The sequence below is a fragment of the Lithobates pipiens genome, unplaced genomic scaffold (assembly GCF_037356315.1).
Source record: "Lithobates pipiens isolate NorthernLeopardFrog02 unplaced genomic scaffold, aLitPip1_a1.2 Scaffold_27, whole genome shotgun sequence".
In the NCBI taxonomy this organism is placed as follows: domain Eukaryota; kingdom Metazoa; phylum Chordata; class Amphibia; order Anura; family Ranidae; genus Lithobates; species Lithobates pipiens.
In genome coordinates this window covers 157,416,267-157,488,355 of record NW_027507788.1, presented here as the reverse complement: position 1 = coordinate 157,488,355, position 72,089 = coordinate 157,416,267, and the positions used below count along the sequence as shown (strand labels likewise).

The 72,089-nt window shown below is 46.8% G+C and overlaps 1 protein-coding gene across 1 annotated transcript; it reads left to right on the top strand.

Annotated features, from left to right (window-relative positions):
* The first annotated feature begins 37,455 nt into the window (after positions 1–37,455).
* On the top strand, positions 37,456–44,185 carry LOC143933246 (nicotinamide N-methyltransferase-like). The gene is made up of 3 exons (XM_077456133.1): positions 37,456–37,606; positions 38,736–38,943; positions 43,516–44,185. Exons 1-3 carry the CDS (start codon positions 37,456–37,458, stop codon positions 43,934–43,936), a joined length of 780 nt encoding a protein of 259 aa, XP_077312259.1. The 3' UTR covers positions 43,937–44,185.
* The last annotated feature ends 27,904 nt before the right edge of the window (positions 44,186–72,089 follow it).

Here is a 72,089-nt window from a genome sequence, read left to right as displayed (position 1 = left end):
TCCAAATTATTGGAGAGAATCCATTCCCTGGAAAAACAGCACAAGCAATCACAGGCTAATCAAACTTTTCAAGAGCTCTTAAAAGCCATGGAGGAACTGCTAGAAGAACTAGGGAAATTTATAAGACGCAAATATGCCCTTTCACAAAAAATCTTGCTAGATCCCTCCAATCTAAAAAAGCGAATGCCACCATTCACTACATAACGGACCCCCAAGGGAATAAAATAGAATTATCCAGTGGAATTGCAAATCAATAAAAAAAAAAAAAAAATCTTCTCTAAACTTTATAACTTACCTACTCAATCGCAGATGATGCAACAAATGATAGGAAAAAGATAATACTTGATTTCCTAACAAAATATGTCTCACACCCTATCACTGATGAAGAGGCTGACGATTTGGATAAACAGCTCACCAGGGAAGAAACTTTGGAAGCCCTCAAACTTATGAAACCAGGCAAAAGCCCTGGCCCAGATGGCCTTCCAGTGAGTTATTACAAAACATTTACAGACATTCTCATACCAAGGTTCCTGGAGATCTTTAATTCCCTAGATACCCTTTCAGATAAAAATAAAGACCTTCTCGAAGCTCATATAGTAGTTATACCAAAACCGAACAAAGATACATCCATAATTTCTAATTATAGGCCCATTTATCTAATTAATGTAGATGTGAAACTTTATGCAAAAATTTTAGCCAATCGTATACTTCCCCTACTACCCTCATTGATTTCTTTGGATCAAGTGGGTTTTGTCCCCGGCTGAGAGGCTAGGGATAACACCCTAAAGGCACTCAATATCCACCACTGGCTCACACTGTCCAATACCCCTCGATGTGGAGAAGGCATTCAACAGAGTGGCCTGGGATTACATGTCGGAAGCTTTACATAAAATAGGATTCAAAGAAAGCATGATGAATTATATCCTAACCCTATATTCGGGCCCAATGGCAAAAATTAGGGTTAATGGTCTTCTGTTGGACGCTTTCTCCGTGTCGAATGGAACTAGACAGGGATACCCCTTATCCCCTCTTATATTTATACTAACTATGGAACCCATTCTTTGCAAAATCAGAGCCAATCGAGATATTAAAGGAGTTGAAATAGCAAAATCCCATTATAAAATTGCGGCTTGATGATATTCTTCTATTCCTTACAGATCCCATCACTACACTTCATAATTTATTGAAAAATGTTGCCCTCTTTAAAGAAATCTCCAACTTCCAAATACATTTTTCCAAATCCAAAGCACTTAACATATCCATGCCAGATTCCATGGTGTCACAGTGTAAAGCCAATTTCCCATTCGGTTAGGAGACCTCTGCCATAACATATTTGGGAATTCAATTACCATCAAAATTATCTGATGTTTATAATAGGAATTTCTCCTCCATCCTAAAAACTATACAGAAGAACCTCCAAGATTGGAACAAAGACAATTTTTCCTGGTTTGGTAGGGCAGCGATTATAAAAATGAATGTACTCCCTAGAATCTTATACTTACTTCAAACAATTCCTATCAAACTACCACCAGCTTTATTCTCCATATACAAAAGATTATGCTTAAACTTTATTTGGGCTGGGAAACCATCCCGGGTCAATTGGGGTAAGTTAGTGACCCCAAAAATAAAGGGGGGAATAGGCCTTCCTGATATACAAAAGTACTATTGGGCGTGTCATCTGACTAGAATATCTGATTGGCACTTACATCACAAGACGAAAGCCTGAATAGGCATTGAAGAAGCATTTTCCCACTTACCCATGTGTCATTTACCATGGATCAACCAATGCAAATCATTACAAGATCACTGATCACATCCTCTAATAGCCCCCACATTGCAAATCTTCCAATTGGTATGCAAGAAACTGCATATGGCCTCAGTGCCGGGTCCACTAACCCCAATTGACCAGAATCCGCATTTTCCCATTTAGAACCGATGCTGACCTATCTACACTAGGCCCCTTTGAGAGCTGAATCTTTCTACCACAATGGTCAGATATTATCTTTTCAAGACATTTTAGCCTGTTTCCCTGGAGCAGTTATACCTTTCTTTAAATTCCTTCAAATAAGACATTATTTACAAAGCTCGAAAACCCAATCTCAGTGGTATAGAGATCATACACCATTTGAAGATTTTTGCTCCAAAAAGGACCTTCAAAGACACACTATTTCATTTGTTTACTCTCTAATGTTTCCAGATACATCACTCAAAAATTACGTCACATGTAAGAAATGGGAAAGATAATTTTCCTTAGATATCACACAAGAGGAATGGCAGAACATATACACCCATATACATAAAGGCTCCCTAAACGTTACCGCTCAAGAAAATGGGTACAAGTTATACTCCAGATGGTATAGAACTCTGGATAAAATTCACAAATTCCATCCTACTCTTCCTCCAACATGCTGGAGATGTAACTCAGCACACGGTTCTCTTATCCACATATGGTGGGATTGTCCCTTAATCTAACCATATTGGAGAGAAGTCCATAGGCTCATCACAAAGATCACAACCTATTAGTGATGGATGAACTTCCGACAGGACGTTTCGCGAATGTGATCCGCGAACGTGCCCAAAAAGGGATTCATCCGACCATCCTCTTCTCCAGCTGGTGCAGGCATCTTTTTTGTCGAAAAAAAGGACGGTTCTCTCAGGCCTTGCGTGGACTACAGGGAACTTAATAAAATTACCATTAAGAACAGGTACCCGCTTCCACTCATCCTTGAACTTTTTCAACGCCTAAGAACTGCCAAGATATTTACTAAACTAGATCTTCGGGGAGCATATAACTTAGTCCGAATCTGTGATGGGGATGAGTGGAAGACGGCTTTCAGATCTAGATTCGGGCATTTTGAATATCTAGTGATGCCCTTCGGGCTCTGCAATGCCCCGGCCACATTCCAGCATCTGGTCAACGATATATTCCGTGAGTATCTAGACAACTTTGTGATAGTATATCTTGACGATATTCTGATTTTTTCCAATTCCTTAGAACTGCACCGTACTCACGTCAGGAAGGTCCTCCTTGTCCTCAGAGAACATGGGCTCTACCTAAAGGGAGAAAAGTGTGAATTTGAGAGAGACACCATCCAGTTCCTTGGATTTATCATCTCCACAGGAGGAATCTCAATGGATCCAAAGAAGATCAAAGCCATTCAAGAATGGCCGGCACCTTCAGACAAAAGGTCTGTACAGTGATTCGTTGGCTTTGCCAATTTTTATCGCAGGTTCATCCAGGGCTTCTCCATGATTATTTCCCCCATCACCCAACTAACCCGCCAGCAGGTCAAATTTCGATGGTCTCCACAAGCACAGGAAGCCTTCGATGAATTAAAGAGACTCTTTATATCAGCTCCTATCCTCCTACATCCAGATCCAAGCCTTCCCTATGTGTTGGAGGTGGACGCCTCTGAATTCGCATTAGGTGCTATCCTCTCCCAAAGAAGTGGGCCGAAGGCTCTCCTTCATCCAGTTGCCTTCGCCTCTCGGAAACTCAGTCCTCCGGAGAGGAATTACGATGTCGGAGATCGAGAACTTCTCGCTATAAAGTTTGCACTGGAAGAATGGAGGTACCTGCTGGAGGGTGCGACTCAACCCATCATGATCTTTACAGATCACAGGAACCTGGAGTACCTCAGAGCTGCTAAACGCCTCCGACCCCGACAAGCACGCTGGGCTCTCTTTTTCTCCAGGTTCAATTTCCATATCACCTTCCGTCCCGGTTCCAAGAATGGGAAAGCAGACGCACTCTCCCGAATGTTTCCGGAAGCCGAAGAACCACCTGAACCCACAACTATTTTGACTCCACACAACTTCCTCCAAATTATCCAGCCCGATCTAGAAACTGCCATCAAACAAGCCACTAACCAACTCTCCAAAACTACAGCATCCTCCCTGGAAAGAAAACACGGTTTGCTATGGGCACACAACAAGGTATTCATTCCTCCTTCAGTAAGACCTCAGATTTTGCAAACCTTTCATGACCACAAGATGGCAGGACATTTTGGGATCCAGAAGACTGCCGATTTAATCAGTCGTTCGTACTGGTGGCCGGGTTGGAGAAGGGACTGCAAGAACTATGTCCAATCCTGTATCACTTGCCAGCGTAACAAGGGGGCAAACACCAAGGCCTGGGGACTTTTGAGGTCCTTACCTGTTCCCGAACGCCCTTGGAGAGAGATCTCTATGGATTTTATTGTTGACTTAGCACCTTCTGACCAGTTCACTACAATCCTAGTAGTGATAGATCGTCTCTCGAAGATGGCACATTTTCTACCTATGTATGGCACCCCTTCTGCTTCGGCTACAGCAAGTATCTTTATCAAGGAAGTCGTGAGGCTACATGGCGTCCCTTCCAACATCGTGTCTGATAGGGGAATCCAATTCACCTCCAAATTCTGGAAAGACCTCTGCAAAGCACTAGAAATCAAGACCTCACTATCCTCCGCATACCACCCGCAAAGCAACGGGCAAACAGAAAGAACAAATCAGACACTAGAACAATACCTTCGTTGCTTCTGCTCCTGCTCTCAAGACAATTGGTCCTCTCTCCTGCCCTGCGCGGAATTTGCGTATAATAACTCTGCACATTCCGCCACCAACCAAACTCCATTTTGGGCGAACTATGGCTATCACCCTTCTTTCTTGCCAGATTCCGTCCCTGAAGTCTCCGCTCCTGCAGTCCAAGAACGGGTAAAGTCAATTCAGGACAATTTCCTACAGATTCAGGAGGCCATGAAGAAGGCTCAAAGAGACTATGAGGTGTACTACAATAGAGGAAGAAGAAGTTGCCCAAGTTTCAAGATCAGGGATAAGGTTTGGTTATCTTCTGCCAACCTGAGATTGCCCTACCCGTCACGGAAGCTCGGTCCCAAGTTCATTGGCCCCTTTGGAATCAAAAGGGTGGTAAACCCAGTAGCTTTTGAACTGGCGCTACCTAATTCGTACAAAATTCACCCGGTGTTCCATGCATCCCTATTAAAACCAGTGATTCGAAGCTCCTTCACCGGAAGACAAGTGGCACCACCTCCACCCGTCCAAGTCGAAGGTGAGGAAGAATTCAAGGTTGAAGCCATAATGGACTGTCGAAGAAGGGGAAGACAGACCCAATACCTGGTAAAATGGAAAGGGTATCCCCCTGAAGACAGTTCTTGGGAACCCTCCAGTAACATCCACGCTCCTCGCCTGATACAGGATTTTTACCGGAGACACCCCAAGCTACCAGCCAGATTGGGCATCCGGAGGCTGCCCCTTGGGGGGGGGCACTGTCAGAGAATCACCAGAGTTCAACGTCGGCACTTCCCTGTGCGCCTGCGGGGAAGAGCTGCACAACGACGCATGCATATGCGTCGTACGATACAATGTCGTACACGCATGTGCAAGCCTATGCACACGGCTATGGGCCTTACCTAATTGGCCTGACAGTCCTATAAAAGGCATCAATGTGCTATGTGTCTTTGCTGTTTTGTCTCCTCAGCTCACCTGTGTTCCTGTTTCCTGTTTCCTGTTCCTGTTGACCACTTCCTGTTGTGACCCGGCTTGTTTGAAGACCACTCTGCTTCTCTCCTGATCTGACCCCTGGCTTGTTTAAACGGACTTTCTGCACTTAGCCTTGCTGGCTCACGGACTGATACCTGTGCTTGACCCTCGGCCTGCCTCTGGAATATCCTTTATCTCACGGACTGATACCTGTGCTTGACCCTCGGCCTGCCTCTGGAATATTCTTTGTCTCACGGACTGTACCTGTGTCTGACCCTCGGCCTTCACTCCAGGTGTTGGAACCCCTGGCAGGTGTTTACCTCTACCAGTTCCAAGATCTTCTGCACGGGCATCCCTTCCTTCAGTAGACCTGCTGCATTCCAGTAACCTGCTGGCAACCCGTGCCTCTCTGTGCCCTGTACCCACTGTTCCATCCTCAGGGGTACTGTGCACCCAGCTGCAAGGGAAGCCGCTCTCAGCACTTCGGCTTTGGTGAGTACCTGACAGGGGTGCATGAGATGGATGAGTGCCACAGTCAGGGAAGCGCAGTCCTGTGCCAGTGTCCCAGTGTGCCAACCTGTGCTTGAGCCCCTGACCCCTCCCTCTGCCCAGCCCTTACCCCCACCTATGCAGGGCTCCACTGTGGTGGTCCAGAGGTGCCAGTCCACTGCTGATCCTCAGCCATGGTGCTGGCACTGCCTGCTGATTGGCTTCTCCGCTGCTATCTCCCTCACTGTATGAAACCAGCACATCGATAGAGACTGAGTACTGACACCAGCACTGCGATAGAGACTGAGCACTGACACTAGCACCGAGATAGAGAGCACTGACACCAGCACCGTGATAAAGAGCACTGACACCAGCATCGTGATAGAGAGCACTGACACCACACCAGCACTGAGATAGAGGGCATTAACACCACACCAGCACTGAGATAGAGAGCACTGACACCAGCACCGTGATAGAGAGCACTGACACCACACCAGCACCATGATAGAGAGCACTGACACCAGCACCGAGATAGAGAGCACTGACACCACACCAGTACCATTATAGAGAGCACTGACACCCCACCAGCACCGTGATAGAGAGCACTGACACCAGCACCATGATCGAGAGCACTGACACCAGCACCGTGATAGAGCGCACTGACACCAGCACCGAGATAGAGAGCACTGACACCAGCACCGTGATAGAGAGCACTGACACCAGCACCATGATAGAGAGCACTGACACCTGCACCATGATAGAAAGCACTGACACCACACCAGCACCATGATAGAGAGCACTGACACCAGCACCGAGATAGAGAGCACTGACACCACACCAGCACCATGATAGAAAGCACTGACACCAGCACCATGATAGAGAGCACAGACACCAGCACCGAGATAGAGAGCACTGACACCAGCACCGAGATAGAGAGCACTGACACCAGCACCATGATAGAGAGCACAGACACCAGCACCGAGATAGAGAGCACTGACACCAGCACCATGATAGAGAGCACTGACACCACACCATAACCGAGATAGAGAGCACTGACACCACACCAGCACCGTGATAGAGAGCACTGACACCAGCACCGAGATAGAGAGCACTGACACCAGCAGCGTGATAGAGAGCACTGACAAAAGCACCATGATAGAGAGCACTGACACCACACCAGCACCAAGATAGAGAGCACTGACAGCAGCACCATGATAGAGAGCACTGACACCAAACCAGCACCGAGCTAGAGAGCACTGACACCACACCAGCACCGTGATATAGAGCACTGACACCAGCACTGAGATAGAGAGCACTGACACCACACCAGCACCGTGATAGAGAGCACTGACACACAGGGCCGGGGAAAGGGGTGGGCAGGAGGGGCGGCTGCCCCTGGCGCAATGGTTTATTGCAAGGGTAGGGGGCACCTTGACCCTAACCCTAAGGGAAATGGGGGCGCAGTTTGGCATCTTTGCCCTGGGCGCTAGATGATCTTGTCCCGACACTGCTGACACCACACCAGCATTGAGATAAAGAGCACTGACACCAGCACTGTGATAGAGAGCACTGACACCAGCACTATTATAGAGAGCACTGACACCAGCACCGTGATAGAGAGCACTGACACTAGCACCATGATAGAGAGCACTGATACCACACCAGCACCGTGATAGAGAACACTGACACCAGCACTGATACCAGCAACTCGCTGCAGCATCCAAAAATATGACACCGCTCAACCTCTTCAAAAAGGAGGGTACGGGCATATAGTACGGTGTGCTTTTTTTGTACAAGTTAGCCAAAGGTAGAAAAAAGGTCCGTGTGCTAGATTATATAAATCGTTTATAGAGTTATGCATATATATGGTCTACTGGTCTCATGTGTTGAATTCCTCCGAGATCCATGCCTCATTCATTTTTATAAATGTGAGGTAGTCAACACTGTCGTGAGCTAGGTGAGTGCGCTTATCGGTCACAATCCCCCCCTGCTGTGCTGAACGTCCTTTCCGACAGAACACTGGATGAGGGGCAAGCCAACAGTTCCATTGCATATTGTGCAAGCTCTGGCCAGAGGTCAAGCCTGCCCACTCAGTAGCCCAGGGGTTCATCACTTCTCAGAGCGTCCACATCGGTCGTTAACCCGATGTAGTCGGACACCTGTCGGTCTAGGCAATCCCTGATGCTGGATCCGGGTGACACCTGTCGATGGGTTGGCTGAAAGAATGATCTCATATCAGAAGTGACCAACACATCTTCCAACCGCCCTCTTTTTGCAGGCGCTGTTGGATTGGTACCCACAACTCTTTCTCTGGGAGTGGGAATTCCTCTGCCAGTGCACACAAAAGCAGAATGCAGCATTTCTCTAAGCAAGGCCTGGAAGTGCTCCATTCTGACAGCCCTCTGTGATGGTGGTAACATTTCCGCCATTTTATGTTTGTACTGGGGGTCTAAGTACGTTGCCACCAAGTACTGGTCCTTGACCTTTATGCTTTTTATACGAGGGTCCCTGTTAAAACACTGGAACATGAAGGCCCCCATTTGCACTAAACTGGAAGTGGTGGGGTGGCCTGGTTCCTGCTCATCATCAAGGACAATGTCATCCTCCTCGTTCTCTTCCCCCCATCCATGGACAACAACAGGGATCCCAGAAAGGTTTAAAGCATGACTTGTCTCAGATAGAGTAGCCCCCCGGGAATTCATCCAGCATTGCGACTTCCTCATCTTCCTGCTCCTGCTCCTCCATGGCTTGATCAATGACACAATGCAATCCACGCTCCATAAAGAAGGCATAAGGTACGATGTCCCTGATGGTGCCATAGCTGCGGCTGACCAGTTTGGTGATCTCATCAAATGGCAGCAGAAGTCTGCATGCGTCACGCATGAGCAGCCACTGGCGGGGTGAAAAAAAAACAAGCTCCTCAGAACCTGTTCTGCCGCAGAGTTCATACAGGTAGTCGTTAACTGCACGTTTCTGTTGGAGCATCCTATTAAGCATATAGAAGGTTGAGTTCCATCACGTCGGGCAATCGCAAATAAGACGTCTGACCGGGCAGATTGTGTCACCGCTGAATGTCAGCGAGGCGAGCCATGGCCGTGTAAGATCTTCTGAAATGGACCGAGATTTTCCTTGCCTGCCGCAAGATGTCCTGGACCCCTAGGTATTTGACAACGAATCGCTGCACGACCAAGTTTAAGACGTATGCCATGCATGGAACGTGTGTAATTTTGCCCTGTTTCAATGCGCTAAGCAGATTGGCACCGTTGTCACACACCACTTTACCAACTGTCAAATTGAGCGGTGTTAGCCACTGATCTGTCTGTGAACGCAAAGCTGAAAGGAGTGCAGGGCCAGTGTGGCGCTTGGCTTCCAGGCACAACAGACGCAGCACGGCATGGCAACGTCTCACCTGGCATGTTGAATAGGTTCTGGGGAGCTTGGGCGGAAGAGATGCTAGCAGCAGAAAAGGAGGAGTCAGCTGAGGAGGAGAGGGAGGATGGAGTAGGAGGAGGAGAAGAAGAGGCAGGCCTGCATGCAATCTGTGGCGGTAAAACCAAATCTACACGGGTGCCACAGGTTTACATGCTTGACGGCCGTCAGACGGTTCACTCAGTGGGCAGTAAAAGTTATCTATCTTCCCTGCTCGTGTTTGCTAGACCACGTGTCTGTGGTCAGATGTATCTTGGCACCGACACTGTGTGCCAGAGACACATTCACTTGCAGCTGAACATGGCCATATAGCTCTGGGATGCCCTTCTGTGAGAAATACTTCCTTCCTGGGACCTTCCATTGTGGTGTTCCAATGGCCACAAATTTTCAAAAAGTTTATATGGCAGTAGTTGGCGGGCTAACAGTTCTGACAAGCCAGCCAGAGGGTTATCCGGCGTCATCATTTTTTTGCGCTCGAACATTTGGCCCACGGAAGCCTGCCTTTTTCCAGAAAAACGTGAGGACGGCATGATGGAAGGTGGAGTGGAGGACTATTCTGAGGAGAGAGGAGAAGTAGAAGACAAGGCTGGATGGTGAGAGCCTGGAGTGTGGCTTTGTGGGTTCCGTTGCTCCCACTGGGCTAGGTGATGGCAGCTCATGTGCCTTCTTAAGGCGATTGTCCCTAGGTGAGTGTTGGGCTTACCGCGACGTATGCGTTGACTGCAAAGGCTGCAGATGGCAACACTATTGTCAGCAGCGGACACGTTAAAAAAAGCCCACACTATGGAGCCATATGCCGGTGTCCTGGGTGCGCCAGATGTGACCATACATGGTTGATGCCTCGCTCCTGATACATTAGCAGTCTGGTTTGTCCCTCCTGTGCAATGTAAGTTCCGCCTGCTTCTCCTCCCTATCTGCTGGTCCATATCTCCCTCTGAACTCCCCTCCTCTTCCTCTCTTGTGGGCACCCACATGACATCACTAGACACATCATCATCAATGTCACCCTCCCCACCGCTATAGTTAGAGATCTCGGAGTAGGCAGCAACACCAGGGACCAACCTCCTTGGGCTGATCTGGGTACTGTCGTCAGACTGCTGAGTGGCAGTTGTTGCTACCTCCTCTTCCTGATCCAATGGCAAGAATGGCTGCGCATTGGCAATGTCTTGTGATGGATCAGAAAATAATTCCTGTGACTCAAGCGGAGGGTATATGGTGGTGGTTGTGTTGGTGGTAGTGTCTTTGGGGGTGCACACAGCAGAGAGTGAAGAGGGTGCAGATCGAGAGGATGAGGAGGGTGCAGAAGAATAAGGCTGAGTGAGCCACTCAACCAAGTCTGGTGCATCCTTTGACGTAATCAAACGCACCTTCTACAATTTGCCACTTTGGCTCAAGCCTGTTGCTCCTGCCCTACCCCTACCACCCCTGTGGAAGGGCCTGTCTCTTCCTTTGCCTGTCATTTTTTAAATGACCCTGTGACAAAAGCCTCTAGAGAAGTGCAGTATATGTGGAAGAAGGTATATAACACCCGCTTCAATCTGTCTTTTTGGGGGGCCACTGATCTATCACACCAGTTATAATACCTTTTTCTAATTGCGTTTGTCACTCTTTGTAGTATCGCTGCAGAACCGCTCAGCAGTCACAATGCTGCACAGTGGGAATGCACTATACTATGCTTTCTATATTTGAAAGTATTTTATATGTGTATTACACCACTATATACTGCACACCAAATAGTACACCTATACCAGTCCTTAAAAGGACCTTTGTGGACCTAATAGTAGCTAGCTAGTAGCTAGTGAATTGAGACTGTCCCTGCTCCAAACACCAAACTGTCCCTACACTGAGAAACGGCAGCTGCAGAATCGGTCATGGTCAGCACTGCGGTGCACTATAATATGCTTTCTATATTTGAAAGAAATTATATTATAAGCGTATTACAACCTTTTATACTGTACACCTATACCTGTTCTTAAATGGACCTTTGTGGAAGTAATAGTAGCTAGCTAGTAGCTAGGGAATTGCAGATTGTCCCTGTTCCAAACACCAAACTGTCCCTCCCTACACTGAGAAACGACAGCTGCAGAATCGGTCAGCAGCACTGCATGCAGTGCATTATAATATGCTTTCTATATTTGAAAGAAAGTATATTATACGTGTATTACAACCCTATATACTGTACACCTAAACCAGTCCTTAAAAGGACCTTTGTGGAAGTAATAGTAGCTAGCTAGTAGCTAGTGAATTGCAGACTTTCCCTGCCCGAAACACCAAACTGTCCCTCCCCACACTAAGAAACGACAGCTGCAGAATCGGTCAGCAGCACTGCATGCAGTGCATTATAATATGCTTTCTATATTTGAAAGAAAGTATATTATACGTGTATTACAACCCTATATACTGTACACCTATACCAGTCCTTAAAATGACCTTTTTGGACCTATTAGTAGCTAGCTAGTAGCTTGTGAATTGCAGACTGTCCCTGCTCCAAACACCAAACTGTCCCTCCCTACACTGAGAAATGACAGCTGCAGAATCGGTCAGCACTGCAGTGCACTATAATATGCTTTCTATATTTGAAAGAAAGTATATTATAAGTGTATTACAACCCTATATACTGTACACCTATACCAGTCCTTAAAAGAACTTTTGTGGACCTAATAGTAATAGCTAGTGATTAGACCGACTGCCCCTGCTCCACACAGCGTCCTTTCCCTACACTGACAAAAGACAGAATGTAAAATGGCCGCCAGATCAGGTCTATTTAAAAGGTAGGGGGTATGTCCATATGCTGAAAAATCTCAATTGACTGTCCTGTACCCCATGATGGATGTGTCATGGGTCAAAGTTCTTCACAATGTAAACGAATATGTCCGCTGCAAACAGCGCCAGAAGTCCACCGGTTTGGCGAATCGCGAACGGGCGAACCGCAAGGCCATCTCTACAATCTATATTCCAGACTACACGCCAGCACAATACCTCTTGCATATAAAAGAAGAGTTTTTTTTCCACCTTAGGGTGCGCCTAAGAGAAGGGGCAGCCCAAAGTGGCAAAGTTGGCTACTTTAGTGTTAATGGGCAAATAAAGATTTGGAGATTAAATATATCCAAAAAGTTTATTATGTTGATAAAATTTATACATGTAAAGCCGTGTACACACGGGCGGACTGTATGGCCTACTTAGTCCGTCGAAACACATTTCAGCGGACAGTCCGCTCGTGTGTGGGCTTCAGCTGACTTTTTCAGCGTGCAGTCTGGCGTACTAAGTATTTCGGAATTTCCGTAATACTGTCCGTCATACTTTGGTTTCAGCGGACAATCCGCTCGTGAGTAGGCTAGTTCGACGGACTAAGAATGGCTCATGCTCAGAAAGGATTTACACGGCGGAAGGTTGCATTGCTGTGTATTGGACTTCCTATTTCTAGTCCCGTCGTACGTGCTGTACACGTCATCGCGCAAGCTTTCAACGGACTGTTTGTGCATCCGTGTGTGGTCAAGTCCGTTCATTCGAAAGTAGGACGGACTGTCCGTCGGATTGTATGACGGACTAAGTAGGCCATACAATCCGCCCGTGTGTACGCGGCTTAAGATTGACTCTGCCCTATGGCTTACTAAAAGTACTCTTATCTTGCGCTACCTATACATTTCATAAATACCCCACAATATTATTCCTACTATGTTACTTCCTATAAACACCAACACCAGACAATAGACATACATACAACATATAACGGATGAGGCGCCTCTGACGCTGCGCATGTACCGATAGCCATTAATGCACTAATTCTTATGCTATATTATATAAAATATTTATCAATCATAGGGCTAAACCACAGCATATGCGCAGCCCCTAGGGTTGCGGATTCTATAATAAAATCAAAATTTCCTACTAAGCGGATCATATTGCCTTACGGCTATAGAGATTGAAGCTTCTACACTCATTCTGGATTGCGTTCAAAAAAGTTCATATGTTTTTCCTCTGCGAAGATTTGAAAACAACATTTGCAATAAGGGTGTTCCGATTTTTCATCAATGGAGGTTATCAATCAATGGAAAAGTCATCTACCATCCAAATCCTTTCAATGATAGTCCCATAATTAACCTTATTAAACGTAATGTTGTTATCCAATCATAAAGTAAATGTCATATAACAAAATAGTTATCACCGTCTTCTTCATATGATGCTTTATATACCATTAAAGTACATCACCTTGTTTCTGACTACCAGGCAGGTGTGTGTTATTAGTTAGTGATTAACATTACCCCTCCTTTATGTCTCCGGATCTGGGTATGTTAATTGTGGTTAGTTCCGCATCAAGTATGACTGGTGATTCGATGATATCTATGGTTTTTCATTCGGTTAACTCGGTCAGCTTTTCTGATGGTATGTTGTAGATCATTCGGTTAGAGTTGTGATGTCTACATCTTTGCTTTGCGCAGTCTGTTTGGCAAACCGTTTGGCGCTTCGCCCTCTAAGAGTCACTTGCCGCTGATAGGTTATAATCCTTATAAGGACTGGTAAGGTATAGGGTACTACAGTACATAGGGTTGAGTGAGGTACAGTCTGCTATTCCTCAAGGACTGGTATAGGTCCACAATACATAGGGTTGAGGTGCACTACTGCTGACTGCTGCCCTTCTGCTGCAGTAGTCCTTTATCAGTATAGGGACTGAGGTACAGTCTGCTAATCATTCACAACCTACTTTTTCCACAAAGGTCCTTATAAGGACTGGTAAGGTACAGGGTACTACAGTACATAGGGTTGAGTGAGGTACAGTCTGCTATTCCGTATGGACTGGTATAGGTCCACAATACATAGGGTTGAGGTGCACTACTGCTGACTGCTGCCCTTCTGCTGCAGTAGTCCTTTATCAGTATAGGGACTGAGGTACAGTCTGCTAATCCTTCACAACCTACTTGTTCCACAAAGGTCCTTATAAGGACTGGTAAGGTATAGGGTACTACAGTACATAGGGTTGAGTGAGGTACAGTCTGCTATTCCGTAAGGACTGGTATAAGTCCACAATACATAGGGTTGAGGTGCACTACTGCTGACTGCTGCCCTTCTGCTGCAGTACTCCTTTATCAGTATAGGGACTGAGGTACAGTCTGCTAATCATTCATAACCTACTTGTTCCACAAAGGTCCTTATAAGGACTGGTAAGGTATAGGGTACTACAGTACATAGGGTTGAGTGAGGTACAGTCTGCTATTCTTTAAGGACTGGTATAGGTCCACAATACATAGGGTTGAGGTGCACTACTGCTGACTGCTGCCCTTCTGCTGCAATAGTCCTTTATCAGTATAGGGACTGAGGTACAGTCTGCTAATCATTCATAACCTACTTGTTCCACAAAGGTCCTTATAAGGACTGGTAAGGTATAGGGTACTACAGTACATAGGGTTGAGTGAGGTACAGTCTGCTATTCCTTAAGGACTGGTATAGGTCCACAATACATAGGGTTGAGGTGCACTACTGCTGACTGCTGCCCTTCTGCTGCAGTAGTCCTTTATCAGTATAGGGACTGAGGTACAGTCTGCTAATCATTCACAACCTACTTGTTCCACAAAGGTCCTTATAAGGACTGGTAAGGTATAGGGTACTACAGTACATAGGGTTGAGTGAGGTACAGTCTGCTATTCCGTAAGGACTGGTATAGGTCCACAATACATAGGGTTGAGGTGCACTACTGCTGACTGCTGCCCTTCTGCTGCAGTACTCCTTTATCAGTATAGGGACTGAGGTACAGTCTGCTAATCATTCATAACCTACTTGTTCCACAAAGGTCCTTATAAGGACTGGTAAGGTATAGGGTACTACAGTACATAGGGTTGAGTGAGGTACAGTCTGCTATTCCTTAAGGACTGGTATAGGTCCACAATACATAGGGTTGAGGTGCACTACTGCTGACTGCTGCCCTTCTGCTGCAGTAGTCCTTTATCAGTATAGGGACTGAGGTACAGTCTGCTAATCATTCATAACCTACTTGTTCCACAAAGGTCCTTATAAGGACTGGTAAGGTATAGGGTACTACAGTACATAGGGTTGAGTGAGGTACAGTCTGCTATTCCTTAAGGACTGGTATAGGTCCACAATACATAGGGTTGAGGTGCACTACTGCTGACTGCTGCCCTTCTGCTGCAGTAGTCCTTTATCAGTATAGGGACTGAGGTACAGTCTGCTAATCATTCATAACCTACTTGTTCCACAAAGGTCCTTATAAGGACTGGTAAGGTATAGGGTACTACAGTACATAGGGTTGAGTGAGGTACAGTCTGCTATTCCTTAAGGACTGGTATAGGTCCACAATACATAGGGTTGAGGTGCACTACTGCTGACTGCTGCCCTTCTGCTGCAGTAGTCCTTTATCAGTATAGGGACTGAGGTACAGTCTGCTAATCATTCATAACCTACTTGTTCCACAAAGGTCCTTATAAGGACTGGTAAGGTATAGGGTACTACAGTACATAGGGTTGAGTGAGGTACAGTCTGCTATTCCTTAAGGACTGGTATAGGTCCACAATACATAGGGTTGAGGTGCACTACTGCTGACTGCTGCCCTTCTGCTGCAGTAGTCCTTTATCAGTATAGGGACTGAGGTACAGTCTGCTAATCATTCATAACCTACTTGTTCCACAAAGGTCCTTATAAGGACTGGTAAGGTATAGGGTACTACAGTACATAGGGTTGAGTGAGGTACAGTCTGCTATTCCTTAAGGACTGGTATAGGTCCACAATACATAGGGTTGAGGTGCACTACTGCTGACTGCTGCCCTTCTGCTGCAGTAGTCCTTTATCAGTATAGGGACTGAGGTACAGTCTGCTAATCATTCATAACCTACTTGTTCCACAAAGGTCCTTATAAGGACTGGTAAGGTATAGGGTACTACAGTACATAGGGTTGAGTGAGGTACAGTCTGCTATTCCTTAAGGACTGGTATAGGTCCACAATACATAGGGTTGAGGTGCACTACTGCTGACTGCTGCCCTTCTGCTGCAGTAGTCCTTTATCAGTATAGGGACTGAGGTACAGTCTGCTAATCATTCATAACCTACTTGTTCCACAAAGGTCCTTATAAGGACTGGTAAGGTATAGGGTACTACAGTACATAGGGTTGAGTGAGGTACAGTCTGCTATTCCTTAAGGACTGGTATAGGTCCACAATACATAGGGTTGAGGTGCACTACTGCTGACTGCTGCCCTTCTGCTGCAGTAGTCCTTTATCAGTATAGGGACTGAGGTACAGTCTGCTAATCATTCACAACCTACTTGTTCCACAAAGGTCCTTATAAGGACTGGTAAGGTATAGGGTACTACAGTACATAGGGTTGAGTGAGGTACAGTCTGCTATTCCGTAAGGACTGGTATAGGTCCACAATACATAGGGTTGAGGTGCACTACTGCTGACTGCTGCCCTTCTGCTGCAGTAGTCCTTTATCAGTATAGGGACTGAGGTACAGTCTGCTAATCATTCACAACCTACTTTTTCCACAAAGGTCCTTATAAGGACTGGTAAGGTACAGGGTACTACAGTACATAGGGTTGAGTGAGGTACAGTCTGCTATTCCGTATGGACTGGTATAGGTCCACTATACATAGGGTTGAGGTGCACTACTGCTGACTGCTGCCCTTCTGCTGCAGTAGTCCTTTATCTGTATAGGGACTGAGGTACAGTCTGCTAATCATTCACAACCTACTTGTTCCACAAAGGTCCTTATAAGGACTGGTAAGGTATAGGGTACTACAGTACATAGGGTTGAGTGAGGTACAGTCTGCTATTCCGTAAGGACTGGTATAGGTCCACAATACATAGGGTTGAGGTGCACTAATGCTGACTGCTGCCCTTCTGCTGCAGTAGTCCTTTATCAGTATAGGGACTGAGGTACAGTCTGCTAATCATTCACAACCTACTTGTTCCACAAAGGTCCTTATAAGGACTGGTAAGGTATAGGTCCACAATACATAGGGTTGAGGTGCACTACTGCTGACTGCTGCCCTTCTGCTGCAGTAGTCCTTTATCAGTATAGGGTCTGAGGTACAATCTGCTAATCATTCACAACCTACTTGTTCCACAAAGGTACTTATAAGGACTGGTAAGGTATAGGGTACTACAGTACATAAGGTTGGGTGAGGTACAGTCTGCTATTCCTTAAGGACTGGTATAGGTCCACAATACATAGGGTTGTGGTGCACTACTGCTGACTGCTGCCCTTCTGCTGCAGTAGTCCTTTATCAGTATAGGGACTGAGGTACAGTCTGCTAATCATTCACAACCTACTTGTTCCACAAAGGTCCTTATAAGGACTGGTAAGGTATAGGTCCACAATACATAGGGTTGAGGTGCACTACTGCTGACTGCTGCCCTATACTGCAGTAGTCCTTTATCAGTATAGGGACTGAGAGTTTTGTCACAGGGTCATTTAAAAAATGACAGGCAAAGGAAGAGGCAGGCCCTTCTGCAGGGGTGGTAGGGGTAGGGCAGGAGCAACAGGCTTGAGCCAAAGTGGGAAGTTGCAGAAGGTGCGTTCAATTCATTTAAAGGACGCACCAGACTTGGTTGAGTGGCTCACTCAGCCTTACTCTTCGGCACCCTCCTCATCCTCTCGATCTGCCCCCTCTTCTTCACTCTCTGCTATGTGCACCCCCAAAGACACTACCACCAACAACACCACCACCACCACATACCTTCCGCTTGAGTCACAGGAATTATTTTCCGATCCATATCAAGACATTTCTGATGCACAGCCACTCTTGGTATTGGATCAGGAAGAGGAGGTAGCAACAACCGCCACTCAGCAGTCTGACGACAGTACCCAGATCAGCCCAAGGAGGAGGTTGGTCCCCGGTGTTGCTGCCTACTCCGAGATCTCTACTTATAGCGGTGGGGAAGGTGACGTTGATGATGACGTGTCTAGTGATGTCACGTGGGTGCCCACAAGAGAGGAAGAGGAGGGGAGTTCAGAGGGCGATATGGACCAGCAGATAGGGAGGAGAAGCAGGAATAACTTACATTGCACAGGAGGGACAAAGCAGACTGCAAATTTATCAGGAGCGAGTCATCGTCCATGTACGGTCACATCTGGCGCTCCCAGGACACCGGCACATGGCTCTGCAGTGTGGGCTTTTTTTAACGTGTCCGCTGCTGACAATAGCATTGCCATCTGCAATCTTTGCAGTCAATGCATTAGTCGCGGTAAGCCCAACACTCACCTAGGGACGACCGCCTTAAGAAGGCACATGAGCAGCCATCACGAGCCCAGTGGGAGCAACGGAACACACAAAGCCACACTCGAGCGTAAAAAAATGATGACGCCGGATAACCCTATTGCCCAACGGTTGACAGCTGGCTTGTCAGAACTCATAGCCCGCCAACTACTGCCATATAAACTGGTGGACTCGGAGGCCTTTTCGCAAATTTGTGGCCATTGGAACACCACAATGGAAGGTCCCAGGAAGGAAGTATTTCTCACAGAAGGGCATCCCAGAGCTATATGGCCATGTTCAGCGGCAAGTGAATGTATCTCTGGCACACAGTGTCGGTGCCAAGATACATCTGACCACAGACACGTGGTCTAGCAAACACGGGAAGGGAAGGTATATCACTTTTACTGCCCACTGGGTGAACCTTCTGACAGCCGTCAAGCATGTAACCCGTGGCACCCGTGTAGATTTGGTTTTACCGCCACGGATTGCATGCAGGCCTGGCTCTTCTTCTCCTCCTCCTCCATCCTCCTCCCTCTCCTCCTCGGCTGACTCCTCCTTTTCCGCTTCTAGCGTCTCTTTCGCAGTGCCGCCCAAGCTCCCCAGAACCTATTCGACATGCCAGGTGAGACGTTGCCATGCCGTGCTGCGTCTGTTGTTCCTGGAAGCCAAGAGCCACACTGGCCCTGCATTCCTTTCAGCTTTGCGTTCATAGGCAGATCAGTGGCTAACACCGCTCAATTTGACAGTTAGTAAAGTGGTGTGTGACAACGGTGCCAATCTGCTTAGCGCATTGAAACAGGGCAAAATGACGCACATGCCATGCATTGCACACGTCTTAAACTTGGTCGTGCAGCGATTCGTTGTCAAATACCCTGGGGTCCAGGACATCTTGCGGCAGGCAAGTAAATATCTCGGCCCATTTCAGAAGATCTTACATGGCCATGGCTCGCCTTGCTGACATTCAGCGGTGACACAATCTGCCGGTCAGACGTCTTATTTGCGATTGCCCGACGCAATGGAACTCAACCTTCTATATGCTTGATAGGCTGCTCCAGCAGAAACGTGCAGTTAACGACTACCTGTATGAACTCTGCGGCAGAACCGGTTCTGGGGAGCTGGGTTTTTTTTCACCGCGCCAGTGGCTGCTCATGCGCGAAGCATGCAGACTTCTGTGCCCATTTGAGGAGATCACCAAACTGGTCAGTCGCAGCCATGGTGCCATCAGTGACATGGTACCTTATGCCTTCTTTATGGAGCGTGCATTGCGTCGTGTCATTGATCAAGCTGTGGAGGAGCAGGAGCGGAAAGATGAGGAAGTCGCAATGCTGGATGAATTCCCAGGGGGGGGCTACTCTATCTGAGACAAGTGAACAACAGGAGTCTGAAGAGGAGTCAGAGGAGGATGGTGCCGGGGCGGATGAGGAGGAGCAAGAAGAGCATGCTTTAAACCTTTCTGGGATACCTGTTGTTGTGCGTTGATGGGGAGAGGAGAATGAAGAGGACGACATTATCCTGGATGATGAGCAGGAGCCAGGCCACCACACCGCTTCCAGTTTAGTGCAAATGGGGGCCTTCATGCTCCAGTGTTTTAACAGGGACCCCCGTATAAAAAGCATAAGGGTTAAGGACCAGTACTGGGTGGCAACGTACATAGACCCCCGGTACAAACACAAAATGGCAGAAACGTTACCGCCGTCACAGAGGGCTGTCGGAATGGAGCACTTCCAGGCCTTGCTTCGCGAAATGCTGCATTCTGCTTTTGCGTGCGCTGGCAGAGGAGCAATTCCCACTCCCAGAGAAGAAGTTGTGGGTACCAATCCAACAGCACCTGCAAGAAGAGGTGGGTTTGAAGATGTGTTGGTGACTTCTGATATGAGGTCATTCTTTCAGCCGACCCATCGACAGGTGTCATCCGGATCCAGCATCAGGGAACGCCTAGACCGACAGGTGTCCGACTACATCGGGTTAACGGCCGATGAGGACGCTCTGAGGAGTGATGAACCCCTGGACTACTGGGTGGGCAGGCTTTACCTCTGGCCAGAGCTTGTCCAATTTGCAATCGAACTGTTGGCTTGCCCCTCGTCCAGTGTCCTGTCAGAAAGGACGTTCAGCGCAGCAGGGGGGATCGTGACTGATAAGCGTACTCGCCTAGCTCACGACAGTGTTAACTACCTCACATTTCTAAAAATGAATGAGGCGTGGATCTCGGAGGAATTCAACACATGTGACCAGTAGACCATGTATATGTCTATAAATGATTTTTTTAATCGAGCACACAGACCTTCTTTCTTCATTTGGCTCACTTCCTTGTCCAAAAAAATCACACCGTACTATATGCCCGTACCCTCCTGTTTGAAGAGGTTGAGCGGTGTCATATTTCTATTGGGGTTGCTTATTATAAGGGGCTCTCACCATCCGTGTGCTGTGCTGACTTCCTCCCGGGGCTGTACCTCTGCTGTGCATATTATGAGGGGCTCCCACCATCCCTGTGCTATGCTCATTATGAGGGGCTCCCACCATCCCTGTCCTGTGCTGACTTACTCCTGGAGCTGTACCTCTGCTGTGCATATTATGAGGGGCTCCCACCATCCCTGTGCTATGCTCATTATGAGGGGCTCCCACCATCCCTGTGCTGTGCTGACTTCCTCCTGGGGCTGCTTATTATGAGGGGCTCCCACCATCCCTGTGCTGTGCTGACTTCCTCCTGGGGCTGTACCTCTGCTGTGCATATTATGTGGGGCTCCCACCATCCCTGTGCTATGCTCATTATGAGGGGCTCCCACCATCCCTGTGCTGTGCTGACTTCTTCCTGGGGCTGCTTATTATGAGGGCTCCCACCTATTCCTGTGCTATGCTGAGATCCTCCTGGGGCTGCTTATTATGAAGGGCTCCCACCATCCCTGTGCTGACTTCCTCCTGGGGCTGTACCTCTGCTGTGCATATTATGAGGGGCTCCCACCATCCCTGTGCTATGCTCATTATGAGGTGCTCCCACCATCCCTGTGCTATGCTGACATCCTCCTGGGGCTGCTTACGGTGCAGGTGTCAGTGCTGTATATCACGGTGCTGGTGTAAGTGCTTTATGTCACGCTGCTGATGTCAGTGCTCTCTATCACGGTGCTGGTGTCAGATCACTCTATCACGGTGCAGGTGTCATTGCTGTATGTCACACTGCTGATGTCAGTGCTCTCCATCACGGTGCTGGTGTCAGTGCTGTATATCATGGTGCTGGTGTCAGTGCTTTATGTCACGCTGCTGATGTCAGTGCTCTCTATCACGGTGCTGGTGTCAGATCACTCTATCACGGTGCAGGTGTCATTGCTGTATGTCACGCTGCTGATGTCAGTGCTCTCTATCACGGTGCTGGTGTCAGTGCTGTATATCATGGTGCTGGTGTCAGTGCTTTATGTCATGCTGCTAATGTCAGTGCTCTCTATCACGGTGCTGGTGTCAGATCACTCTATCACGGTGCAGGTGTCATTGCTGTATGTCACGCTGCTGATGTCAGTGCTCTCCATCACGGTGCTGGTGTCAGTGCTGTATATCATGGTGCTGGTGTCAGTGCTTTATGTCACGCTGCTGATGTCAGTGCTCTCTATCACGGTGCTGGTGTCAGATCACTCTATCACTGTGCAGGTGTCATTGCTGTATGTCACGCTGCTGATGTCAGTGCTCTCTATCACGGTGATGGTGTCAGTGCTGTATATCATGGTGCTGGTGTCAGTGCTTTATGTCATGCTGCTGATGTCAGTGCTCTCTATCACGGTGCTGGTTTCAGATCACTCTATCACGGTGCAGGTGTCATTGCTGTATGTCACGCTGCTGGTGATCATCTCCAGCACCCTCTTCTTTGCCTACCCTGACCTTGCCTCTCCTCCATTGCCTTCATGCGCTCCACAGTCCTGAATTGTCACAACAATTTCACATATAAAAAAAGAATGCTTGTAGTTGTCGATCCCAGATCCACCTCATATATGTGTTATGTCATTGGCCATGTGGTGGGACTATGTTTGCACAGCTAGTAATTATTTTGTGGCTGCAAATTTGACCTGTAGGTTTGCAAAGTTCGCCTCCCATTGAAGTCAATGGGGCCCGCCGTGAACGTTACGGTTCGCGAACTATCGGCCGTGTTCGCGGTCCGCGTTCGCGAAACGTCCCGTTGGAAGTTCGTCCATCACTATTCACTGATACGATTGCTTAATAATTGGACAAAGACATAGACAAAGATAAACAATTTTATATCTTTTACCTCCCTCTTTCATTTCTTCTCCCTATTTCTTCTCTCTTTCCCCATAGCATTAGATAATTATCCTGGGGTATCTAAATACAGTAAATACATAGTAGGAAATTTTTACTAAAATAACTAGCATATAGTGTAGTTCAAATTCTCACTATCGCCACCATAGTTTGTAGGTGGATTTCACGGTGATCCTACGTATTTACCACCCTATTAGCTCGAGAGTAAGGAGGAAAAGAAAGAAGGGGAAGGGGAAGGGGGGGGGGGGAGACAAGGAGGGGAAGGGGAGGGGGGAGGAAAAAGAAGGGAAAAGGGGGGAGAGGGAGAAAAAATAAGAAGAAAAGGGAAAATATAATATATTTTTTAAAGATAATCATCTCTAAATTATCTCCCCAGCGTATAGCTCTCATTTAGTTTAGGAAACATTGCAAATTTTATTCCGTATTCATTCCCAAAGGTACAAGTGATTTTAAAGTAAAGAGCCACCATTTTTCTTTCTGCAAAAGCATCTGATCAAAGTCCTCCCTCTTCTTGCTGGTAGTTTGAGGGCATATATTCCTTTGACTTGTTGGGCAAAGTGCTTAGCTACAGGTCTTTCCTCCCTCTCTTCCTTGTTTTCTTTCTGTCGCTCCTTTTCTCTCTTAATGTCTCTCAAGTGTTGCCCTATGCGCACTTTCAGGGCTCTTTTTGTCTTTCCTATATACATCTTGGTACATGGACATGTAATCATATATATCACTTTGGTAGTTGAACAGTTAATCAAATCTCTGATCTCAAATTCTTTTTTACCTTCAGCATCCTGGAAAGTGGTAGTCCTTTCTACAAAGGGGCATATTTGGCATTTAGTACAAGGGAATATTCCTTTGCTTTGTGGGTACTCCGACAACCATGTAGTATTTTGCTGCCGGACATACTCAGAATGCACCAGGATGTCTCCCAAACTTTTTGACCTTCGTGCCACCATTTCTGGTCGCTCTCCTACTATTTTCGCCAGATCTTTATTATTTCTCAAGATCTCCCAAAAAGAGCCCTGAAAGTGCGCATAGGGGAACACTTGAGAGACATTAAGAGAGAAAAGGAGTGACAGAAAGAAAACAAGGAAGAGAAGGAGGAAATACCTGTAGCTAAGCACTTTGCCCAACATCATGAGGGGAAAATTGCAATGTTTCCTAAACTAAATGAGAGCTATACGCTGGGGAAATAATTTAGAGATGATTATCTTTGAAAAATATATTATATTTTCCTTTTTCTTCTTATTTTTTCTCCCTCTCCCCCCTTTTCTCTTCTTTTTCCGCACCCCTCCCCTCCCTTACCCCCCTCCCCTTCCCCTCCTTGTCCTCCCCCCCTTCCCCTTCTTTCTGTTCCTCCTTGCTCTTGAGCTAATAGGGTGGTAAATACGTAGGATCACAGTGAAATCCGCCAACAAAGTATGGTGGTGATGGTGAGAATTTGAACTACACTATATACTAGTTATTTTAGTAAAAATGTCCTACTATGTATTTACCGTATTTAGATACCCTAGGATAATTATCTAATGCTATGGGGAAAGAGAGAAAAAATAGGGAGAAGAAATGAAAGAGGGAGGTAAAAGATATAAAATTGTTTGTCTTTGTCTATGTCTTTGTCCAATTATTAAAGCGGGAGTCCGCCGGGAGTCCGCCGGGAGTCCGCCGTTTTTTTTTTTTTAAAGCCAGCAGCTACAAATACTGCAGCTGCTGACTTTTAAAATAATGACACTTACCCACCCAGCGCGCCCGCGATGCCGTCACCCGAAGCCTATCTCTCGATCGTCTCTCAGGTGCTGCTGCAGCCATCTTGGGTATGGGAATCAGGAAGTGGATGGTCCCCGCTGTCTCTGGGATCCGTGTGTTTCCCAGCAGGCAGCGGGGGACCTTCAGAAACGGGCGTAGATTCTGCAGAAAAGGGCATACCTTCTGCAGAATCTACGCCGGAAGTGGGTGCAGATACCTGTACTGTACAGGTACCTGCACCCCCCTCCCCCCTGAAAGGTGCCAATTGTGGCACCGGAGGGGGGGAGGGTTCCAATGAGCGGAAGGTCCAATTTAGGGTGGACCTCCGCTTTAAGCAATCGTATCAGTGAATGTGTGAAAATATATATAAACAAATACAACTATTCCTACGCTTGCAACATATACAAGAGAGGCTTTAATTTGAGCCATTATGTTGCCCGTTATGTTCCTTTTTTTCCTTTCTTTTCTTTACATGCAAAAAAATATGTTAGAGGAGGAGCGATGACGTCATGCTGCACTATAAGGAAGTGATGGTAATCTGTGTCCTCCACGTCCAGTTGAAGCTACGTAACGTTAAGTTGCGAAACGCGTTGATGTAAGCATGGACGTTGCGCCTCCAATGGGCTACCTCCAATAGGATGAGCGGATTATAACCTATCAGCGGCAAGCGACTCTTAGAGGGAGAAGAACCAAACGGATTGCCAAACGGACTGCGCAAAGCAAAGATGTAGACATCACAACTCTAACCGAATGATCTACAACATAACATCAGAAAAGCTGACCGAGTTAAGCGAATTAAAAACCATAGATATCATCGGATCACCAGTCATACTTGATGCGTAACTAACCACAATTAACATACCCAGATCCGGAGACATAAAGGAGGGGTAATGTAAATCACTAACTAATAACACACACCTGCCTGATAGGCAGAAACAAGGTGATGTACTTTAATGGTATATAAAGCATCATATGAAGAAGACGGTGATAACTATTTTGTTATATGACATTTACTTTATGGTTCGATAACAACATTACATTTAATAAGGTTAATTATGGGACTATCATTGAAGGGATTTGGATGGTAGATGACTTTATTCCATTGATTGATAACCTCCATTGATGAAAAATCGGAACACCCTTATTGCAAATGTTGTTTTCAAATCTTCGCAGAGGAAAAACATATGAACTTTTTTGAACGCAATCCAGAATGAGTGTAGAAGCTTCAATCTCTATAGCCGTAAGGCAATATGATCCGCTTAGTAGGAAATTTTGATTTTATTATAGAATCCGCAACCCTAGGGGCTGCGCATATGCTGTGGTTTAGCCCTATGATTGATAAATATTTTATATAATATAGCACAAGAATTAGTGCATTAATGGCTATCGGTACATGCGCAGCGTCAGAGGCGCCTCATCCGTTATATGTTGTATGTATGTCTATTGTCTGGTGTTGGTGTTTATAGGAAGTAACATAGTAAGAATAATATTGTGGGGTATTTATGAAATGTATAGGTAGAGCAGTGTTTCTCAAATCCAGTCCTCAGGCCCCCCCAACAGGTTTTCCATTATTTTTCACAGGTGATTTGATCAGTTTCACTGCCTTAGCAATTACCACAGCCGTTTCATCTGAGGGAAATCCTGAAAACATGACCTGTTGGGGGGGGCCTGAGGACTGGATTTGAGAAACACTGAGGTAGAGCAAGATAAGATTACTTTTAGTAAGCCATAGGGCAGAGTCAATCTTACATGTATACATTTTATCAACATAATAAACGTTTTGGATATATTTAATCTCCAAATCTTTATTTGCCCATTAACACTAAAGTAGCCACCTTTGCCACCTTGGGCTGCCCCTTCTCTTAGGCGCACCCTAAGGTGGAAAAAACCTCTTCTTTTATATGCTAGTGAATAGGCTACAGTCTTATCCCCCAAAACTAGGAGGAGAGGCATAAAACTATTTATTTTGGAGAAAAGAAAGAAAGGGAATCTCTTCATATTCGCACTAAAAGATTATCTTGGTGGTGAATATAAAATAAGGTAATTCTGCTTGTTTTGAGACGATTTAGTGTGGATCCTAGATGATCTTTTTCCGTGGCCTTTCTCCCTTTATACAAATTGATCTCTATATGTTCGAATTTATACAAGAATAAAATCCACATAATTCACATAGATATCGGTGAGGACAACTGAATATGATATGGCTTTTTTCTTGGGAGAAGACATAGATAGAGAAATTAAATAAGCATTTGGAGACGATGCATCCCAGTCCCAAAACAAAGATGAAGAAATCAGAAATGGTTTCAAAGAACATAAAAAATTGCTAACTAAGCACCTCATTCGGAAATGGGATGTATCGTTTCTTGAAATGTATATCCAACATAAAATAGTTCCTGGGGGACTACAGGATAGGACAGTACCAGCCCAGCACCTCCATAATGAGAGATTCCTTTCAAAATGGAAGGAACTATGTATCAATCATGGAATTGCTGTTATGGCATTGATAGTGGAGGAGGAAAAAATCCAAATGTTAGAACTTAGAGATTTAATAGAGGAGAGTGCAAAAGGTTTGGATATGTTAAAAGATGATGAAGAATTTACGAAACAAAATAATCTCCTGAAAAAAGAAATAGAGAAGATACAACAAAATCTTAAAATGACAAAACAATCTAAATATAGAAGAGACACATTAGATTTTGAAACAGATAAAGTATTTGATTTAACTAATAGGAGAGAAAGGAGTGGTTCCCACAAAAGAGGGTATAGATCACAGTCGAGAAATAGACAAAATAGATCCCCAAACTACTCGGATACGGAAAACTCCCAAAGAACTGTTACTTTTTTGGAGAAAGGGGGGGCGGAGGAAGATGTATCCTGCACCCCCTCTCAATCAAGTACAACTACTCAAAGGGGCGACAAAAAACAACAGATAGAAAAAGGTCAGAAATGACAGATAAGAGGTTACAGAACAAGGAGTCAAAACTGCTAGGAACAATATCTAGCGAATTGACCTCTGCCCCTGATATGACAGTTATAAATGTATCATCATTCCCAATACAGGAACAACACATTCAATTAATAAAACATGGATTGTCTTTTTCACCAACGACAAATATGGATGAGTTTATGATATACAAAGATGTAGTACTATTTTTGAGGAAAGTATTCTTTAACCGCTACAATACAGGGCACTTTCGCCCCCTTCCTTCCCAGCCCAATTTTCAGCTTTCATTGCTCTAGCGCTTTCAGTGACAATTGCGCGGTCATGCTACACTGTACCCAAATGAAATTTTTATCATTTTGTTCGCACAAATAGAGCTTTATTTTGGTGGTATTTATTCACGACTCCGTTTTTTATTTTTTGTGCGATATAAGCGCAAAAAAAACGGAAATTTGGAAAAAAACTATATTTAGTTTTTTCTATTTTAAAAGAAATCCAATAAAATCAAAATTTGTCATAAATTTAAGCCAAAATGTATTCTGCTACATGTTTTTGGTAAAAAAATTCTGTTAAGTGTATAATAATTGGTTTGTGTGATCACGGACATATGTACGCAAATGATCATGTACATATGTGTGCAGGTGATCACGTACATATGTGTGCAGATAATCATTGGGACATGTGATTTTAGTGGGACATATGTGGGGGACATGTTTTTATTATTAGGGACATGTGTTTTTATTATTTGGGGACATGTATGTTTTGGGGACATGTGTGTTTTGGGGACATATGTGGGGACTGTGTTTATACTGTGTGGTGTGTTGTGTGTTTACACTAGACTGGTGATCATTGAGTAAAAAGCTGTAAAAAACAGCTCATACTCACTGATCATCAGCCGGGTGCAGCGATCTGCTCTCCTCTCCTCAGCGATGACTTCTGTGTGAGCAGAGGAGGAGCCGATTGCCTAGCAACCAGCTGTTTGTTTACATCACATGACGGCCGTGATTGGACACGGCCGTCATGTGATCAGGAGGGCCAATCACAGAGCCCTCCTGCCGATCTGAGATGCGCCGTGTCCGGGTGACACAAGCACATCGGGATCACGCCGCTGCGCGGGCGCGCGCGCGCAATCCCGCTCCTTCTGAAGGACGTTCCTGAACGTCCTATCAGAAGTAGACGGCTCCCACCCGGCCGTATATGTGCATTGGCCGGGTGGGAAGTGGTTAAAACCCTTTATGGACAGAAGGATAATTAAATAATAAAAAAACTTCCTTTAGACATTGATGATCAAAAAGCAATAGATATACTTAACTCCTTATTGGAGGAAAATAAGCATGAAGATATCATTGATCCATCCATAAAAAGAACACCAAAATTGGATATTAAATCTAAAAAAATGCCAGCCCTTAATACGAATAGATGGCTTAGTATGTTTCTGGATTCGGTACAATCCAATCTGAGTGATATCTCCTGGAAACATATTGGTAAGGTGTCAGGTCACCTTGAGGCGAGGTGACAGATGCACACCGTAGGGATCAGGAGTGCAGCGCAAGGTTGTGGACCCTACGGCTGACTGCTGCAGACGGGGGACAGATCCCACTGGGGTTAGAGCGTAAGATTCCCTGGGGCGTGGAGTCTTAGAGCCAGCAGGTGTTCACCAGCGCCTCTAGTGGTGAGGATGGACTTGGCTGCAACTGGCTCCAGGTCGCGACCCCCAGGGTCCCCCAGCTCACACCCATAGTAGGCAACAGGAGGATAGGGATAGTGAGGGACAAAGCCAAGGTCGGGGCCACAAGCAAACGGGAATAGTCAGGGACACGCCAAAAGGTCAGGATCACAGGCAAACAGGGATAGTCAAGGACATGCCAAAGTCGGTAACGGAACAACAGAAGAGCACACAGCAGGTAACAGGAAGCTAACACACAAAGGTTGATCAGCAGGGTTGGCCTGCAGTGCACAGGTTAATATAGAGCTCTCTGATAGGAGCTAGGGTGGAGCCATGCCAGAGGATGGATTACAAAAGCAGACAGGTGAGGGTCGGCTGGTCTCTAGATGAACACATGGGAACAGGTAAGCAGACAAACTATTGCATAACCATGACAGTACCCTCCCTCTTACGAGGCCTCCCCCTCCCCCGCCTGGATCCAGGCTTAAAGGGAAACTCCAGATGGAACCTCCTCAACAGACTAGGAGCAAAGACCTCAGATGCAGTGGTCCAAGACCTCTCCTCAGTGCCAAACCCTTTCCAATGTGCAAGGTACTGAAGAATGCCTTTACGGAGCCGGGAATCCAAAACTTGACTAACCTCATATTTTAGATTATCCTCAGAGACTGGAAACGAGGTAGGGAGAGGACAAGAGGACTTAAGGACTAAAGGCTTCTTAGGAATGGGTAAGGGCATGAGAAGATCAGGAGCCTGAGCGGGGTCCCCCAGACCCTTAAAGATGAGCTGGGCATCCATAACAGGACCACCAGACTGGGCAGAGGTCAGTGGATCCCTGAGGTCAGGTTGGTTAGAAGGTGACATGTCACAAGAGTCAAGCTGGATAGCTGAAACACAAACAGAATTCAGAGAACCCTGAGAAAAAGATTGAAAACCCCTCCTGGCCGAATGAGGTATTCTATCCAAAGGATGGATTGAGCCTCTTAAACGGGTTTGAATGGGCATAGTAGCAGTAGGGTGAGGACAGGTCACAGAAGGTCCTGAACAAGAAGCAGGAAGCTCATTAGGCATGGGCAGGACTAGCATAACTGGTGCAGAGGCCGACTGAATAGTATTGTAAGGTGTAGCGACCATCTCAATTGCATCACAGGGCATAGCAACTATGGAACTTGCAGACAAGTTAGCCTGGCTGTGCATCCAAGGGAGATTAGGGACAGGCAAAGGTAAATGGTTATGCGAACTGGAGTGAATGATCGACTCAGGTTCATAGGTGGACCCCTCATCCAGAGTACCACATGACCTAGAGAGTGCATCAGTCCGACTATTGCAGGACGCATCGCAGAGATCGCTATATACAGCAGGAAGAGCAGAAGATACTGGGATGGTGGTAACAGGAAGTCTCTCCTTTGGGGTACCCTTGAGTAGGCAGGAAGAGGAACAGGAGGAACCCCAAGCCAGGATCTGTCCAGCAGACCAGTCAACGTGTGGAGAATGGAGCTGTAACCAAGGAAGACCTAATATGATAGGAGATGAAGCCTTAGGTAAGACAAGGAAGAATATCCACTCCTGGTGGAGTGTCCCTACTGACATCTTAACAGGAAGAGTCTGGAAGCAGATAGGACCCCCTGGGAGAACCATGCTATCAATCACCAAGACCACCAATGGCGTTGTAAGGGGCAAAAGGGTAAGTCTCATGGAGGATGCAGTTTGCCAATCCATGAAATTGGCAGCGACTCCGGAATCCAGATGTGCTGAGACCGAACGAGAGGAAGCACCGACATGAAGCAACACAGAAAGGAGAAGACGAGAAGGTGAAGGTGATATTTCAGGGTCTAATACTCCACCTTCCAGATGTATTAGCCCTGAGCGTTTTTCTGGACGAAGAGAACAAGTGTCACGGAAATTACCGTTGGCCCCACAATAGAGGCATAGGCCCAGAGTTCTGTGCCTAGCACGTACTTTGGGAGATAACTTAGTCCAGCCCAACTGCATAGGTTCCTCGGTAGGCAGGAGGTGCTCCTCGGATCGAAGAGAAGGGACAGGGGGCTAAGGCTGCCTAAAGAACGGGGAGTGCTGGTGTCTTTTTTCCAGGGCCCTCTCCTGAAAGCGAATATCAATCTGGTTACACAAGGTGATGACACTGTCCAGATCAGTAGGAAGGGATCTTCCTGCTAATTCATCCTTCACTCTATCAGAGAGGCCATGTAAAAAGGTTGCAACTAGGGCCTCATTATTCCAGCTCAATTCAGCTGTGAGGATACGGAACTGAAGAGCATACTGTCCCACAGACGTGGACTATTGATGGAGACGTAAAAGAGCGCTAGCCGTTGAGGAGACACGACCCGGTTCCTCGAAGATATTCCGAAAAAGTTTCAAGAAATCAGACAGGTTAAAAACCACTGGATCGTTCAGTTCCCACAGAGGGGCAGCCCAAGCTAGCACCTTGTCGGACAGGAGGGATATGATATATGCTACTTTTGCCCGATAGGACAGGAAGTTTTGGGGCTGAAGTTCAAAATGAATTGTGCACTGGCTAAGGAACCCCCTGCAAGGCTTGGAGTCCCCAGAGAAACGGGACGGAGCTGGCAGTAATAATGCATGCGTGGATGCGACTGGTGCGATAGGTGCAGCTGCTGACTGTACTTGAGGCTGCAGGTTCAGGGTTCCTAAGGAAGCCTGTAGCTGCTCGAAGCGGGAAGCCAGATCTTGAAGGAATCGCATCACCTGAGTCTGATGCGATTCTTGGGTCTCAAGTCTGCGAACTAAGCCCTGCAACGGATCGACTGTAGGAAGCGGCACGTCAGCCGGGTCCATGGCTGATCAAACTGTCAGGTCACCTTGAGGCGAGGTGACAGATGCACACCGTAGGGATCAGGAGTGCACCGCAAGGTTGTGGACCCTACAGCTGACTGCTGAAGACGGGGGACAGATCCCACAGGGGTTAGAGTGTAAGATTCCCTGGGGCGCGGAGTCTAAGAGCCAGCAGGTGTTCACCAGTGCCTCTAGTGGTGAGGGTGGACTTGGCTGCAACTGGCTCCAGGTCGCGACCCCCAGGGTCCCCCAGCTCACACCCACAGTAGGCAACAGGAGGATAGGGATAGTGAGGGACAAAGTCATGGTCGGGGCCACAAGCAGATGGGAATAGTCAGGGACACGCCAAAAGGTCAGGATCACAGGCAAACAGGGATAGTCAAGGACACGTCAAAGTCAGTAACGGAACAACAGAAGAGCACACAGCAGGTAACAGGAAGCTAACACACAAAGGTTGATCAGCAGGGCTGGCCTGCAGTGCACAGGTTAATATAGAGCTCTCTGATAGGAGCTAGGGTGGAACCATGCCAGAGGATGGATTACAAAAGCAGACAGGTGAGGGTCGGCTGGTCTCTAGATGAACACATGGGAACAGGTAAGCAGACAAACTATTGCATAACCATGACATAAGGACAACCTCAGTAACTCGGAACGACAAGCGTTAAAAGAACTACAAAATGCAAAGGGTATTACCATAAAAAGAAGTGATAAAGGGGGGAACGTCGTCATAATGGATGATACAGAATATGAGGCCGAGGTAAAACGCCTGTTAGGCGACCCCAATACATATCGCAAACTCATTTACGATCCCTTTCCAAGGGTAATATGTGAACTAAATAGCAAATTGGATGATGCAGTGGAAGTGGGGCTCCTTACCAAATGAGAATTTGAACATTTATCGGTTGATGAATATAATGTCCCAACATTCTATTGTATCCCAAAGGTGCATAAATCACTTGAAAAACCACCAGGAAGACCGATTGTTTTGGCGATCCATGGCCCCCTTGATAGAATAGGTAAATATCTGGATGCTCTTTTTAAGGAAATGGTGAGTGGTCTTGAGTCATTTGTACAGGACACTTGACATGTCCTGTCAAGGACCGCCAATTTGAAAGTTGAGGGTGACTTGTGGCTACTCAGCATAGATGTGAAATCTCTATACACTTCAATACCGCATAAATGCGGTGTTTTAGTGGTAAAGAGATTTCTTGATAAATGCTACCCTTCTCTTGGCTCTCAAAATGAGTTTTTGATTGAGTTTTTACAGTTCGCTCTAGAGAATAACTTCTTCCAGTTTTCATCAGCATATTACCAACAAATTAGAGGCACGTCTATGGGAGCAGCATGGGCTCCAGCATATGCATGCCTCCACCTAGGTAGCTGGGAGGAAGAAGAGGTATACAACCATCCCATGTACCTAGGTCATGTACAGACATGGCTTAGGTACATGGATGACGTGCTGGTCATCTGGAGAGGTGACCCCACAGAAATTCAAGATTTTGTGGAAGACCCAAATAGAAATGAACGTAATATACATCTTACGTATGCATATGATCATTTTGGATTGCCCTTTCTTGATCTGAAGATCAGACTTGAGAAGGGAAAAGTTAAGACATGTACTTATCGAAAAAAGACAGCGGCAAATACTTTACTGCAGGCCGAGAGCCATCATCCCCCATGGCAGAAGAATGCAATCCCTATAGGGGAATTTATGCGAATTAAGCAGAACTGCTCTTACGCTACGGACTTGAGAAGAGAATCCAGGAATCTATATAAGAGATTTCGTGAGCGTGGTTATTCTCATTAACAAATCCGCAACGCCAAACGAAGAGCCGCAAAACGCAATAGAGAAAGTTTGCTTTGCATGGATGGAGATGATCCCCCTAAAAAACAACAAGAGCTTAGCTCGACAAAATTGATTACAACCTATGGGACACAATGGGAAACAGTACGTAGGATACTGGAAAAACATTGGGGGATCTTGAGAAATAGTACCCACGAAGCAAAGAAATGTTCCCTTGTACTAAATGCCAAATATGCCCCTTTGTAGAAAGGACTACCACTTTCCAGGATGCTGAAGGTAAAAAATAATTTGAGATCAGAGATTTGATTAACTGTTTAACTACCAAAGTGATATAAATGATTACATGTCCATGTCCCAAGATATATATAGGAAAGACAAAAAGAGCCCTGAAAATGCTCATAGGGGAACACTTGAGAGACATTAAGCGAGAAAATGAGCGACAGAAAGAAAGCAAGGAAGAGAGGGAGGAAAGACCTGTAGCTAAGCACTTTGCCCAACATCATGAGGGAAAAGTAGATGGTTTTAAAGTCAAAGGAATATATGCCCTCAAACTACCAGCAAGAAGAGGGGACTTTGATCAGATCCTTTTGCAGAAAGAAAAATGGTGGATCTTTACTTTAAAATCACTTGTACCTTTGGGAATGAATACGGAATTAAATTTGCAATGTTTCCTAAACTAAATGAGAGCTATACGCTGGGGAAATAATTTAGAGATGATTATCTTTGTAAAATATATTATATTTTCCTTTTTCTTCTTATTTTTTCTCCCTCTCCCCCCTTTTCCCTTCTTTTTCCTCCCCCCTCCCCTCCCCACCTTCCCCTTCCCCTTTGCTCTGTTCCTCCTTGCTCTCGAGCTAATAGAGTGGTAAATACGTAGGATCACAGTGAAATCCGCCTACAAACTATGGTGGCGATGGTGAGAATTTAAACTACACTATATACTAGTTATTTTAGTAAAAATGTCCTACTATGTATTTACCGTGTTTAGATACGCCAGGATAATTATCTAATGCTATGGGGAAAGAGAGAAGAAATAGGGAGAAGAAATGAAAGAGGGAGGTAAAAGATATAAAATTGTTTGTCTTTGTCTATGTCTTTGTCCAATTATCAAGCAATCGTATCAGTGAATGTGTGAAAATATATATAAACAAATACAACTATTCCTACGCTTGCAACATATACAAGAGAGGCTTTAATTTGAGCCATTATGTTGCCCGTTATGTTCTTTTTTTCCTCCCTTTTCTTTACATGCAAAAAAATATGTTAGAGGAGGAGCGATGACGTCATGCTGCACTATAAGGAAGTGATGGTAATCTGTGTCCTCCAAGTCCAGTTGAAGCTACGTAACATTACGTTGCAAAACGCGTTGACGTAAGCACGGGCGTTGCGCCTCCAGTGGGCTGATGAGCGGATTATAACCAATCAGTGGCAAGCGGCTCTTAGAGGGCGAAGCGCCAAATGGATTGCCAAACAGACTGCGCAAAGCAAAGATGTAGACATCACAACTCTAACCTAATGATCTACAACATACCATCAGAAAAGCTGACCGAGTTAATTTAGATTTTATTATAGAATCCGCAACCCTAGGGACTGCGCATATGCTGTGGTTTAGCCCTATGTTTGATAAATATTTTATATAATATAGCACAAGAATTAGTGCATTAATGGCTATCGGTACATGCACAGCGTCAGAGGCGCCTCATCCGTTATATGTTGTATGTATGTCTATTGTCTGGTGTTGGTGTTTATAGGAAGTAACATAGTAGGAATAATATTGTGGGGTATTTATGAAGTGTATTGGTAGAGCAAGATAAGAGTACTTTTAGTAAGCCATAGGGCAGAGTCAATCTTACATGTATAAATTTTATCAACATAATAAATGTTTTGGATATATTTAATCTCCAAATCTTTATTTGCCCATTAACACTAAAGTAGCCACCTTTGCCACCTTGGGCTGCCCCTTCTCTTAGGCACACCCTAAGGTGGAAAAAAACCTCTTCTTTTATATGCTAGTGAATAGGCTACAGTGTTATCCCCCAAAACTAGGAGGAGAGGCATAAAACAGTTTTTTTTAGAGAAAAGAAAGAAAGGGAATCTCTTCATATTCGCACTAAAAGATTATCTTGGTGGTGAATATAAAATAAGGTCATTCTGCTTGTTTTGAGACACAATACCTCTTGCACCATACGTCCATTCCACAACCGACTTATAAACTATCCCTTACATTTCACCTTATAAACGCAGCAAAGCTCTGTGTCCCCATTCATTGGCGTTCTTCCTCTCCCCCTACTATTTCCGAATGGCTTTGCAGAGTAGGGAAAATATGAAATGGAGGACCTTATCTCTCAATACAAAGACACACATATAAAATTTCAAAAAACATAGTCCTGCTGGCTACATTTTAGAAGCTCGACTGCATATTCTACCCTATTGTCTGTCCCTGCTTAGCTTGACCTAGAGACCCTAATAATATTATCCACTGCTTTAGTCCAGTACCTCACATTTGATTATGTATATCACTCCCCTACAAAGTAATCAATTGAATTGGCTGTAGCACAGTCTTCAACCATGAGGACCATCATTTCATAAACTGTCCTAGGATAAGACTTAAGTCATACTCATACACAGTTAGATCCCTTTTGGGGTGCATGAGACAATAAAGAGTTATCAAATTCCATGAAACTCCCTTTTGACATACCCTTTTTGTGATTCTATATGTAATGATGGTCTGTGAGCAGGATAACCCCATATATGTATTCTGAAGAATTCTAAAGTACCCAGTTGAAGCTATTCTTATCACGATACGTAATAAGTTGTCTGCTTTCATCCTTATTTCATGTTTGCCATTCAACAGAGGTTATACAACATTGGTTTAGTTAATGCTGTTCCCTCAGATTAGATTGTATTACTTGTATTAAGGTTTGGCTACTTGAGATTCAATATAAGTATCCTAACCCCAACCCCCCCCCCCCCCCCCAAAAACAAAACAAAAAAACAGGGACCGGCAAATTGAAATATGGTAAACGGATAAGAGTTACCCCCAACCATGCACAGTTAGTTCTCATTAGGGGTGCTTGGGTGGTGTGGTTACTTGCACGGTCTCTCAAAGAGCATTGGAGTTACTAGTTAATATAGAATCATCTAAGAAAACCTCAAGTCACCTTACAGTTCATAAACATAGTATAATTGTAATTGTCATACAGTACTTTTTACAAGATACTACTCAAATTTATTGATTTATTTTTCTTTATTTGTTTTCTTGTTCACTGCATTCTCACTTTATGCTACTGACCACTTTATTTTCGCACACTGCTTTTCATGATTATAATGATGTTCAGATTTATGTGTAAGTATGTGTATGTAACCTGCAATATCTTTAATAAAAACATTGGAATCAAATTCAAAATGGTTTAGTTCACATTGTGAGCTAAAACAAATTTATTCTGTTTACTGTTCAGTCACATTTCTGTCAGCAGGGTTTGCAAAGTCAACTCTGAAAGAGTCACAATGTGATATATTTATTTAGCATTCAGTCCTATGGACAGGGATGCATATATAAATGATGTCATGATAAGCAATAGGTACACACATCAGATAACATCAGACAGCCAAGGACTCCTCTGTAGGTCATACAATAATACAAGATGGAGCCTATCCAGCATAAGATCTACCATGTAGACAGTTTCCACTCCAGGACCTTTCTCGACACTTACTGTGCCAAGAAACCTGAAATGGATCTTGGAGAGGAATGCCTTAGACTGACCATGGAGGAGCTTCATTATTTTTTCAAGTTTGGTATGTATGTTTAGATGGGACTTATCTAACTGCCTTAAGGCAGCCATATTTTGAGAAAAATGTAGCCGTTCAACAGGGGCTGGCCAAATTTGGATCCATGCAAGGGCTGGCTGGTTTTACACAAGTTGGTCTGCTGAACGACTTCTGCACAACCAGCCTGTCAGGTTTTTCCCAAACAATCAGTGTCACCAGCCCCACTGATCAGTTTGTTCTGATGGTAGGTAAGGCTCTGTGGGAGCGATCCCCCCCTAGTATGTGGATGGGGGAATCAGGCCTTTTTTTTTTCTTTTAACCCGCTGGTTTAATGAAAAAAAATAATGATTAGCATATGGCCAGATTAAAACTCTCTTATATACAAGGCAGTTAGGGACTCAACCTTACATTTTACTGTATATAATTACATTACTTGTATTGAGGGATGAGCAAATCTGCCAAGGTTTAGTTTGTATCCTAAATCTTGCTCACAGTTCCATGTTTGCAAACTTTATGGTAAACCCCATTAAAGTACAGCATATAGATGGAAATTCATGTATTCAATTCTGGACATTTGTAGGGCTAGTAAAAGCAATCTATTATCAAACAAAAGCCATGGGAATCTGGATATGGGTCATGCTCCAACGCACACTGAAAATTTGGCTGATGTGAGCCAAGCTGTTTATGGAAAGGTGACTAGGTTATTCCTTTCTTCAGAACATTAGCTCATATGGCCTAGCTTATTATTGTCTGTTCCCTATTCATAATAGTGAACTTGCAAAATTTTCAGACAAAAGTTAGCATTTTACGAAATTTACAAACTCCAAAGATTCGCTACCAACACATGGTAGCACCAACCTCAAATCTTGACGTGGAGCAAAGGATATGCACTGCATTATAGATTGTGCATTTTTTTTCTGGCCTTTGGATCCTGCAAAATTTTGAGACAAAAATTTATGAATGGTAAACTATGAAAACCTCACAGATTTGTCATTATTCATGGTAGCGATAAACCCAAACCTTAATTTTATTTAATAGCATATCTATTTATATATTGTTTTTTCTTTCTATCTCTTTGCTCTAACCCTTTTAACCTTTACCCATCATGTTGCAAATTAAACCATTGTCGGGCTTAATTTATCTATTCTATTCTCAGCTAACATTAAAGGAGGCACGCTCATCGACATCAGCATTGGTCCCATAATTTTCCATCTGTATTCAGCCTGCGAGTGTTTCAAAGAAATAATCCTCTTGAGATTCAATGATCATTGTATCATAGAGCTGAAAAAATGGCTGCATGATCGTACTGGAGCTTTTGATTGGACCCATGCCTTATCATTTGTCGCTGAGAAGGAAGGAATAAGGTTGAGTATCAGCCAAATTAATAATCTAATTGCTGTGATTGCTTTTCATTTAATGAATTTGTTTATTAATTTTTAAACAAATTCCAAATTTTCATAGCGATTGTGATTTGAATTGGTAGAAAACTGATCGACTGATCCAAATTCTGGGTGAAGAATAGCTGGTTGTTAACCGGTTCCTAATCAGTTCACGTCTTTTCCGTACGGGTTTCCTTTAAGAGGGGCTAGAGGGTGTGTATGCACTCGCTGCATGTCAGGGGACCCCATGTGCATGGCCTGCAGTCAGAATCACCACCGGCCATGCGAAATCTCGTGCACAAGTGCCAGCATGGGGATTTGTGGGTGTAAACCTACAAATCCCTGTGATGTCAGAGGAGAGGAGACATGTCGTTTCTACCTAGTAAGTAGGAACAGCGAAATGTCTCCTCTCCTACTCAGTCCTATCCCCACACAGTTAGAACACACTGAGGGAACACATTTACTCCTTGATCGCCCCCTAGTGTGAAACCCTTCCCTGCCAGTGTCATTTATGCCTCGTATACACGTAGCGGACTATCTGGCGGACTTAGTCCGGCGGACTTCCCGCTGGACTGTCCGCTGAACTTTCCGAACGGGCTACTTGCCCACACACGGCACTTTTTCAGCGGACTAATACGGCGTACTAAGTCCGCCGGACTATCCGCCGTACTTTTGAAATGAACGGACTCGCCCACACACGCGGAGGAAAGTCCGCTCATTTTGAGCGTGTCTCCAGGTAGGCGGGGCCCGCGAAGGAGGCGTTGCTGGCCCCGCCACCTGGTATGGACTTAAAAGGGGAACCCCAACGCCGAAAAAATCGGCGTGGGGTCCCCCCCGGTCCACATCAGACCCTTGTCCGAGCACGCTACCCGGCCGGCCAGGAAAGGGGGGGCGAGGGAGCGCCCCCCCCCTCCTGAACCGTACCAGGCTGCGTGCCCTCAACATGGGGGGTACCTTGGGGAAGGGGAGGCCGCGCGGCCCCCCACCCCACAGCACCTTGTCCCCATGTTGATGAGGACAAGGGCCTCTTCCCGACATCCCTGGCCGTTGGTTGTCGGGGTCTGCGGGCGGGGGGCTTATCGGAATCCGGGAGCCCCCTTTAATAAGGGGGCCCCCGGATACCGGCCCCCGGATACCGGCCCCCACCCTATGTGAATGAGTATGGGGTACAATGTACCCCTACCCATTCACCTGTGGAAAAAAGTAAAAAAAAAACAACACACAAGGGTTAAAATAGTTTATTGCACAGCTCCGGGGGTCTTCCGTCTTCGGGCGTCTTCTCGCCGGACTCCTCCGCTATCTTCTGCTAGCTCTTTTGCAAGCGGAGGAGCCCGGCTTTCTTCTTCACCGCTGCCCTCTTCTTCCGACTTCGGGGGTTTTGTCCCCCTCTTCGGTTCTTCTTGCCGGGCCACCGCGCCTTCTTCTAGCTCTTTTACAGGTGGTGTCCGGGTCTGCTGTCACCGCCTTCTGTTCTTCTCTTCTTCTCTTCAGATGTTGCCTCGTCGCTCTCTGCTCACAATGACGGGCACAAGGTGTGCGGCGACTTATATAGGGACATCACCGGATGATGTCCTCGCCCAGTATGATGTCACAGTCCCAGAGGATGCTGGAACTGTGACATCATAATAGGCGGGGACATCATCCGGTGATGTCCCTATATAAGTCCCTCCGTGCCTTGTCCCCATCATTGTGAGCAGAGAGAGCGACTGAGCGAGCGTGCTGAAGTGGTTAAAGAGCAGGCTGGCAAGCCAGCCGCTGCGTCCTTAACAACCAAGCTTCAGTGCCACACTACTTTAAAAAAAAAAAAAAAATACATGGAGTTCCCCTTAAAATCCATACCAGACCTAAGGGCCACACCGTTTTATTTTAATTTAGTGTGGGACTCCCTTTAAAATCCATACCAGACTCAAAGGGGGATTCTTTAAAAAAAGATTTAATGCCATTCCAAACACACAAAATGCCGAAGATATGAAACAAATTCCGTAATTAATTTTGTATCTCCGCATATGTTTTGTATATTTGTGGATTGAACTTGCAATAGAATTAAGGAATAAAAAAAGCAATACTGAAGATATAAAATACATTTCCGAATTTGTTTCGTATCTTCAGCATTCATTTTGTATATTCACAAATCAGCTGGTTATTAAGGACCGGACGGCTGAGGTGTCCTTAACAACCATGACCCACCTGCTGTCAGCGGGATTCACCGCTGGCAGAAGAACGTAAACAAAACAAATGCTGGCAATAATTTTTTTTAAATGCCGTGGGGCCCCCAAATCTATACAAGACCCTTGTCTAAGCATGCCACCTAGCAAGCCAGGAAGAGGGGGAAGGGGAACGAGCGAGCACCCCTCCATCTGAACCATACCAGGTCACAGGCCCTCAACATGGGGGGTGCTTTGGGGTGGGGGTTCCCCCCAAAGCACCTTGTACCCATATTGATGGGGAAAAGAGTCTCTTCCTCACAACCCTGGGCAGTGATTGTGGGGGTCTAAAAGCAGGGGGCTTATCAGAAACTACCCCCCCCATGTAAAAGAATATGGAGTAAACTGCACCCCTACTCATTCACCAAAAAGTAAATAAAAATTAATAAAAACAGAGACAGTTTTTGGCAAGTAAATCCAGGGTCAATCACAATGAACGACATCACCCTTTGTTTATTTATCATTAGTGGGAACCCGGCATGTCAGACACCAGGAGCCTAGCAACATGTGTGGACCTGTTTTTTGTTTGTTTTTTCGGGTCAGTGAATATGGAGACAAGGTACTTTGAGGGGAGCCCTCCTGCCCCAAAGCATCCCCCATGTTGAGTGCATGTGGCCTGGTATGGTTCAGGAGGTTCTTATTTCACCACTGTATATAGCTGGTTGCTAAGCAGGGGGCTTGGCAGCTGTCCACTACATCCTTAGCAACCGATGAGTCATCAGCTGTCAGCGGAGTTGACTTGCAAAAAAATTCACAAAAAAAAAGCAAAAAAAAGCATGGGGTTCCCCCCAGGTCCATGCCAGACCCTTCAGGTCTAGTATGGATTTGGAGGGGATTCGCACACAAAAATAAAAAAATGGCATGGGATCCCCCTCAAAATCCATACCAGAACCTTATCTGAGCATGCCGCCCAGCAGGCCAGGAAAGGGAGGGGATGAATGAATGCCCCTCCCTCTTGAACCATCCCATGCCACATGCCCTCAACATGGGGGGTGAGTGCTTTGGGGCAGGGGGGCCCTCACCCCAAAGAACCTTGCCCCCATGTTGGTGAGGACAAGGGGCTCTTCCCGACAACCCTAGCCAGTGGTTGTCGTGGTCTGCAGGAGGGGGGATTATCGGAATCTGGAAGCCCCCCTTTAAGAAGTGAATGGATATAGGGTACATCGTACCCCTATCCATTCACCAAAAAAGCAGTGAAATGTAATAAAAACATAAGAGACAGTTTTTGACAATTCCTTTATTAATAGCGCTGTCTTCTCTAGCTGTCTCTCCCCGCCATTTTCTTCTTCCCACCATCTCCTCCTCGAGCTTTCTCTTCCCGCTGTCTTCTCCTCGAGCTGTCTCTTCCCGCCGCCACCATCTCTTCCCACTGCTGTCTTCCACCTCGCCGCCAGTTATCCGCAAAAAAAATAAAAAAAACCTGCTCTTGTTCTGTTGATGTTTTCATCTGTTTTGTTGGCCAAGCCCCTATATAAGAGTCGGCAGAGAGAGGGTAACAACAAAACAGACGAAGACATCAACAGAACAATAGCGGATTTTTTTTAGCGGGTAACCGGCAGTGAGGAAGAAGACAACAGCGATGTACCCTATACCCATTCACATAGGGGGGACTGGGATCTGGGGGCACCGTTCTTAAAGGGGGGCTTTCAGATTCCGATAAGCCCCACGACCGCAGACCCTGACAACCACCAGCTAAGGTTGTCAAGAAGAGGCCCTTGTCCTCATCAACATGTAGGCAAGGTGCTTTGGGGTGGGAGACACTGAGCCCCCTCCTCCCCAAAGCACCCAACCCCCCATGTTGAGGGCATGCAGCCTGGTATGGTTCAGGAGGGGTGGCACTCACTCAACCCCTCCCTTTCCTGACCTGCCGGGCTGTATGCTCGGATAAGGGTCTTGTGTGGATTTTGAGAGGAACCCCATGTCATTTTTTAATAATTTGGCAAGGGGGTCCCTCCGAATCCATACTGGCATGGACCTGGGGGGGGGGAACCCCACTCTGTTTTAATTCACAATTTTTATTTTTGCAAAATGCATGAAAACCGCATGCAAAAACGCATAAAACCGCTGGTTTAAAAAAACGCAAAATGCACTGAAAAACATGCCTGAAAAACACATCAAGCGCAGTTGCATAGATATGAACCTAGACTTAAACCTCGCTACTCTAGCCAGAACAAAAAAAGTTTTGGCTATGCATAATCTTTCATTTCACTTTCCCCATGGACTCCAATATGCTTCCTAAAAATGGCAAAAAAATTCTCTTTTTTTGGGGGAGATTTTTGAAGAAGCAAAACACCAAACCTACACATTTTGAAAAAACTGTCAGTGTCTAAACTCACTTTTTTCCAAATTTTAGTGAACTGTCTGAAGAGAAGGATATGCGGCTCAAGGCGGCAATCAAACACGTGGTAAAATGTTACGATGATAGGGAAAACATAACTGATCCATTGGTGTTACCACCAGCAGATTGTGTACTGGTTACAAATGTCCTGGATGTCATCAGTAAAGATAAAGTTGATTTCATTAGGAATCTACAAAAGTTCACCAAACTGCTGAAGCCTGGGGGACAGTTTCTGCTATATGGAGCCCTGAATGCGACATATTACATAGTTGGCAAAGATAAATTCCACCTCTTTAATTACAATGAGAACTTCATCAGAAAAGCCATTGAACAAGAAGGCTTTGTCATCAACCATTGTCAAGTTCGCCCAAGGAAAACAGAGAGTGACCTCACCGATTTTAAGGCCATCATCTTTGTCTCAGCCTACAAAAATTAAATAATTAGGAAAAACAAAAGGAATATTTTAATAGTGTTCTATAAATCATAGGAGTTAATTCTTGGGAAGTGGATATTCAAGTAAACGTATTGCTGCGTCATGGAGTTTGATAATGAAAGTTCCGATTTAATATTGGCAGTTCTTTCAGCATCATATCTATATATACATAGTTACATAGTTAGTCAGGTCGAAAAAAGGAACAAGTCCATCCAGTTCAACCACAAAAAATATATATATTAGTATTGTAGTTATTTTTACTTCTAATCAAAAACATTTCAGGTGTATCAAAATAAAATTTGTGCAAAGTCTTACAGTTTGTTTTCTTTAGAAAGTACCCACAGCCTGAGTAGAGAAACCTGTCCCCTGCTGGCATACTTTAGAGAAGAGCTCTCTGAGGAAAAAAATATCTATCTGCAGATACCCCCCTGCTAATTCAGAGATAAAGATCTCAGCGGGGGGGGGGGAGGGGGGGTATTGGACCTCTGCGGAGAGATAACTGCTTCCACACTGGGGGCTGCATTTATGTTAAAGGAGAACTGCAAGGTATGAAAAAAACAAACATTCATACTCGTCTATGTGGCTGCAGCATTAGTCTGATTTTGCAGCTATCCCCTAACAGTTCTAAGACCGAAAATTTAGCAATCATCTGACCTTTGATTGTTCAGTTTCTCTGTCTTCATTGGGCAAAGAGCGGTGACTGTCAGTCACCTGATCTTTTTTCTGCCCCTCCAGCACTCACTGGAGTGCCAGACTGGAGACAAGGGCAGGAGCATCTGGCTCTTGCTCTCAGTGGAATACTGGGAGGCTGAGCCAGCTGCAGCCCACCATCCTCCAGACTGCTGCATCTCAGTCCTCTCAGGCATGCCTTCCAGTCCTTCCGATGGTGTGAACCCTCACCGGTCCTCTTGGCTGTCTCAGTGGATCTCCTGGAGACTCGCCTGGCAGTGTTCTCCCACTGTCCTCTCTTGCTCCTCCTGTGCCTCCTGGCCAGAACACCTCTGTGGGTTGTAAGAGGGTCCCGTCTGCACCCGTGCCCAGGCCCAAGGTCACCCCTCCCCCCCAGACTGGGGAGCTCCCTCAAAGGCCCCGACAGCCTAACAATCCATCTCCATCTTCCACTCGAGCAACACCTCCCCAGCTGAGCTGACTCTGGGTATTTAAGGGCCCCCTGCCAATCCAGATTGGGGATTGGTCAGGGCTCCTCAGAACACCCCAGGTGGCTCCACCTCCTCTCTCCAACGCTCTTTCCAGAAAGTACTAGAAGATTCTGGAAAGAAGTGGGAGGTCCTGGTAACACCACCTGTGAGTCACCCAGCACTACTGTAGGTCACTCCCAACCCAGATTACCAGAACACACAAAAAAAAAAAATACATTACTCTTCTAGCACAGAGGGTGCTACAGGGGCCTGGGTGTAGGGTTTTCACCTCATCCCTTTCACCCCAAACACATATGAATTACATAGGTTCTGAGGCTAATTTAATCCAGATAAGGCACCATGTGAGTTTAATTACCACCTTAATCACCTGTAATTAATTGGTTTTAAAGGGATAAGGTGGCAACCCTAGTTGGGGGGGTGAAAAAAAAACACATCTTATCTATGGAGTTGTACTACCCCCCAAACCACAAATATAAATGCACCCTAATGCCGCGTACACACAATCGCACATTTCAACAACAAAATCTATGTGATTTTTTCCCATGGATGTTGGCTCAAACTTGTCTTGCATACACACGGTCACACAATGTTTTCGGAAATTCCAAACTTCAAGAACGCGTTGATGTACGATGAGCTGGGAAAATCAAAGTTCAATAGCTAGTGCGGCTCTTCTGCTTGATGCCGAGCATGCGTTGAACTTTCTGTGTCGGAATTGTGTACACACGATCAGAATATCAACAGATTTTGTTGTTGGAAAATTTTAGATCTTGTTCACAAATTTTGTTTGTCGGAAAATGTCAGATGGAGCCTACACACACATTTCCCATTGAAAAATCAGACCGTGTGTATGTGTCATTACTGTTCTGGACCCCCTATAAGGTTGCTTTCACACTGATGTGCTGTGGTTTTCCAGCGGTGAACTCTCTGAAAGTGCATGAAGACACCTGCATTCAGGAGCTTTGGTGCACTTTCCGCAGGATATAATAGAAGTCTATGGCTAGCAACAGCAAACCTGCAGGAAAGCTGCAGGTACACTGCAACGTGGTGTGGGAAAACTGCAGCACATCAGTGTGAAAGCCTCTCTATACTATTATGTCCAGTGTACTGCTTCACACTGACCAAAAGATCTCTTCTTTCCTGCTCCTGGCACCACTCTGGAGACCACTAGCCTAAGAGGTGGAATGCAGTTGGTATCACTCTATATGGGACAGGAGCCAGCACTACAGTGGAGTCCTCGGCTTATGCGGCTTGTGCTCCCTATTACAGCTTCAACTTTACAAATAGTCCCTCTGCATTGCACTCTAATGCTCTGGAATGGCAGGTCAGCAAGTTCAGACAGCAATCTACAGGTTGGTGACCCCAACCGTAGAGTATACACACATACCCAGTTGAGCTTGGAGGATTTCAGTGGGGATGTCCTGGTGTTTCTGGACCTGGAAAAGGCCTTTGACTCTATTGCTTGGACATATATGCAGCATGTTTTGGAGCACATGGGGTTTGGCAAATCTTTCTTAAATAAACTGATAAAAAACAGCAACAGTGGCCTTTGCGCTACTATATATAGAAAACACAAATATGAATAAACTACCAAATAATGTAAATCAAATTGTAAAAGAATGATAAAAAAAGATATTCACAAACAACAGTGCAAACAATTCAATGCTAATGTGTTTGTTATAATTCCCCAAAAAATCCTATTAAAAGTGCTAGAATAAATGAGTGCACTGAAAAACACCAAGGGGCCCTCTGTCCCTACAGCTGGTTCAATACATGTCAAGCCACCACATACACATTTATATCTAATATTATATGAAGCTCACCAAGGGAAAAAGAGGAAAAAAGGGGATGCCTCCAATGGTGTAGTATTTCTAAAATCATAAACTAAATGTATTAATAAAAAAAATTGGACTCTTACATAAAACAACAAATTAAAAGCTCAGAAAAAAGTAACCGCCTGGCGTTTTCCGCCAGTCTCGCAGCACTTCCTGTTTTACAAAGCTCCATCCCGGCCACTGCCTTCACGTTACGTCAACCACGTGACTTCAGGGGAACCCTGATGAAGTCACATGGTTGACGTAATGCGTAGGGAGTGGCCAGGAGTTGAGCTTCGTAATACCGGAAGTGACGCAAGACTGGCGGAAAACGCCAGATGGTTGCTTTTTTCTGAGCTTTTAATTTGTTGTTTTATGTAAGAGTCCAATTTGTTTTATTAATAAATTTAGTGCGTGATTTTAATATACTACACCATTGGAGGCATCCCCTTTTTTCCTATTTTTTCCCTTGGGGAGCCTCACATAATATTGGATATAGATGTGGATGTGGTGGCTCGACATCTAGTGAACCAGCTGTAGGGACAGAGGGCCCCCTGGTGGTAGAGACCGGAATAGATGAGGAGGCCATCTAGTACAACCTTATGCTGATACAACCAAGCTGTGGAGCTATAGGGACGGAAGGCCCCCTGGTGGCAGATACTGAGGCAAGCAAGGAGGCTATCCAAAATGATGTTGACATAACTAAGGAGTGGAGGTGAGAGTTCTGTGAGCTCATTATTGGATTACACTTTTATCAGTGTGCTTTTTTCACTTCTGCAGAAGTTTGTTATATATGACAGCATAAGAATACCATTTTAGACTTTAAATATAATCTTTATTGAATAAGCTTAAAATTTTACGGACATATTTTTCTCATCCAAGGACATTTTTTGAGTACCTTTTATACAATTTCTTATCACTATTTATATATTTGTTTATTTATACACATTTATATATTATTATAGGTTATTTTAGTGTTATGAACTTATACCATTGCGTAGGGTCACTATTTATTTATTTTTTTCTTAAATAAATATCCCTATTTTATGAATCATCCGGTGGCAGCCATCAAAGTCCATAGGCAAGTATCCAACTCCTTTTCAGTGTCTAGGGGCACCAGGCAGGGGTACCCCCCCCCATTCCCAGGGCTTTTTGCACTAATGATTGCATTATGCTTTTCCATGTCCTTGTAGGGAATTTGTGTGGGCAGTTTTAGAGAAACTACAGCCCTCTATGCGCATGATTTAGTTCTCTTTCTGTGGAATGCTGGACCCCCATTGCAGGCTGCACTTTCTATTATGGATGATTTTTTCTAAAGTTCCTGGCCCCGAAAGTGAATTGTGGTTGGTCATAACAAACTCAGTCACTAATTTCATTGCCTGATAAGTCTCCCCACTCCTTTCCCTTCTTAAATATAGAATGACTGAAGGAATCTCTTATTAATTGGAAAAATAACTTTAGTTAAAATGAAAATTCTTTCCCTATTTCTATATATTTTCAAAAAAGTCTCAGAGGATTCCCAAATAACTTTTTAAGTCCATAGATAGACTCCTGTCTGCTTTCTTGTGACGGGTATGAATTTTCATATTAAATTAGCAGGGGAGTACTGGCGGTGCCCAACTTTTTTAAGTATTTCCTGGCTGGGCAATTATGCCGCGTATACACGACTGGACTTTCCCGGCAGAAAAGGTCAGATGGTCTTCCCGACGGTCTTCCCGACGGAGTTCCGGTGGAATTCTGACGGATTACCGAACGAATGGACTTGCCCACACACCAATGCACCAAAGTCCGTTCGTTTTGAATGTAATGACGTATGATGGGACTAGAAAAGGGAGTTCAATAGTCCGTAGCCAATAGCTGCCCTTGGGTCATATTTGGTCCGTCGGACCAGGATACAGACGAACGGTTTTCCCGATAGAAGTTGATTCCATCAGACAGATTTGAAACATGTTCTATTTCTAGGTCTGTCGTAATGTCTGAAGAAAAAAGTCAGATGAAGCCCACACACGATCATAATATCCGACGGAATGATTCTGTCTGACCTTTTCTGCTGGAAAGTCCGGTCGTGTGTACGCGGCATTGCTGTTCACTCATCGTTGGTTAACTACCGCACAAGATGATGCTGCTGTGACCATTGAGGCAGCTGTTTTAGGATCTTATTAAAGTGTTACTTAACCCTGGACCCTGCATTCACTATATCTGGTCTCCCACAGTACACAGAAAATGGAAATGCAATTATTTTAGTAAATATAATTGCATTTCCATGTTCTATGTACTATGTTTAAGAAGGGAAACTTATCAGGCGATGAAATTAGTGACTGAGTTTGCTAAATACCTTTTCTCATCAGCAGTATATAGTATTCTTGTAACTTGTAACTGAGTGCTACTTCATTAGGCTAGCTCTGAACGCACGCTCTTCCCCAATCTCTCTCCAACCCGAAAGTGACATACATCGCAGTCTGTGAGCCGTCCTGAGTGTCTGAAAGGACTGGGAACCACTGGTGTCCCTGGACCCATTAACTGCCTCTTCAACAGTGAGAAGATTGTCTTCCCCATGAGTGGGTGAACCACATTATTAATCCCACATGCGCTGACATCTCATACATCTTGTGAGTTACCAATTGTCTTTTATGGAATAAAATGTTAATGTGCTGCTCTCCTTCTGTCTTTGCCTTCCACAGAGTTACTTCTAGCCTGTCACAAGCTGGCAGACATCCACAGTCAGCTTATCTAAGAACACTTCAACCGTCCTTGTGACACAAATGTACTCCTCCATATGAACTTAATGTGAAAGAGAGTTCTAATTACTCACTCTCTCTTTATTCAGCTGATCGAGCGCACATGATTGAATGTACTTTTTCTTACCATTGGTGGTTCATGACTGATTGAAGCAATAACCATTTCCCCAGCATTGGTGGTTAGTGGCTGGCTGTAACAATAAACGACTCCCAGGATTGCTGATTAATAGCTGGCACTCCTCTCCCGATACCTGAGTTCTCTTCTGGTTATCAGAGGGAGACTGCAGCAGCTCTAATGATTGAACTATAAGATGACCAGCAGAATGCCACAAAGCTGCCTGCACCCTTCTCCCTCTGCTAGCATCCAATTGAGTGCGGGATAGAGGCTTCTTTCAGTGCCAGGTGCCAGAACACAGAAAGCAATCCAGTAACTGGCACACCACTGCCACTCTGCCTATGGTACCAGGGCCCCCTGTAAATGGTACACTTATAATGTGATCGCACAGTGGACCCTACTCTCCTTGGGTCCCATGTGCATTGCATATACACATGGGCGTCCGCAGAACTTTTTTTGAGGGGGGGGGCATCATTTTAAGGTCACCCATGCTCCACTCCTTTTGACAATGTCATTGTCATGGTCAGAGACTGTGGATATAGTACAGATACACCCAGATACATTACACCCCCATACACACAGATACATTACACACCCCATACACACAAATACATTACACCCCCATACACCCAGATACATTACACCTCCATACACACAGATACATTACGTGATGAATGGAGGAGAAAAGAGAAGACAGGAGAGAAGAAAGGAGGGGAAGGGAAAGGGCTTCTAATTTAACAAAAAACAGTTCAAAAATGTTAGCTGAGAGCTAATATACTCGATGCCTGTCAGAAACCATGAATCAGACTGAGACAGAAGTACAATAAAATCACACTTGTTTATTTAACCACTTTCAGACCGGACCAATTTGCTGGTCAAAGACCAGACCACTTTTTGCGATTCGGCACTGCGTCGCTTTAACTGACAATTGCGCGGTCATGCGACGTGGCTCTCAAACAAAATTAACGTCCTTTTTTTCCCACAAATAGAGCTTTCTTTTGGTGGTATTTGATCACCCCTGCGGTTTTTATTTTTTGCGCTATAAACAAAAATAGAGCGACAATTTTGAAAAAAACGCATTATTTTTTACTTTTTGTTATAATAAATATCCCCCAAAAATATATAAAAAAACATTTTTTTCCCTCAATTTAGGCCAATACGTATTCGTCTACATATTTTTGGTAAAAAAAATCGCAATAAGCGATTATTGATTGGTTTGCGCAAAAGTTATAGCGTTTACAAAATAGGGATAGTTTTATAGCATTTTTATTAATAATTTTTTATTATTTTTTTTTTACTAGTAATGGCGGCGATCTGCGATTTTTATTGTGACTGCGACATTGTCGGGGACCCATCGGACATTTTTGACACATTTTTGGGACCATTGTCATTTATACAGTAATCACTGCTATATAAATGCAGTGATTCCTGTGTAAATGACACTGGCAGTGAAAGGGTTAACCAGTGGGTGGCAGTGTAGGGGTTAAGTGTTCCTAGGGGAGTGTTACTAACTGTGGGGGGGTTGGGCTTTCATTTAGTGTACACTGATCTCTGCTCCAATCACATGGAGCAGAGATCGGCGTCACTAGTTGCTAGGCAGAATGAGAAAATGTTGTTTATACAGCATTTCCTCACTTCCGCCGCTCCGTGAGACGATCGCGGGGATGCCCGCGGCGATCGAGTCCGCGGGTCCCGCGACCGGACTCACGGGGGTCCCGACCAGCGCAGGAGCGCGCCGCCGGCGGCGCGCTCCCGATGGCACGGCGGCAACGAATATTGGACATACATGTACGCCAATATGCCTGCCCGTGCCATGCTGTCGACGTACATCGTCGTGCGCTGGTCGGGAAGTGGTTAATGAAAATAAAAAGGTAAATAGAATAAGCGTATTCAAAGAATAGCCAGAATCCAGTAATCGGATAGAGTAGTCAGCCAGTCCAGAGTTCAATAACCAGATCGGGTAATCAGCCAGGCCAGAAGTCAGGGATCCAAGTAGAGTAACAGCAAGCAGGATAAGGAGCCAGAAGGGATGTCAGCAATCGAGTCTTTAAACAGAACCGAAGGAGATGGTTTCTTGTGATGTGACCAAGGCGAAGGCAGATATGAAGTGAACTGGAGAGCTTTAAGTAGGCAGGTCAGACAAGCTGGATAAGGAACAGCTGATAACTGTGGAGAGAGATGAGAGCTGGCAATTAGGCGACAGCTGAACAGCCAGCCCAGAGAAGGAAGGGCTAAGCCAGTCCTGACAATGCCTTCCAGTGATCAATGTGAGGACAAGGAAATTGGGCTACCACAAGCCGACTGCCTGGATTTTGTGGTGTATTTTGGAAGTCCTCAGCAAAGACCTTGAAGAGTTTGTGAAAAGTTTTAGGAGAATCTCAAAGTTTCTAAAACCTGGCAGGCGCGTGATGTATTATGGAGGTTTAAATGCTATATTTTATGTGGTTGGGGGAGAGAAGTTCCATATTTTAAAGTATAATGAATGTGACTTGAGAAGTATGCTCAGTAAGGATAAGCCAAACACTCCCGGTTCAGTTCGCACCTGAACCTGCAAACAGACCTAAACTTCGTGTGAACTTTAGAACCCTATAAAAGTCTATGGGACTCGAACGTTCAAAATCAAAAGTGTTAATTTTAAAGGCTTATATGCAAGTTATTGTCCTAAAAAGTGTTTGTGGACCTGGGTCCTGCCTCAGGGGACATGTATCAATGCAAAAAAAGTTTTAAAAACTGCCATTTTTTCGGGAGCAGTGATTTTAATAATGCTTAAAGTGAAACAATAAAAGTGTAATATTCCTTTAAATTTCGTATCTGGGGGTGTCTAGTATGCCTGTAAAGGGGCTCATATTTCCCGTGCTTAGAACTGTCCCTGCACGAAGTGTCATTTCTGCAGATAAAAAAGTCATTTAAAAGCACTCACGGCTATAATAAATTGTCAGTTCCCCGTAATACAGATAAGATAATAAGTTATTGAAAGTCATTGATAAAAAAAAAGGGTGGGGTTCCCCCAAATTCAATTACCAGGCCCTTCAGGTCTGGTATGGATATTAAGGGGTGTGGAGTTCCCCCCAAAAATCCATACCAGACCCTTTATCCGAGCACGCAACCTGGTAGGCCACAGGAAAAGAGGGGGGATGAGAGAGCGCCCCCCCTCCTGAACTATACCAGGCCACATGCCCTCGACATTGGGAGGATGCTTTGGGATCCCCCCAAAGCACCTTGTCCCCATGTTGATGAGGATAAGGGCCTCATCCCCACAACCCTGGCTGGTGGTTGTGGGGGTCTGCGGGCGGGGGCTTATCAGAATCTGGAAGCCCCCTTTAACAAGGGACCCCCCCTTGTCCTCATCAACATGGGGGTAATGTGCAGGTTCAGGAGGCGGGGGCGCTCCCTCGTCCCCCCTCTTTTCCTGTGGCCTGCCAGGTTGTGTGCTCGGATAAAGGGTCTGGTATGGATGTTTGGGGGGAACCCCACGTCATTATTTTTTATTTGACGTGGGGTTCCCCCTAATATCCATACCAGACTTGAAGGGCCTGGTTATTGAATTTGGGGAAACCCCACGCTTTTTTTTTTTTATTAATGACTTTCAATAACTGTTATCTGTATTACGGGGAGCTGACAATTCATTATAGCCGCGTGTGCTTTTAAATTACTTTTTTTCCTGCATAAAATGACACTTTGTGCAGGGACAGTTCTAAGCACGGGAAACATGCGCCCCTTTACATGTATACTATACACACCCCCCGGTACGAAATTTAAAGGAATATTACACTTTTATTATTTCACTTTAAGCATTATTATAATCACTGCTCCCGAAAAAATGGGTGTTTTTAAAACTTTTTTTTGCATTGATACATGTCCCCTGGGGCAGGACCCAGGTCCCCAAACACTTTTTATGACAATAACTTGCATATAAGGCTCCATGCACACTAGAGCTCATAAACTGCAGTTTATTGGAGGTTGAGCGTTTTTTTTTTTAAAAGCCCATAAACTCCACTCTATGTTAGCCTATGTGTCCATATGGGCTTTTTTCTGACCGCCAGTAATTTGCATTCAAAGTGCCGTTTTTCACCGCCAAAAAACGACAAATGCCGATAAACGCTCATAAACGCTTATAAACGCTCATAAACACACGTTAATTAGTGTTCGACATTCTATTTTTTCAATGCATTGTGGGAGTCCAGAAAAAGCTTTTTTGAGCTTCAGTGTGCATGGAGCCTTATGCCACGTACACATGTAGCAGACTATCCGGCGGACTTTCCGCCGGACTTTCCGAACGAGCTACCTGCCCACACACGGTACTTTTGCGGCGGACTAATACGGCGCACTAAGTCCGCTGGACTATCCGCCGTACTTTTGAAATGAACGGACTCGCCACACACGCGGAGGAAAGTCCGCTCATTTTGAGCGCGTCTCCAGGTAGCCGGGACCAGCGAAGGAGGCGTCGCTGGCCCTGTCACCTGGTATGGACTTAAAGGGGAATCCCTACGCCAAAAAAATCGGCGTGGGGGTCCCCCCAGGTCCATATCAGACCCTTATCCGAGCACGCTAACTGGCTGGCCAGGAAAGGGGGTGGGGACGAGCGAGCGCCCCCCCCCCCTCCTGAGCCGTACCAGGCCGCGTGCCCTTAACATGGGGGGGTGCCTTGGGGAAGGAGGGCCCATGTTGATGAGGACAAGGGCCTCTTCCCAGAGGATGCTGGGACTGTGACATCATAATGGACGGGGACATCATCTGGTGATGTCCCTATATAAGTCGCCGCACGCCGCGTCCCTGCCATTGTGACCGGAGACAGCGACGAGGCAACATCTCCAGAAGAGAAGAACAGAAGATGGCGACAGCGGCAGCGGCGACAGAAGACCAGGCCACCACTTGTAAAAGAGCTAGAAGAAGGCTCGGTGGCCCGGCAAGAAGAACCAAAGAGGGGGACAAGACCCCCGAAGTCGGAAGAAGAGGGCGGCGGCAAAGAAGGAAGCCGGGCTTCTCCGCTAGTGAAAGAGCTAGCAAAAGAGCAGAAGATAGCGGAGGAGTCCGGCGAAAAGACCCCCTAAGACGGAAGAAGACCCCGGAGCTGTGCAATAAACTATTTTAACCCTCGTGTGTTGTGTTTCTTTTTTTTACTTTTTTTCACAGGTGAATGGGTAGGGGTGCATTGTACCCCATACTCATTCACATAGGGAGGGGGGCCGGGATCCGGGGGCCCCCTTATTAAAGGGGGCTCACGGATTCCGATAAGCCCCCCGTCCGCAGACCCCGACAACCAACGGCCAAGGTTGTCGGGAAGAGGCCCTTGTCCTCATCGACATGGGGACAAGGTGCTTTGAGGGCAAGCGGCCCGGTAAGGCTCAGGATGGGGGGCGCTCGCTCGTCCCCACCCCCTTTCCTGGCCGGCCGGGTAGCGTGCTCGGATAAGGGTCTGATATGGACCTAGGGGGGGACCCCCACACCGATTTTTCGGTGTAGGGATTCCCCTTTAAGTCCATACCAGGTGACGGGGCCAGCGACGCCTCCTTCACTGGTCCCGGCTACCTGGAGACACGCTCAAAATGAGCGGACTTTTCTCCGGGTGTGAAAAGTCCGTTCATTTCAAAAGTACGGCGGACTGGCACATACACGGCCATACTGTGCGCCAAAATGCGGACAGATTGGAGTGAAAAACTACTTTCTTAGTCCACCGGACTTTTGGGTAAAAAAAGTCCGCCGGAGCCTACACACGGGCGGATTGTCCGGCGGACTTGAGTCCGCCAGACTTTTCCACCGGATTGTTTGATCGTGTGTATGAGCCATTAGTTTTTAAAATTAGCACTTTAGATTTCTCCCATAGACTTGTACAGGGTGTTCTGCGGCTTTTCGAATTTGCCGCGAACACCCCAAATTGTTCGCTGTTCGGTGAACAGGCGAACAGGCAATGTTCGAGTCGAACATGAGTTCCACTCAAACTCGAAGCTCATCCCTAATGCTCAGTAATGAGGGGTTTGTTTGGAGGTTTCACAAGCAAAGGCTGAAAGTGCTCTTAGTGATTATGATTCAGTTGTGTTCTTCACAGCTTTTAAAGAACAGAAGCCTATTTAGGCTTTATGTACACTGGCCTATATTTACTGCAGCCTCAGGAAAACTGGAAATGCAGTAAAACCGCAGCATGATTTTGCTGCTGTTTTGTGTTCCTATCCTGAAATGATTCTTCCGCATTCAGGAAAGAGAGGTTGAAGCTCACCTAAACATGGCAGCTCCTAAACTCTGCTAAAAGCCTATGTGTATTTTGACACGTAGGCTTTTATGGAGTTGAATTTAGGAGCTTTGGCAACAAAACACCAAAAGCTCCTAAACACAAGTTTAGGAGCTGTCAGTGTAGGCTAATGTACATGAAGCCTTAGACATGCCACCTACAGTATTTATTTGACCAAGGTGAGTAGGCAGTCTTGTGAACACACACAAGATTGTCAGTCACAAACCTGCTTCCAAAATCTAAAACACAGCTTTTCATAATAGAGAATAATAACACTGCTGAGCACACATAACCAATATCCAGGTGTAATATAAAGTATAATATATATGATGTATAGTATATAATGAAAATAATACATGAAATTGGGCACAAATAATTCTAATAAAATAAAGGTAATAAGAATAACATTTGAATTAAAATTAAAGGTAAAATACAATCTACTGGTGTTCTGCAGTACAGTGTGTCAGTTCACCTGAGGCCAGGTGACAGTTGCACACCATTGGGGTCAGGAGTGCACCGCTAAGGTAGTGGACCTTATGGCTGATGGCTGCGGATGGTGGTTTAGGAAAGCACGTCCTCCACTAGAGCACCAACACGGATTCCACTGGGAGCTAGAGCATAGGATTCCCCAGAGTCTAAGAGCCAGCAGGAGTTCACCAAAGCCTGGTGAGAATGGACTGTGGTGCAACTGGCTCCAGGTCGTGGCCCCCAGGGTCTCCCAGCTCACGCTCACGGTAGGCTACAAGAGGATAGAGAAGAAGAAGCAGCCCAGTACAACAAGGGATAGTCAGAAGATAAGCCAAATGTCGGGGCGACTAGCAAACCAGGATAGACAGAGAACACACCAGAGGTCAGGGTAACAAGCAGGCAGGTAAGATAGTAAAAGAACAAGCCAGGATCGGTAACAGAAACAGACGTAGAGCATATAGCAGGCAGGAGACAAGAAACCAAACACACAATATTGCTTGGGCAAGGCAAGGCAGGCTTGGACAGCACGATGTTAAATTGTATATCATGTAGAGGCTAGGGTTGAACCATACTGAGGGAAGATTACTTAACCATGCAGGCGTGAGAGTGCAGGCCCAAGGCTGATAGACAGACAGGGTATGAAGGTATTACTGGCGATTCATGACACAGTGTCTGGCTTCATAAGCAATATACACTCTTATTTAAATGGTCATATTATACAGCTGTTCTAAACCAATATCTGATAAGGGGTGGGGGGGGGGGGGGAGGCAGAGATGCAGGAAAGGTTAGACAGGTACTGGTAGTAGAGGAATAAATTATTAGGAGGACAGAGAGGGCAATCTGCCATAAAGGTTAGACAGGTACTGGTAGTAGAGGAATAAATTATTAGGAGGACAGAGAGGGCAATCTGCCATAAAGACAGTGATAGCAGAACAGTATGTTTTTTTACCTGGGAGCTTGGGTTCGTTACATCGTGGAGCGGGTGGACAGATTATTGGGTAGGGCTGGGGAGAACCCAGCTGTCTTGGTACACGTTGGCACCAAAGACAAAGTGGGAGGAAGATGGAGAGTCCTACAAAAATGATTTCAAGGACTTAGGGAATAGATTCAAGAAAAGGACCTCCGGGGGGCGTGGCCGGACGTGCATGGCGGCGGACGTGTATGAGGCTTGCTCCTGAGACCTTCGGAGCAATCCGCCGCCATCCGCACCACCGCTGATGATTTTTCTCCCGAGACCCGCATCATCGGGTTCGGGACACTCCTCTGCCTCCCCCCGGGTGACTATTGCGGGGCTTCTCACATCGCCACGTCCCACGGAGCCGCGAAGAGAAGCGGCACCGGCCGCCGCCATCTTGCCGCCCCGAGGCCTCCCGGCCGCCGCTGCACCGAGCCGCCTGGGCAGGTAGGAGACTTTCATCCTTCCCCCCCTGCCACGCATCCATCGCTAGCGGTCCGTCCTGTGGTGTTTTGGGGCCCAAACAGTACTCGGGGAGGCCGTGGCAGGCTCCGGCCTAGTGTGGCCTAGTAAGGCCTGTGGATCCCCGGCCTTTCCTAAACTCGACGCCCGCGGAAGTGCACCGAGGCCGGCCCGGCCTCCTACTGTGAGTTCAGCCCTGCCGAGTAGCCGTCCTGGGGGACGTGGACTGATGATGGCCATGTGAGGACACACTGTTTGGAGCTCTGCAGGAGCTAGCCAGAGAACCGACCGCAGACTCGCCAGACGTGGTGAAAGCTACATGCCAGGAGCGCGCAGACACCGGCGGGGCTCGGGGACACCGTCAGGACAGGGCATCAGCAACTACTTTCTTCGCCAGCCCGGGCTCGACTCTCCTGCCACACCGGCCAAGATGGCGCCACAGCGTCTTTCATCCTCTCAAGGTATCGCTCCGCAGGGGTCGGGTGGTGCGGTGGGGGCGGCTTCATCCCGCCCGAACCCCCCTCAGGCAGAAGAATCGTCTCCCCTGGCCCCCTCCCCTGCCTCACCGGCCTCTCCAAATATGGACATTCCCTGCAGTTTAACAGGCGGGGGGGCACGGGGGTTGGAGCGAATGGTCCCTGGCGGGACTTAGTGGCGGGCCTGCCGTCCAAGCAGGACCTGCAGGAGATGGCAGCTTCCATAGTCAGTGCCCTGTCTCGCGAGCTCCATGACCTGCGCCAGCAAGTGGACACTGTTTAGGAACGGGTCACTGTTCTAGAGACCTCCAGCTTTTCCTCGGAAAACCGCTTGGCCGCCCTTGAGTGTGGGCAGCGAGCCCTGCAGCGACACTTGATTGAAATGCAACTCCGTGTGGATGACGGCGAAAACAGAAGTCGGAGGAACAATTTGCGCCTCTGGGGCATCCCGGAGGCGACCATGGGATCTGACCTACGTGCTACAGTGGTGGCCCTGCTGAATCAGGTCCTTGGGAAGCCCCCGGGTACTGACCTAGAGCTGGACCGGGTCCACCGAATCCCAGGCCCCAGAGTGACTCCGTCAACCTCCAGGGATCCAGTAGCAGTGGACCTACCCCGCGATGTGCTTTGCAGAGTGCACTTTTTTACTGTAAAGGAGGAAATCCTACGCCTCGCCTGGGAAAGGGGCCCTATTGACTTTGATGGAGCTCTTATTAGGATCTATCCGGATGTCTCCAGGCAAACCAGAGCCCTGCGGGGCCTTATGCGCCCCCTTCTTGAGGTGATCCGACTGGCCGAAGCTACCTACCGATGGGGTCACCCCTTTCATCTAATCGTCCGGAGGAGGGGAGCAGAGTTTTTTCTTCGTTCCCCTGACCAGTTGCCGAACCTCTTCGAGTTTCTTGGCAGGCCAGCTGTTTCGGTCCCTAACTGGTTTGACTACTTGCTTTCTCAGGAGGCGCTCGGACCACCTTTGCCACGGCCGCAGCGGGTGCGCCGTCCACGGTCCCGTGCACCCAGCAGAGAGGACGCTAGACGACATCCACTGGCTTCTGAGGACTGATCCTACCCCTGTCCGGGGTTGGGTAAGCAGCTGAACTTTTGTCTCATTGCCACTGTGCTACTTAGTACATTCCTTGGTGCCCAGGACTTTGTCAGTGAAGATCTGTGGGATGTTTTTGTAATTTTTACTGTCTGTCCTTTCCCACGTCTCCCTTGTTGTTTGGGGGTGAGGCTGCTCTTCTGTGTTGTGGGGGGGTTGTATTTTTGGTGGGGGGTGAGGGTGGTTTGTGAGGGGGGATGGGTCGGTCCGTCACCCACGGCGTAGCTGGGGGCCCTGTGTCCTTTCCCTCCTCCCCCGTTGGACGATGGTTGGGAGGCCCTTGGTCACCCCATGGGGCTCTCAGTCACCCTAACATACTTGGGTCTTACCCGACAGGTTTTGGGGCTTTGGCCCCTCTCCCGGCCCCTCTTGCCCCTCCCCCTCCCCAATTACCACTGATTGAAGTTTTGAGAGCCACCCCCCCACTTGCGCCGCCGTGGGCCCGGACTTACCGATCATCCCCGGTCTGTTGACCATGCTGGAATTTTCATGCTCTGTGTGGGCCGCTCTTGCCCCACTGTCTCCGGTCCCAGTGAGGGGACCCGGGACAGTGCCCTGGGTGGCCGGGTATGCTATGTTATGTTCTGCCAATGTTGCCACCTGTTATGTTTTCATGTATTACTGCTATGTTTGCTATGTCGTTTTCTAGATCTTAGTTCTTATTGGCTAGTCTCCTGCATCTCCATTGTTACTGAGTTTTATCTCTCTACGTTTTCTCGTTTGGCCATCTTCGGGAATCTCAGCATTTCTTTTCCCCCCGTTAGGGTAGGCCCTGGTGTGGACACCTAGTGTGCCCAATCGTAGGGCTGCAATTTTGAGTAGTGATCACCGCAGATTCTTTTTCTTCCCATCCCTCCTCCCCTCCTTTTTTTTATCTTTCCTGTCCCGCTTGCTCTTGCCCCCTTTTCTCCCTCTCCTTTGTCTTTATCTCTCCCGGTGATCCCCTTCTCCTCTTTACACCCCTATTTCTCCTTCCCCTGTACTTTCTGCCCACACTCTTCTAGGGCCGCTGTGGGTTGCTCCCGTGCCGTGGGGGGGGGGGCCTGTGGGTGGGGGACTTGCGAGCTCCATTGCCGTTGATCTCCAGTGAGGTGGAATGGGTCTCCTTAAGGTCACTTCCTTGAATGTACGGGGCCTAAACACCCCAGAGAAGCGCTCACAGCTGTTGTTGAACCTGCAGAGGTGGGTCGCAGGTAGCATTTTTGCAAGAGACGCATTTTTGCGCGGGTTGCACACCCAGACTTACCAATGGGGCCTTGGCCTGGGCTTACCACAGTGTTTCTCCGATCTCCAAGTCAAAGGGGGTGAGTATCTTAATAGCCAAATCCGTTCCTTGGTCGTTCGAGGCGCAGCGGGCGGACGCACAGGGCCGTTTCATTTTTCTGAAGGGGACGGTGTTTGGTAGGCAGGTCACCTTTGCCAACGTGTACTTTCCTAACACTGACCATGTGCAGTTCTTGCAGAATCTTATCCCTGAGCTGCTGGAGTTTGCAGATGGGCTGCTGGTTTTTGGCGGGGACCTAAACTTTGCCATGGACCCAGCACTTGATGTCTCTAGGGGGGCCTCCCACTTGTCATACGCGCGCTTAAAACGGCTGAAAACGGATCTTCAGGCGCTGCGCCTGGTCGACCCTTGGCGGTTGTTGCATGCACAAACCAGAGATTATACCTTCTTTTCGCAGGTACATCATACGTACTCTCGTTTGGACTACTTGTTAGTGTCGCATAGGGACTTGCCTGCGGTGGTATCCAGCTCTATCGACGTTATTTCATTTTCTGACCATGCGCCCGTCCACCTCACCCTTCAGTTGGGGTCAGTAGCGCGCCCTCCTCCAGTCTGAAGATACTCACTTGGAGATCCAGACGGCGTTGCAGGAGTACTTCTCTATTAATGGTACTTCGGTGGCCAACCCCCTTACTGTATGGGAGGCTCATAAGGTGGTGATTAGGGGTGTGCTGATGAAAATAGGGGCCCGTCTTAAACGGGAGAGGATGCGGCGCACAGACGAACTCCTAGCCACGATCCGGAGGCTGGAGACGCAGCATAAGGCGCACTTGGCGCGGGCTGTTCTTCAGGACCTTCTTAAGGCTCGTGAAGAGCTGCGCTCCCTTCTTTTCCAGAAGACTAAACAAAAGCTGGCCTGGACCCGACGGAATATGTTTGAGTACTTTAACAAACCGGGGTCCTTACTGGCAAGGGCCTTGAGGGGCCCGCGTGCCCAGACTTACATTCCCCATATTAAGTCGGCGTCTGGTCGGAAACTGAACGTGTCAGATGACATAGTGGCGGAGTTCCAGGCCTTCTATGAAGGCCTCTACAATCTGAAAGGGGCGCCTGCTCCTGGCTCCCCTGAAGTAGCGGGCCCGACCCCCCAGTCGTATCTAGCTGCCTCAGGTATGCCCTCCCTCCCTGGGGAGGTGCGGGACGAGCTGGAGGAGCCCATTTCGGTCGAGGAGCTGGGGGTGGCACTGGCGGAGTCAAAGCCTAGGAAGGCTCCAGGCCCCGACGGCTTTACACCGACATACTACAAGACCTTCTTTGGGATACTGGGGAAGCCCTTGGTCACTGCCCTCAACTCCCTTACCGAGGGCTTTTCCTTTCCGGTGGACTCCCTCAGAGCTCATATTTCCCTCATTCCGAAGGAGGGCAAGGATCCTCTGTGTTGTGGAAACTACCGCCCAATCGCACTGTTGAATTCTGACCTGAAGCTCTTTGCCAGAATTTTGGCGAACAGGTTGCTCCCGCACGTCCCTAGCCTCATCCACAGGGACCAGGCAGGGTTTGTCCCGGGGCGCGAACCCCGGGACAACACCATTAGAGTCCTCAACCTGATCCACGCGGCCAGAACTTCTAAGCGAGCTCTTCTCTTGCTGTCAACTGACGCGGAGAAGGCCTTTGACCGCGTGGACTGGTCGTTTATCCAAGCTACTCTGGAGCATATAGGACTACGTCACTCCATGCTCCATTGGGTTTTGTCCCTTTATTCGAGCCCTACTGCGGCGGTTAAGGTGAACGAAACAAGGTCTCCATACTTCTCTATCAAGAACGGCACCCGGCAAGGTTGTCCCCTGTCCCCACTGATTTTTATTTTGTCTCTTGAGCCCCTTCTGTGCCATATTCGGTCAAATACAGACATTGTTGGCTATGCGAAGGCTTCGGGTATCCATAAAGTGGCCGCATTTGCAGATGACCTAATTTTCTTTTTAACGGATCCCCTTACGTCACTGCCTACTCTGCTGTCCTCTTTGGCGGAGTATGGCTCTCTCTCCCTTTTCCAAATTAATTTAGCTAAATCCTCCATCCTTAACATCACGGTGGGGGGAGATGTGGTTCGACGTTTACGGGGGGCATACACGCTGAGGTGGGCTACGAGTCATATTCGCTACCTCAGTGTTGATGTTACCCCTGACCCGGCGTCCCTATATACAGCTAATTTTGTGCCATTGGTGGACCGCTTAAGGGCAGATCTCCTGCACTGGCATTCAATAACGCTGACGTGGTTTGGCCGGTGCAGTGCACTTAAGATGACTCTGTTGCCAAAAATTTTGTACCTGTTGCAGGCATTGCCCATTTACCTCCCTCCCACCTTTTTCAAACGGATAGATTCCCTGTTCCGTGCTTTTATCTGGTCGCACCGGAGACCACGTCTTAGATTACAGCTTCTGCACCTGCCTAAGCACAGGGGTGGAGTTGGTCTTCCAGACGTGAGGGCATATTACAGGGCGGTTCATCTGACCAGGTTGGTGGACTGGCATTGTCATGAGGGGGCGAAGCATTGGGTGGCCATGGAGGGGGAGGACTCTGGGGGCACGATTGGAAGCAGGCCCTGGCTATCAGCGCCCCTGCCAAGGGCTATTTTGGATCACCCCACACTGGGGGGTACCCTGCGGGTGATAAGGGAGGCCTTTCGGAACTCGTCGGTGTCCCCGGTGCCCTCCCCTATGGTGCCAGTTCTGGGTAACCCGGACTTTGTACCGGGCCTCCAGAGTCCCTGCTTTCGTCGTCTGCAGATGGGCGACAGGCGGCGGTTGTGTGACTTTATAGGCCTGGATGGTCGACTCGCCTCGGAGGCGGGGCCACGAGCGGTGGACCCTCCACTGGACTTTTGGAGCGGCCTGAAATTGCGGAATTTCTTACGTAACTGTTTGCGGACGCCGGGTAACTCTCGCCCCCTCACGGAATTAGAGCGGATTTGTCATCGGGGGGAACCGGTGCGGCACTGCCTCTCGCTCCTCTACTCTGCCCTGATTCGTCCGGCTGAGGGGTATGCCCCCCCATCCGTGGCCAAGTGGGAGGCGGAGCTCTGCACCCACTTTGCTCCAGATCAACGGCAGAAGATACTTCATTTTGCGCAGAAATCCTCTATGGCTACACGGGTTCAGGAGACGTGCTACAAAATCACCTCTAGATGGTATAGGGTCCCATCCGTTCTCCACCGCATCTTCCCCCAGGTGCCTGCCTGTTGCTGGCGCTGTGGGGAGGCGGAGGGAACCATGTTGCATGTCTTTTGGGCCTGTCCCAAGCTGGTCCCCTTCTGGCGCGGGGTGATCGACACGATTGGTCATCTGACGGGTGTCTCCCTGGAGGGGAACCCTGCGGCCTGCTTGTTGCACCTGTCGGAGCGATCCATCAAAAAGTATAGGAACTCTTTGACTATTCAACTGCTGAATGCAGCTAAAGCCTGTATCCCTTTGTGCTGGAGATCGGAGAACCCGCCGGCCTTGGCTTTATGGTTCTCTAAAGTGAACGAATTAAGAGATATGGCAGACCTCACAGCGACGCTTCACAATAAGGAGGAGGCCTTTCGTGAGACTTGGAGACCTTGGCAACATTTCACCTACACTGAGGCCTACCTCCGGGTGGCCGCGTTAGCTGCCCGTTGAGAGAGGATCGCTGTATGCTGGCTTCTGCCCCCCCCCCCCCCGCGGCTTGGTGTCGCCCACCGTCATTATTCTGCTCTTCCGTGTTTGGCTCTTTTGCTTCATCCTGCCTGGAGTCTCTTCTTTGCCTCTTCTATCTGGTCTGTCTCTCTGTCTTGCTCTCTTTTCCCTTCTCTCGGGCCCCCCTCCCCCCTCTGTGTTCCCCCCTGTAGTCCCTTTCTTCCGTAACCCCTTTCCCCTCCATCCCTTCACTTCCTCAGTCCTTTTTCTTTCATGGTTAGATTTTGTCGACTAGCCCATGCAGGATGTGGTGGGTTGCGGGCTCCCCCGGGAATGACCAGTCTTTAACAATGTATGTGCTGCCCGCTAGGGGCCCGGCCCATCACCCATCTCCCTCCTTTTCCCTTTCTTTATAAAATAACAAAATCCGTGCTTCTCACTGTAATGCATGGCCATGTGATGATTACCGCTCACCTGGGTGGGGTCAGATTGCTTATTTGGTCTCAGAGGTCTTAGAGGGGAATTATAGCCCCCTGTTCGGGTATGCTTCTATGTTTAGTTTCAGTTTCTGTTGGGGGTGGTCCCTATATCTCCCACCCGGGTGCTACCGAAAGGTTTATGTTTTGGAATTCTGTATGTTTTATTGAAGTTGTCCATGCGCCTGTTATTTTTTCTGGCATTAAATAAAGGAATTACAAAAAAAAAGAAAAGGACCTCCAAGGTAGTTTTGTCTGAAATACTACATGTTCCTCGAGAAAAACCAGAGAGGCAGCAGGAGCTTAGGGAACTAAACAAGTGGCTTAGGAACTGGTGTAAGAAAGAGGGTTGTCAGTCAGTTACCAGCTTTTTAGTAAGGACGGGCTGCATATTAACGGGGAAGAAAAATAGCTACAAAGTTGGAGGGGCTTTTAAACTAGGTGTTGGGGGGAGTTCTAATGAAGTGACGGTCAGCAGTGAGCAAAGGACAGAGGGTAATAGTGGAGCCAGTTGTCAGAGAAATGGCTGTGTTGTGGGCAATCGGTAGCGCCAGACGAGTTTCCATGCGTTTGCGCGCATGCAGATGCAGCCAGGACACGGCAGTCTGTGCACGCCAGTGCATGTGCATGCCGTGACAATTGTAGGTGCACCCGCCAGCCTATTTAAACCTGTCACTGACACTTGCAGTTTGCTGGATTATCAACAGCTTCCTGTGTTCATGTGCCTTGTATACCCTGAAAACCCCTGGCTTGACCTCTGCTTGGCTTGACCTGTGATCCTGTCTCTCTCCTCACTCTGACTTCGGCTTAGCTGATTACTCCTCGATTCTCTGCCCTCTGTGTATGACCCGGCTTGTTCCTGTACTTCTCTCAGACTGTCTCCTGGTATATGACCCCTGGCCTGGCTGTGGACCCTGTTCCTGATTTACCCTGCTGCTTCTTAAGACTTCTTTTCACACGGCTGCCCACATTTGCTACCCAGTGCACTCCAGCCATCTACTGCCAACCAGCCAGCCTGCAGCATTTCTGGCAACCCCTGCATCTTTGGGCACCGCATCCCCTGTATCACTGCCAGGGGATTGCTGCACTCAACCGCAAGGGACGCCCTCTCAGCAACCCGGCCTCACACTAGAGACTTGACACTAGTAGTGATAATATAGCTGGAACATTTAATGCAGGGGTGAATGAGTGGTCAAATCAAAAACAAAGTATGAGAAAATGTAAGGAGAAATGAATATGCACCCATACAACACAGAGAAGTATACACAAATGACAGGAGCCTAACTAACAAAATGGAGGAACTGGAGCTGCTATTACACAAGGAAGACTTAGACTTTGTGGGAATAATAGAAACTTGGCTTGACAGCTTCCACAACTGACTGGCAAATATTTAGGGGTATTTCTTGTATCGGAAGGACAGGGAATTTAGAAAAGAGGGAGGGGTATGTCTATATATCAAAAATGAAGTAAGGGTGATAGAGAGGAGTGACATTGTGAATGGAATGATGGGGAGGTGGCATCCATGTGGGTAGAACTCTCTCTCACACTCCCCCCTCTCTCTTTCTCCCTCTCATTATCAACACCTTCTCTCTCCCTCTCTCTATCACCCCCTCTCTCTCCTTCTCTCTATCTCCCCCTCTCTGTCACCCTGTATTTCTCCCTCTCACCTCTCTCTCTCTCACACTATCCCTCTCTCACCCCCTCTCATTCTCCCCCCATCTCTCTCTCTTACTCCCCCTCTCTCTCTCTCACTCCCCCTCTCTCACACACCCCCCCTCTCTCACTCCCCTCTTTTACACTCTTCCTCTCTCTCTCGCTTTCTATCTCACCCCCTCTCTCTCACTCTTTCTCTCTGAGGGAGTGAAATGTTTTGCCATGATATAGACATGAATCGGTATGCCGTGACTGTGACAAACAATGAGTTGGACTGTGGAACACATAATGAAATGAGGCCAAGACTACTGGGGCGTGCCTGGACAAATCGGTGCATCTCGGATGCTACTGGATTCGAATCAGGGTGCGGTACATGACAGTGAAATGAGTGAAATGATTTGCCATGACTGAGGCATGAATCGGTGTGCCGCGACTGCAACAAGCAACAAAACTAACTGTGGCGCAGAGAATGAAATGAGGCCAAGCAAACTGGGGCACACTGGAATGAATCGATGCATCGCAGATGCCACTGGATTTGATTTGGAGCGTGGTACATGACAGTGAAATGATTGCCATGACAGAGGCATGAATCGGTCATGCCGCGACTGCAACTGATAACGAACCGGTCTCTAAAGCATGTACTGAAATGAGGCCAGACAACTGGGGCACGCCGGAAAAGAATCGTTGCATCACGGATGCGATGGATATGAATCGGAGCACGGTACGTGACAGTGAAATTAATGAAATGATTTGCCATGACAGAGGCGAGAATCGGTGTGCCTCGACTGCGACTGACAATGAACCGGACTTTGGCGCATGTACTGAAATGAGGCCAAAAAATTACTGGGGCATGCTGGAACGAATCGGAGCATCACGTATGCGACGGATTTGAATCGGAATGTGATACATGACAGTAATATGATTTCCTATGACAGAGGCACAAATCGGTGAGCCACAAACTGCGACTGACAACGACCGGACTCTGGAGCATGTACTGAAATGAGGCAAAAAAACAACTGGGGCACACCGAGACTAATGAGTGCATCTGCGACTAGATTCAAATCTGAGCGCAGTACGTCACTGTAAAAATGAGTGAAATGTGTGAAGTGAGTGAAATGAGTAAAATGATTAGTCACAACAGAGGCACGAATCGGCCTGCCACGATTGTGACTGACAACAACTGAGACATGCCGGAATGAATCAGTGCAATGCATATGTGAATGGGTTTGAATCAGAGTGAGGTACGTAAAATTAATCAAATGTTTAGGCATGATAGAGGCACGAATCGGTGGCTAAGTTCTACGGCTACGTGCAGGGTTTCTTTAAAAAATGATTCGCAAGTTTCGTATTGGGGTTTGGATGACACCAGATGCGTTTAGCAAATGATGATGCATGAAATTAAATATTTTACGAAACCCTAGCTGCTGCCCACACCTCACCGCGCGCACAGCAGACAGGCCATACAGGAGGACAACACAGCCCCCATCTCGATCGGGCAAGTGCCAGACCGCCGGCTGGCCAATCTAGGTGGTGGTAGTGCTTGTGCCGCCGGCCACCCCAAGGGGGAGTGGTTGTTTGCTTCCCCCCAAAAATAAAAACCCACCAGCCGCCACTACTCTATAACTTATACACAGACTAAATAATACACACTTACCGTATATACTCGAGTATAAGCCGAGATTTTCAGCCTCTTTTTTGAGGCTGAAAGTGCCCCCCTCGGCTTATACTCGAGTCATCGCTGTCTGCCCGCTCGATCAGCGTGTCGAGCAGACAGACAGCGGCCATTCTATGATTCAAAAGCCGCGCCTCCGGCTCCGCCTTCGCCTGTGATAGGCGGAACACTGAATTTCCCAGCAGCCTGTGTTCCGCCTATCACGGGCGTCGTCTCATCCTCGTACTACGGACGAGGATGATACGACGTCCGTGATATGCGGAACACAGGCTGCTGGGAAATTCAGTGTTCCGCCTATCACAGGCGAAGGAGGAGGCGCGGCTTTTGAATTTTACAATGGCCGCCGACGAAGAGGGCACGGGACGGAGGCAAGGCAAGGCACGGCACGGGACGGGACGGGACGGGACGGGACGGGACGAAGGCTCGGGACAAAGGCTCGGGACACAGGTAGGCTGGACACACACACACACACACACACACACACACACACACACACACACACACACACACACACGGATGGAGACACACACACACGGATGGATGGATGGATGGAGACACACACACACACACAGGGATGGATGGATACACACACACACAGGGATGGATGGATGGATGGAGACACACACACACAGGGATGGATGGATGGATGGATGGAGACACACACACACAGGGATGGATGGATGGATGGATGGAGACACACACACACAGGGATGGATGGATGGATGGACACACACACACACACAGGGATGGATGGACGGACACACAGGGATGGACGGACACACAGGGATGGACGGACACACAGGGATGGACGGACACACACACAGGGATGGACAGGCATGTCTCACCCTCGGCTTATACACGAGTCAATAAGTTTGCCAGTTTTTTTGGGGGTAAATTGGGGGCCTCGGCTTATATTCGGGTCGGCCTATACTCGAGTATATACGGTATTTGTTTTTTTTTCCACCAAAGAAATGTAGCAGAATAAATTTTGAGCTAAATATAGGAAGAAAGATTACTTATTTGCTAAATTTTATAACAGAAATTAAGAAAAACTTTTTGGTCTTTTGTAAAAACAATCATGTAAATACAGTGCTGCATGACTGACTTCAAAGTTTCACAGCGCTAAAAAATGGAAAATGGCCCAGATTGGAAGTAGGGATAACAGTCCAGTCTTCAAGTAGTTAAATAATCCTTTGCTCTCCTGTGAAAGCTGTGAGAAGACTAAATAAAAAATATTCTCTTCTGTTTGGCAGATGATCACAGTGCAATCACCTGAGGCTGATACTAGTAAAACACCATGAGAAGACAGGAGACGCTGGGGGTTGCTGTCAGGGATACAATATCTTTAGATTGGAGCCTGGCCTACATAAGATCTACTATGTACACAGCTTTCACCCCAGAGCACTTTTTGATATGTATGTTTTTGAGAAATTGCTGACTATTAGCATTAAGGTTAGAGTTTGCCACTACCATGGGTTCCCAGAGAATCACGCATGTTCGAGGTTTTCAAACCTGGCAAAATAATGTTGGACTTCACTGGGCCAAATTCTTTGTAACCATAATGAACTTCATAGTCTTTGAACTTAAAGTGTAACTGCACTTTTGTGAGGAAAAAAATAGCAAATAATTTTTTTTTTATATAGCATATACATGTGATTGAATATTATTAAAAATCACCTTTCCTTTTCAATCTGTAGCAGCTGTAATTTTCAGAAAATGCAATGCAATATGGCTACCTGGAGGTGTTCTGTACGCAGAATGTGTAATACACAGCTCCCAAAAACATAATTTCCTCTGTGATTGGCTCACTGATTTTCCCAGAAGTCTGCACTAAGATACAAGTCAGATTTAAAGCATCTCCTGCACCAAAATTGGCCACATAGACACAAACAAACATACAGGGATTTCTTCAGAATAACAAGAGGTAGGAATCTGCAGTTTGTTATAATCCTTTCAATGACCATAGATCACGCAGGGGGGAATGTTTTTTTCTCAAAAAAAAGTGGAGTTACTCTTCAATAATAAATACTTTATGTGCCAGTCCTCTCATTATAAGGTCCATTTCACACCAGCGGACCGTTCGGATCCACCTATCAGTTATTCAGCTGGACCCGATCAGACCACCCATTGTTTTCTATTAGGCATTGGATGTTAGACGACATGTGCCCACTAACACCCGCCGATAAAATCTGCTAAAAATAGACGTATGGTGATACATTCTCTATCCCCCCAGATCCGTTAGATTGGATGAAAACAGACAGTTCCAGTCCGTTTCCATCTGACGCCCCATAGAAGAGAGTGTCCGTTCTGCATAGTAGAGCGGACACTGATCTGTCATCCACCTGCTCAGCATGGATCAGAGGAGCTTAAGCGTGTTTGCAAGCCGCAGTGCCGAGCCCGCCAGAAAGTCAGCACCACAAAGCGCTAATCACAAGCAGTGAGACATTTCCCGATCTCTGCAGCTGCACATCGGGAGTCAGGACAATGTCTCAATGCCTGTGATTAGCATTGTGCACTTACTGGAAGGGCTCGGCCCATGCAGCTCGCGAACACGCTGGAGCTCATCCTTACTGTTGAACAGGCGGACTCCATTTGGATGGATCTGCTCCATGTGAAAGGTGCCTAAAAGCCATTTGTCAGTGTGTGTTGGAGTAGTTTATGGAGTCTGTGTAGGGACAGTTAGTTGCTCTACATGTGTTCAAAAGGTGCTAAATTACTGTGTATTGTAGCGCAGCGTGCTTAGTGCAGGTACAAAGTCATCTGGCGCCCAGGGTGAAAATGGCAAGCGCCCCCCCCCCCCCCCCCCGCTCCTTTCTTATGAAAGAGTCAGTGTTGTTTCAAAACAAGAAAATATAATATACAAATTAAGGCTCGGTTCACACCAGACGCGGCACGATTTGCCGCTCCGCGACCTGCCGCGACCTCAGCGGCGACTTGCAAAATGACTTCTGTATAGAAGTCAATGCAAGTCGCCCGAGGTCGCCGCAAAAGTAGTACAGGAACCTTTTTTCTAAGTCGGAGCGACTCGAGTCGCTCCTATTAGAACGGCTCCGTAGTACAGAACGGGGGCGACTTGTCAGGTCGCGGCGCGGCAAGTCGTGCCGCGTCTGGTGTGAACCGAGCCTTAAGTGTCATTAAATCCAAACTGTGAAAAACTCTCATTACATACTTTAGGCTAGGTTCACATAGGTATAATGCAGGAACGCTGCAAATCCACTGCAGGCTCCCACATCGCACCTGACTCGCAAGGCAGTTCACACTGCCTTATGCAAACCGCTGTGGGTGCCAATACAAAGTTAGTGACACCCCCAGATCAGTTTGTATATCATAGTGCAAACTGTCAATTTGGACATGAATCGAATCGCATGGGTGTGAATACCCATGCAGTCTGAATCTGGTGCAGACCAAAAAAAGGGCCCTGCATGACTTTGGTCCGAATGCGATGCAAATTCAGCCATACTATCTGTATGGCTGAAATCGCACCGCACAGACATCACATGTGATTTGTACTTCCGGGGAGGTGCGAATCACATGCAAGGTTGCACAGCGCACCTATGTGAACCAAGCCTTATGACGCAGTGTTCATACTCACAAAGCCACTAAACCATTTGTTTTGTGCAGCGTAAAATACACCTAGTGGACTCATGAACAGGGACATTTGTCAGTTTCAGCGATGTCTTCCAGGCTTTAGCTGTTATTCATGGGTTCTTCTTTACCTCATTGAGGATTCTACGTTGTGCCTTGGTAGTCATCTGGGCTGGGAGCCCACTTCCAGGAAGAGTAGCCACAGTACTAAAATGTCTCCATTTATAGGCAATTTGTCTACCAGTAGATGCCTAAAGAGTTTAAGAGAATCCCTTTCTAGCTTCATACAGATCAACTTATCTTGATTGTATGTCTTCAGAGAGCTCCTTTTTGCATTTCGTGCAATAACCGCTAGCCGACCAGCTGCCACAGTTAT

Coding starts and splice junctions, on each gene's coding strand:
- LOC143933246 (XM_077456133.1), top strand. CDS start 37,456: ATGGAGCCTATCCAGCATAAGATCTACCATGTAGACAGTTTCCACTCC. Junction 37,607..38,735: donor TCATTATTTTTTCAAGTTTG/GTATGTATGTTT, acceptor TTCTATTCTCAG/CTAACATTAAAGGAGGCACG. Junction 38,944..43,515: donor GCTGAGAAGGAAGGAATAAG/GTTGAGTATCAG, acceptor TCCAAATTTTAG/TGAACTGTCTGAAGAGAAGG.